This window comes from Eucalyptus grandis, chromosome 9 (genome assembly GCF_016545825.1).
Source record: "Eucalyptus grandis isolate ANBG69807.140 chromosome 9, ASM1654582v1, whole genome shotgun sequence".
NCBI classification, from domain to species: Eukaryota; Viridiplantae; Streptophyta; class Magnoliopsida; order Myrtales; family Myrtaceae; genus Eucalyptus; species Eucalyptus grandis.
Window position 1 is genome coordinate 17,633,993 of NC_052620.1, and position 72,089 is coordinate 17,706,081.

The following is a 72,089-nucleotide window of genomic DNA, read 5'->3' on the forward strand; positions in this document are numbered from 1 at the left end:
ATAGAAAATTTAATTGTAATCAAATTCTTGACCCTTGAATATATGATTACATTGGAAGTGACTTGATTCCTAGATGACCATAATAAGTTAGTGGCGACTCCTGTTTCATGTAGAATTTTCATTAGCTAAATCAAACTTTAAATGAATGCTAATGTCATGTAAGATAAGAGCTTGGGAGAGCAAATGCTTAATTGATGGCCGTTAGCTCGCCTTTCGGATATTACCTCTTAAGTTTTTTTTCCCGACACAAACCGCATTATGAGGGTTACAACACTAGCTACTTAGGTACAGTTGCCAATGACCTAAGGTCTTAGGGCTAGCTTCAAGGAACCTTAGCTTGACTATTGAGGAATTAGGCTTGGCCTTGATGGAATCGGGCCCTGGCGCCAATAACGTAGGTGTGAAATTTAAGCACTTGAGCATGGTTGCCATGGGCATCAGCTCCAGGGTCTTGGGCTCGGCCTCAAGGGATCGAGGCCTAACCTTGATGGATTCAAGTCCTAGCACTAGTGAGTTGGATGAGGGAGTTGAATGCTTGGCCATGGCCGTTGGGGAACTAGGCCTTCGTGCCAGTGACTTGGGCATGGGTGCTAGGTACTTGAGTATGGCTGCTAGGTACCTAAGCTCATCACCGAGATCTTGGGCTTGGCCTTTGTGAACTTAAGCATAGGCATTAGGTACTTAGGCATTATCTCTAGGGTCTTGAGCATGAGCATGAGCATTGTGGTCATGGGCCTAAACTTGATGGACTTTGTGGACCGAAGCCTAATCTCTAAAGAGCTAGTCTTTGCCTTGATGGACTCAAGCCCGGGAGTTGGATACTCAAGCAAGGTCTATGGGGACCTAGGTATAGGCGCCAGGGTCTCAAGCCTAGCTGTTGAGGACCAAAGCACGAGCATTGGGGATCCAATGTCTAATTGTTGATGTCTTTGGTCCAAAGCTTGGTTGTCTAGTCGTATTTTGGATAATAATTTTTTATTTTAAAAGAGGAAATCATTTTTAAATTTAAGTACAGATTTTTCGTTGACCATGAAAATACCTTCGTTGACTCATTTTCTTAAGCAATCTAAACAATGAAGAGTGTAGGCCATGGCAGTTAGGCCGCCATGGCTGCCTCGACAAGCTTAAAGCTTGATTGGCCATGGCCATAAGGTAGAGCTCCTATGTTGGCCACAAGCTCAGTCTTAAGAAGCCATGGGCTCAAGCGAGACGAGAGAGCAGAAAGAGAGAGAGGGCGACCGACGTGATTGACCACATCAGTATTTTTGAAAAGAAAAGTCCCATATCACTAATATTTGATGTGGTTAAGTCCATGTAGGCAAAATCTATCACCAATGAGACAAGGATCACCCATATCGCTTTTCAAAAAGGACAAAGACATTGTAAACCATAAAAGAAAATAGAGAAATGATTTTAAATCACTAGAAAAAGTGTAAAGACAGATGACTATGGGTCTGTTTGATAATTCTTCTGTTTTGGGGAATAATTTCCTTTTAGAAATAGTTTTTTTTTCCTATTTCTATTCCCATGAACAATTTATGAGTAAAATAAGGCATTTGGTAACTACACAAAATTTATATTCTTAAAATAGAAAAAGAATAATAATACGTTTGGTATGATCCACAAATTTTTGTATTTTTTCGTTTTTTCTTCTTACTCACGGATGACCAAATGCCGACTACCACCCATTGCCGCCTAACTGCCGCCCCCTCCCGCAGCCGCTCGTTCGACTCGCGGCTGGCCGGTGAGGTGTGGGTGGTGGTTGGGCGGCGACGATAGGTGGTGGGCGTGGTTGGTGATTAGCGGTCAATGGTCGGTAGCGGCGGCAGGCACGCCGGTTAGGCGGCGGTAAGCAAGCGGTGGAGGTAGCCGGCGGTTGAAGGACGGTGGTGGGCAGTGGCAGTGTTCAGCGACGGAGGCGCCGGTTGGCGATTGGCGGCGACTACGGTGTCAGTAGGCGGTTGGTGGCGGCAGCGGCGTCGGTCGGTGGTGGCCCCAAGTGGTCGGAGATGGCCTGTGGTAGCTGCGGCAAGGGAGAAGAATGAAAGAAAATAAAAAATAAAATAAAATTTGCTTATTTTTAGAAATTGTTCCCGAGAACAATAACTTTTTTTTTGTTTTTGTTCTAAATTTATTCCTTGACTACTTTCCTATTCCGGGGAATAGAAAAATCAGTGGGCGTTACCAAGCGGATTTTTGTTTTTTGTTTTTTGTTTTTGTTTCGGAGAATAGAAGAACAAAAAAACAAAGGAACATAAATGTTTCCAAACAAGCCCTATATTTACCATTTTTTTCGTTGTCAAAATCTTATAGTCACCTCTGTGCAGATGAATATTTTCCACCTTATGTTAATCATGTTTTTGGGCTCCGGTACATGTCAAGAATGAGATGGTAGAAGAAGTTCGACGTGTCTTGCTTAGCAGGGGAGCTCTAGCCATTCTTGATGCCTCATTCGTATAGGTCATGCATTAAATTAACTATATATATATATATGATTTTGGCATTCTTGAGAAGATCAATCTACATCACTGCTTGTCATATAATTGCAGTATTGTATCATACTTGGAAGACGACGGCAACAAATACAAGTTGATCACCGATGCACATTTTGGAAGTGCCTTTCCAAGGTGCGTTTGTCAAAAACACCAGTTGAGGCGCAAAAGTGTGGGTCACTCCAATGCTACAGCACGAGTTAGCCTTGAAACCATCTAATTCTCGAAGATACGTATGATTTCGAGAGTTGGTACTTATACCTACTTCTAAGACCGAATCGGTCGCTTTGACTTAAAAGTGGGAGCTGATACCATCAGATCTTGCACAAGCTTTTACAAAGCAAACATTTGGGCCCATCATGTCATGTGATATTCTTTCCACAATGGACCATAATGGAGGCATGTTCGATCCTCCATATGAACTGAAGCACTAATCCCATCTTATCATTTCTTAAAGGAAGGTCCTCATTGATAAAGTTCAAAGGACTTCTTTTTTGGTGATGGGAAGAGTGTAGGCCAATGGAGTGTGTCGATCGGCTATGCACAAAATTCAAAATTTGTGCATTAGCCATAAAACATTATCACTTGAGGATTGGTTTATATGAAAAAAACTGTTTAAAAAATTTCTAATGTTTGGATGATAGAAAACTAATCAATAAATCGAAATTATTTTCCATAAACCGAAAGAAACAAGTTTACATTAACGGAAAATGATTTCTTTCTTTTCGTAAAAAGGAAATCACTGGAACTAAACTACCAAACAAATGAATTAAATTGGAATCTTTACATAGATCTAGTACTACACCATAGGGGTTAGCATGATTTCAGGGTAGAACTTGGAATTTAATAATTGAATTGGTAAGATCATGTAGGTTTCAAGTTTTAAGGTATACAAAATAGGTTCCGGATTACAAAAGATGAAGAATCCGTTTTGACGGGTAGGTTTCAAATTCTTAGTTGGAGGAACCTAAAATCTAGAATCTAGAACTTGTAACCTAGAACCTAGAATTTGGAAATTGTAATTTAGAACCTAAAACAAGTTTTAATATTTTGCTTAGTCTATGTCTTTGCATGGTCCTACGATATCCATGTCGTTCGATGGTGAATTTATAATGTAAAAGCCCTAGTTTGAGTTTCTATTTTTTGATTAAGACTTTTACTTTATTAATGTTCACATTTTTCTTTTATCTAAATATAAGTTATAGTCAGTAAATTGTAGCAGCAAATAGTGATCGTTAAAGGTTTTAATTGATTGTGATTGTTTAACTAACAATATAGGTAGAGCTTGGGTAGACTCTAAAATTGGCCGTAAGTTTTGGGTTTTATGGTATGCATGATAGGTTCTAGATTATAAAAAATAAAGAACATATTCCAATGGGTAGGTTTTGGGTTCTAAGTGGAACATGTACGAAATCTTGAACCATTCACCCTATATTATTGTGCCCCACTGAGAAGAACTTGACTTAAGCAATCGGAGTAAAAAATTCCTAAAAAGATTGCATTGAGCCTTAATTGCATTGGTAAGAGTTGGTGATTTAAAGATTGATGACAAAATTCTCAAAAGTGACTTAACCAATGGTATTCGGTAATCAAGAACTCGGATTGTGTATATTGCAAAAGCCGGTTGTCAACATGACATTTTTTCCATTGCAATGAAGGTGAAAAGTTCCCTTTTGAATTTGCAAGGCTTGAAGTTATGAAGGGATCGACGAAGTCAAGAAAAAGAAGCACAAGAAACTCATCTGAGCTTAGTTTTAAATCTATGATGAATTTTTTTGATATTTCTGATATTATACTGATCAGAATATGTGGTTTCCTCATTCTATTCAGATTTTTGCTTTCGTCCATCATAAATAGGAAACTATTACTTTATAACTGTTGGCTTTTTTCATGATTGAACATTGACGAATTTTCTCTTATACTCTCTTCTATCTAATGCCAATCTCAGAGGCTAATTTTTTTATTTTTTTTTGGCTTCTTCATCTCTTACTATTTGTATTGTACGTAAGACAGGATGTAATTGTAACCTATTGTGCAATTGAACTAAAGGCTGGCTAAGTAGAAATAAAACAGCAATTTGTGAATCTCATCAACACAGTTAGTGAAACCTATCTCAAGAGTGGATTTGTAGGAATCGGGTTTTTAAAGGTTTCCATTGTTTAGGAACAATGGAAAGGTATTACTGACCCGGAAATTTTCGGATCCATTATTTTCTGGGACTGGCAAATTAGTTGCCAATGATAATGCTCTTGAACATTTCCAAATAACTAAGGGAGACCAATTGACAATGAATAGGTCGACTTCTTAGAAACGATGGGTGGCAGTGGAAAAGCCTATGCTATCCTCGGCTTACGATCTGTGGGGGGTAACAACTCCTAAGGAGGGGCTGGATAGTCCCCGCCCATGCACCATGATAGGTGCGAAGAAATACTCACAATAAAATTCAAACTTTGATATTTAAGGCGAGACAGAAGTAGCACCCTACCCAATCAAAGCTAGGTCATATCATGGAGGAAAAATATACAAAAAGCTCACCTTAATGTCAAAAAATTTTGCAATCACTTTTGTATCCCAATCGATCAAAAATGATTATTTAAGTGTCTTTGATGATTGGTCATACATGTCTTTTTAAATTAATTTTTTGACTCCGACATAGTTTTCTGAAAAGAAATTGAAGCCTAATATGGATTCTTCATTCAATGCGGCAAAGTGACCAGCCACACTTTATTTAAAGTTGGGGAAGACTCTTCCTCACTAGTTGAAAAAGCAAAGCTCTATTTTTTGATGGAGAATGAGAGCACTTTGTCTCAACCTCTAGTTTGCCTTCATGATGCTCCAATTCTAATTCGTTGCTACTTGGGATGACAAAATCCAAAGAATAGCCACATTATTAGGATTTGATGCACAATCACAATGAAATAGAGAATAAACTAGAAAATGAGAATTTAAGACACAATGTTTTTATTCTAGTTCACCTTTAAACTAGAGTTATGTCCATCATAGGGGTTTCACTATAATTAGCGTATCGCATCTCTGTTACATTCCTTAATTATTAGAAAAAGATATTATATATACTTAGTAGTTATTCATGGGGCTAAGCCTAAACTACTAATAAAGTATGGTGGCTTGAGGGTGATACTCTTGCGATTCGTTGAGGTAGTCCTCGGATTCCTATGATATCCCATTGATGGCATTGACAAGACATTCCCTAAGAGATTTTGAAGATTGACAAAACTTATCCGTAGTAAAAAAAAATATTTCTAATGATAAGTATTTCAGGTGGAAAGTCTAATAGGATATGATTAGATGATCTCAATCAGATCAAGAGTTGTGACGATGATTTCCTTCCTTATGCATTTTGACCATGTGAATCGTTAGAAACATGTGAAGTGTATGGCTAACCCAATAATGAAAGTTTTGTAAGGAGACAATATTTTCATGCAACAGCTAGTAATGATTGGTTGGATTTCCTGCCATATTTATAAGGGGTTTCAAAAGGAAAGTCTTCAAACTATCGATCGAAGATTAAATCTTCCTAGAATAATCTTCTTGAGATGTTTTATTCTTTCTAAGTAAAGGCACTTGACTTATGGAAACCCAAACTATTGTATGGGCAGCAAAATCTTTGGGAAGCCTCATTCTTGGTGATCTTAAAACCATTAGACTTTCTTAACGAGATCTAGGCCAACGATAAATTGGATGGATTATCCTTCTGAAGATATGTTCAATGGTTAGCTTGGACTAGAAGGAGTATAAGAGGATGTCTCAAAATTGAAAGGAATAAATCTCTTTTAGAGAATCAAAGCTTTCAATTCCAAAGTCTAAAAAGCATTCTATGATCAAATCTATTTATCTCTGTGAGCATCATTGTGTAATAATTTAGAGGTTAAGAGTGTGTGAGGAGTTATAAGTACGAGCTTGAGTTTAAATAGCTTAGATCTTATAATCTATTATTAGTTCTTTTTAGTGGATTTCAGCCAATAGGCTATAGCATGAGAGAGTGGATGTAGACTTGCAAAAGCCAAATCACTACAATCTTATATATGCAATTCTCTATTCCTAACTCTCTTTAATTTTTTGTGATAGAATTGCACATTGGTATTGATGTTTCATTACAATCTTATAACTCTCTTATCAACTTTTTTCATCGCTAGTGATGTTTCATTGCAATTTTTCTTAAAATATTATTATTTCCACACAATCACCTATTCACTCCCCTCTAAGTGATAGTTTTTAGCCATAATAGATAGAGAGTATGAACCCCACCCTAACACGAAGAAGGGATCGATTCTTGATACTTGGGGCAAGGAAGAGGAGGCCTTGAAGCGAAAATGAGGCAATGAGTAAAGAATAGAAGACAATGCCTTATGGTGAAGATGAAGGCAAGATTGGTGAGACATATCAGTTGAATCTACATTCTTATGGGACCTTGAGTCGAAAAGAGGGAAGTGACAAAGGTGTGGGCCGATTCATGAAGCTGATAACCATAGATTGATGCTTCATACTCGAGATCCTGAGGATAAAGATATAGTTGATGGATGATATACACACCCAAGGACCTATCTTTAGCAACCATGGGAAGCTTTACCTAATGTCTTCTTACTTGCTTTACTTCAAGAATCACCGTGAACTAGAACAATAATTAGTCAATTCTTATACTTTTTGTGCAAAAAAAGAAAAGAAAACAAAATGATAAAGGTTAGCATGAAATGCAATTTCTTGGGTTTTTAATGCCCATAGAGAGTCCTTCAAGATCATCCTCACTTGGAGGAATATTTTTTTATACAAATCACACTTGCCTCTGTCGTCCCTCTTTGTTTCATCTTTCTTGCCCACTCTAAGGTCTTATAGCTCCTCTTCATCAATGACCTTGACTTCACTTCTTATGGGGCTCTCACTCTATCATACAGGTGATCTCCTACAATTTTACTCATAATTTCAATGAATGAGGGCTAGGGTTTGTGACAAACCGACACCACAAGCAGTGGGGATGCAACGTCCCAGGTGTATTGCCAACCTATTTCTTTTCGATCCATCCTATTCTATAGTGTGGCAGTGGCTACAAAATTGGTATTCCCCTTGCCACGTAGTGTATCCTATGGGTTGATCTCCATCTTGTTAAGCACGGACCCACTAGTGAAATCGAGGTGGTCCATTGAAACTTGGGAGTGACCCTACAAGATCGCTGTCTAACCATGCATACCTAGCTTTGAGGGACTTAGTCATCCAAGCCTTCTTTGACCCATACGATGGAATTATATTTACAATAGATGACATCATTCTATACATCAACGACATTAGTGACTAACACATTCAAGGACATTGGTAAGCCATGATGAGGAGGGGGTGAGACATTCGTACTCACAAGTCTGGAAAACAATAAAGTGAGTCGAAGACTTAGTAAGTAAAATTACTAATCTTTAGAGAGGAGGATGTTTCGTTGTTGGACCCAACATGTAACGTCACTTGTACTAATGCATCGATGGCAAATCAATAGCAATACTTTTGTAATAAGTTGACTATATGCATATAAACAATTTCGACTTACCATCAATGCATGAACAAGCTTCAGCTTACCAAAGAAGCTTACCAAACAACATGGGAACATGCATAAAGAATTTCATTCTATAACATAACCATCTCATATGATTATTCCCATACTTTTAGGAGCTTCTAGCCTCAAGCTAGCATCCAGCATCAATTGAGCATTGCACTCCTGACGGCATGCTGAAACATTCTACATGAGATCCTCATATTTCGCTTATGGGGCATCGCCCACTCCTGGTGACATCCTGAAACTCTCCCCTGGGTATCTGTTGACATGGGGTCATCTTGTTCTCACTAACGAGGCATCATTGCAATAATCAAATGGCGATGGCTTTTATCTGTTCTTTATGTGACCACACATTATGTATCACACAAGTTAGTTTATTTTTGTTTTTTTTTTTATCTTAGTTGATGCAAGCAAGGCCCATGGGTGTGCTCTTGAGTGTGTGCGTAGAATGACCTATAATATCATAACTATAGTAATATGCTTGGTGTGGCATATGATTCACGGCTCAAATTGACATGCCTCAATGCAAATCCAAAGCTGAGCAAGATTTGTCCGTGGCTTAGGTTGTGTTTTGACTTATGAATGTAAAGACATGAGCAAATCATACAAAACAATCATCAACATGTACACAATAAGCCCAAATGAGAACACAACCAAGCCTAAACATTATACCTCATCATCCTAGCTGAAGGTTAGGGATTCCACTTACAATTGATGAAATGGCAGCGAGTGGCCAAGTAATAAGGGGTGAACAGGAGAGAGAGAGAGAGAGAGAGAGAGAGAGATGACTTAACATCATTTAATGACCCCAACAAGTGGCTTAATTGGTTTTCTGCAAGTGGTGTAGCTAGATTGAAGTGGTGCCACCATGATTTTTCTACGGAAATGACTGAGGTCATGTGGTATTCTTTTCATTGGTTTACTTGTGCCAACAAGTCATGTAACCATGGCCAAATATTTTTCTTGCCACCTAGGATGATGAATCATTCACTCATTAAATGCTTACATTAATTGCCTAAGATTTGGTTATCATTGGCTTTGGATTATGCCACTTATTTCTTGCCACCTAAGTTGATGATTCACCATCTTCATTTATTGGCTAACATTCAAGGTACATTATGTAAGCATTAGATATAAGTCATTGTAAGCATTGACATCAATGGGAGAGAGTTTCTCACGACCGACTACACAATTTGGATTGAGGTTCGTGGCTAGGCTCACGACTAGGCATGGCTGGGTGTGGCTAGGCACGATCGGCGTGGTTGGGTCCATGACTAAGACTAGCTAAGTGCATCGCTGGGCACCTTGGCTAGGGTGATCGAGTTGAATGGATCAAGCGGTTGGATCATGTGGATTGAGCGGCTAGATTGTTGAATCAATTCGTGATCGATCCATGATTGGTCTATGATTTATCGCAAATTATCCATGGTTGATTCGTGATCGATCTATGGTCGAGCATAATTAATCCGTGATCGACCTTTAATTGACATGCAATCGCGTGGGATCGATCGATTCACAGTTGACGCGTGGTCGTATGCGATCGATCCATGGTTGCTTGCAACTCGTGCATGACCAAGTGAAATCACTCGTAGCCGGTGGATGACCGCGCGAGATCAATCCATGATTGTCCTTTGATCAATCTGTGATACTATGCGATTGTCCCAGGACCAACTTTCTTTGATGTTTATTTTATTAATATAGATCCTCTTTCTTTGGATTAAAAATGAAATGAGACACTTATGGCCGAACGGTTGATCTATGGCCAGTAGCTCTGGTCGACTTGCGTGACGAGTGGATCAATTCACTATTGATCCCTTGATTGATCCATGGCCGTTCCTTCAATTAAACCATGGTTAACCCTCAATTACCCTTTCTAATCAGGCCAATTGGTCCATGGCCATTTCTTATAATCGATACATAGACCGAAACAGTGGATGTCACAAATTTGTGGGGTGAGTAGTCCTAAATTTTGTCCAAGTTCTAAGTGGAAATTTGGAAACTATCTGTTGGAATAGGTTCCCTAATTTTGGGAACATTAAACATATCTTGCATATCCAAGAACCTAGAACCTACCTATTGAAACATGTTATCTACTTTTTGGAATTTAGAACCTACATTGCATACCCAAGAACAACCTATCTTATAATGGGTTCTATGATCTACTCAAGTTCCATATGAACTTTTAATTGAATGATTGTAGTAAATCATCACCTCATATGATTGCCATTTACTACAACCATGATCACAACTCATTTATATGCACATGATGATTGTGAAATATTAACAAGGTTAAAATGTCTTAATCATGAATAGCACCGAAAATGGAAGCTTAGATAAGTAGTTTTAGATTACATACTAATTACTAGACATCATGAAATGCTGTAGGATTGCACCAAGACATAGAATAAAAAAACAGAAAAACTTGTTCTAGGTTCCCGATTCTACTTGAAACCTACCCTATATATCTTACAACTTAGAATCGAATTAATTCTCACTGGTTTAGTTCAATCATGGAATCGTTACCCCTAGTTTCTTGGCTCTATTTTAGCCCCAATTTGTCAATTTGGGGAAGAATAAGGGCCAATGACATCATTTTCCCCATTGAAATTCTTTGGCAAGTCATTTTAGCCGATTTATAATAAATTCAATCATGCCAAATTTATTGGTAAAGGAAATTACTAATGGCACTTAATGTTTTTTTTTTTTTGAACCAAAGTGGTACTCAAGTGATTGATAAAAAAAATTTGACAGTTAAGTAAGTGTCGTATAGTGACACTTCTGATGTCTTTTTCCTTACATTATAGGGTAGTAAATTTCTTTGTGAACATTACAAAACACATTCAGTAATGAAGATTTGAGTCTATTTTATGTCTATTGTATCAATTTCATCGAGCAATCCGTGAATAAGATGAATCCCCCCCCCCCCAAAAAAAAAAAAAAAACAAAACAAATCGTTCGGAAAAGTATAACCTCGAAGGATCATGTACTGCTCACTATGCGACGCAATGAAATTTGTCTGGGTTAAAAAAGGACAACACGTTGGGCAATCACGATGGACCAACACTTTTGAGTTTTATGCGCTTGAAGAAGTCCTTTTATCCTCAAACAATATATCGGGCTTAAGCCCACATTGAACTTTTGAAATGAAGGTAACAGGAATCTGGGCCTGATAATCCACTAGCTGACGTAATTTACATTCTTAATGTCCATTCATGATATATATTTACCTCCTCCTTGATAAACGCTAACCTAGAGAGAGAACGACCCAGAGTCCCCGTAAGTTTACTTGTACTTACGTAATTGAAATGCTTATGTTTGTGGATTTTGTTTACCATACATTTTCTCCATAAAAGAGAGTAATCACTACTAAAGCGATGGCTCAACTGCATAAGAAGAAGGACTCGATCCAAAGTGGTTCTACTTTTATATGGATTAGACGTTACAATCCTGCAAGTGAGGTTGGACTTTGCAAGAGGCTCTGATTCAGCTCTGATTCACAGTGGTCCGGTGGAGATGATGCCACTTGACGAACTTCCAAGCTGGACATTCTATGGCAGGGTATGGAGTATAGTAATGCCTAAACGAAGTAGCCGATAGGTACTTGGAGCACCATAGACAAGGGAGCGAAGCGTAACGCTCCTGGCTGATGGCCCGATGCCTTTACCCCAAATGCAATAGATCAGTGAGGAATTTGATGCCTAGAGTCTCAAAAATAGGTAAACACGGAAAACCGTAACGACAAGAACACCAATAATAATGAGCTAAGCGTCTTGTGGCTTGTCTTAGTACGATTAAACTCGAATTGAGTGCCCACTTAATTTCTTACATGATAAACATTTTTTAATCTATGAGTACCTATTTGGAAATTTTAATTTTTGAAATTTGAGTCCACAAAATTATGAATATGATAATTTTATCCACGACCACTTCCAAGTTCGGGTTATAAAAGTTCAAATAGATACAATAGTACAATGACTAGTTATAAATAATATATGGTAATAGTTCGTTTGGTATAGCTGTGTTAACTTTTTTTTATGTTGTGTTGTGCTGTGAACTGTTACAAATTATTTGTTTGGTGAAACATGGTTTAAAATTACGAAACCTCAAAGTTAGGTGAGATAGCTTTAGAAAAGCTATTATAGCTTTAGAAGGGGTGCAGATGTTGAGGTATTTGCCCAATACCTTGATAAGATTTATCAACTCTTTTTAGAGTATAAATTGTTGTACTTGTATCAATAGCAGCCAAAATGGTGGGACCACTGTAATCTATTTGAATAATATCATATAAAATTGACCTACCTCATGTCATATTATCTACGTATGAAAATGCCTAGCATAAAGGGGTATACAATGAAGAACCAATCAATTTGATACTTTATCACCTTGAGCTTTTTAGAGTTCATTCGAATATGAATTTAGAACTGAGTCCAAGTTTGAAATTACAAATTATCCTCCAACTTAAACGGTAGAGTAGATTTTCCTCTATGTTAGACCATAAAGATTCTTTTCTTTTTTTTTTTGGTTTTTTGTTTTTCTCGGTTCCGAGTTGTGCTATTCGGATACTCTCATGCTAACGCCTCAGATTTCATTTTAGCTTTCGCCGCGCACTCTTATCTTAAGATTTCCATCTCCTGTTCTTTCCAATCTAGACAACCTGCAAGATACTGTTGATGAGTTAGCCTCATTACCTACTCAGTCAGTAATTCACCACCTCAATTTAGGATAAAACAATGCCAATTAATAGTAAATCATGCAAATGCTATCGGATGATGCATACCGCATAAATAATTCCAGCGATATCCATAGATGGTCACACAAGGACTCTAAAGATGGCACCCACATGTTCATCAGGTAGTTCCCATTACTCTTACAAGGTTGGAAAGGTGGCTCAAGGGAGAATTACTTAAAAAGTCATAAATTTATTGTACGTACGTCGATTCAGCCATAAACTTTTTAATTTAGTTAATTTAATTCTAAACCTTTTGGGAATTTAGTCCTTTCGGTAGCTAATTTTGGCTAGAAATCACCAATGTAGAAGTTGGTCGTCCTACGTAGCCATTGCCGAGGTTGTGGACCGGGAAGGAAGAAAAGAAAAAAGAAAAAGGAAAGTAAAGAAAAGGAAAACAGGAAAAGTGATAAATATTCACAAAATTTTTTTTAAGAAAATTGTAAGAGTTATCCACGTCAATATATTTTATATCACATAAAACAGTAGGTATCCACGTTAGCAATTTTTAGCTAAAATTGGCCAAAAGAATTAGATTGGCAAATCATTAAAAGGTTCAGCTTTAAATTAATTAAATTAAAAGATTTATAATTGAATTTACATTTGTACGATAGGGGACATTTTTTTATAATTATCCCAGTGGCTCCAATGGTGTGGCACTGAGTTCCCACTGTGCATAATATCACACTCATGCATGTCAAAATGCTTGTAATGTTATTCGATCTCAGATCTTGTACATTATATCACTTGATCAAGAAGTTTTGACATGTTTGATATGGTTCAATGCGGAACATGTGATAGTAATAACCTCTTTCAAATTCTGATTCCAGATTATTTTCTTGTTTGCCAATACACGTCTTCACGGTGAATGCCAACAAATTAAAAGTGGGATATCATCGAATAGCCAAGTGCCTACCCCCCCTTTTTTTTTTAAAAAAATGGTTAGGAAGTGTCTACCTAGCGAATCAATTTGTGCCATGAATACGGGAAAAGTTATCAAAAAAAGTCTTAAATATATTGCAATTGTGTTAATTCAGTCAAAAACCTCTTCTTTCTATCAAACGAGTACTAAACATTTTGCATTTGTAACAATTCAGTCCAATTTTAACTTAAAATTATTGATATGGACGTCGATTGTTCTAAGTAAGATGACTGGCATTGATGTTGATAATTTTTGATAATATTTTAATGTTTCTCGAATTTATTTATTTATTTATCTTTTCTTTCTCTTTGTATTTTTTTTTCTTCATTTGTTCATTTAGGCAATTGTCGGATCTCAGTTGTCGACCAAAAGCAAGGGTTGGCAAGGTTGACCTTGCAGGCCCTTGGCAAAGATTGCTTGCTCTAGCCATTGGCGAGGGCAAGCCTCACTTGCCATTGGCAAGGCTTGACCTCACTATCACTAGGTGAGGTTGGCCTTGCTAGGGTTGGAAAGGGTGAGCTTGCCAACCCTCACCTTTGACTTGACAACTAGCCGGAGGAAGAAGGAAGAAAGAAAAAAAAAAAACAGAAAGAGGAAGAAAAGGAAAAAATAACAAGTGAATAACAAATTTAAAAGAATATTAAAATATTATTAAAAATTATTCATATCGCCGATCGTGCCACTTAGAATAGCAAATGTTGTTAGCAATTTCTAACAGAAATCAGTTAGATAGACTACTTAATTGAAAAAGATACTAAAGGTTTAGAATTGAATTGATGCAATTATTATAAACTTAGGATTTTTTTGGTAATTCTCTTGATGAGTGCGGTGTATTATTGTAAATGAAAAATTTGCAAAAATCATTTTGAGGATAGCACCTAAATCTCAAAAACTCATCCTTGCTTTTAAAAATCTTTAATTTGTATCTTCTTCAAACTCAAAAGACATATTTAGCCCCAAACCCTCCACCTCTCTCCTTCCCTCCCTCCTTCCCTCCAATACTGTAACTCACTCTCACCTCACAGCACAATCAATCCCTCTCGCATGGAAGCCCCCACCATTACTGAAGTAACAAATCAAAAAGTAAAAAAATAAAATCATTATAGTGCAGAATCTTTTACAAATCAGTTTGAATGAAGATAACATATCAAGCAGAGTATTTATGGGTTGATCATTTGGAGATCTTTTTCTAATTTTTTGCTTTTTGATGCATTATTTCAATAACCATCACCTCACAATGTTTTGGTGCTTCTTGCCACTAAGCCCCTCGCCCTAATGATCCACCTATCCTCTCTTTCTCACAAAGGTCGTGGTTTGTGGCCATGGGAGCTCGAGTGATCCACGGGCTCGAATGGATCAGGATGGGCTCGATCGGGGGACACGAGTGAGCCTGGCAAGCTTCGTGACAAAGCTCAAGATGTCTATGGGAAACCAGGCCCCAATTTGGTCCAGATTGATGTGGTGACTGGTCTCGGCCTCGAGTCCAAGGGTGACGACGGCAAGAGATGTTGGGATACTAGGTTGGGGGTGGCGGCCGGCTGTTGATGGGGGTAGCGAGAGATTGTGGAGAAGGAAGCGCATTTTAGGGTATGTTGGGTATTTTCTTAAAAGCTGGGGAGGGGAAATTTGGAAAGGAAAAAACGGTAATTTCTGTAAATAAGTTGGGTTGTGACGATGCAAATTGATATGAAAGTAGCAAAACTTGTAATGCAAGTTGTAGATGCCAAAAGTGGGGATGATAGTTGATGCGTGCATACAAACTTCAATTGCTCTCTGCATTTTTCCCTATTCCAAAATTGTATAGGCCATCTACACTTTCTTTTTTTCTCTTCCCCGTAAAATAGATGCCATAGGGCCCTTAGATTGACGTTTCATGTAATTTAATTGATGAAATGCTGATAATTCCCATATACCTAATATAAGAGAAAATTACGAAAAAAATCCTAAACTTATTGCAATTGTACTAATTTAGTTATAAACTTTTTTCTTTGCCAATTTAGTTCTAAACTTTTTGTATTTGTGCGAATTAAGTCAATCTAGCCAATTTTAGCCAACCATTCTAACATGGCACCGATGGTGCGTGCTAATGTGACATTTTAAAAATAATATTTTAATATTTTTTTGAAATTTTGAAAATTTTCTTTTCTTCAATTTTTCCCCCTTCCTCTTCCCCTTTCCTTAGAGCCGGCGAGGCCTAGGACACCCTCGTTGGCTAAGGTGTGGGCGGGCGGCCCCTCGCCAAGACTAAGTGAGGCCTGGGACAACCTCACTCGATTAGGGTGAGCAAGGGCCGTGACGCCTCGCCTAGTCTGGTCAAGCAAGGGTAGATTGGGCTAGGGTTGCCCTCTAAGGGAAGGAGAAAGGGACGAGGAAGGGGGAAACATTAAAGAAAAATATAAAAAATTCCATAATTATGATAATATTATTTTAAAAATACCACATCAGTACCGACAGTACCATATCAACGTTGGCTGGCCAAAATTGGCCTAAAGGACTTAACTGACATAAATACAAAAATGTTTATGAATGAAATGGCAAAAAAAAAATTAGGATTGAATTGGCACAAGTATAATAGATTTAATTTTATTTTTTTAGTAATTCTCCCCTAATCTAATGTAGGACATATGATCCTACAAATTAAATCAACTAAATGTTGGCTAAGCGGTCTCATTAAGAGATGATTTTTTTTTCTTTTGCTGCAAAATAAAAAACACCGAAACACATACGCCTGTTCAACAATTCAACTTAATCTCTTTTCTTAACCGGAACAAAGAGCCTAATTAATCTTAAACGATCATTAAAATTCTGCGATGTTGCACAAGCTCTTGGTCACAACTCACAGGCTTCTCCATAGTCTCAAATCAAGATGTGTCTTCCATGTAGAGTTGAGCTCGACCACATCATGCATCTCTTGGAATCCTGGTTAGAAAATCAAGCTCGATCTCCAAAACCGAAGTTTATGGTATTGCTAATGAAGGTTTTAGTTTCAGATCATCAATCGTGTTCATGAACTATATTATGGTGACTGAAATCAACTTGATCCTATCCCTACTTGTCTTTGGTGAGCTCGAAAATAAACCATAGATGCTTTGGACAATTTTAGTGGCTTCTCAACCCTGGACCCCAGAAAATTCGTTTCTGACTGTACAAGATTATCTTTTGCTTGAATGGTCAAATATATAACGATAATCAAGGGGACCGTCGCTTGAACAGTCACGATCTTGCCGGTTTTTTCTAAAACGGATTTCTCGCGGCCCCTGCCCTTTCTCTTTTCTTTTGCAGGCTGAATCATATGAGCTTGATGGCATTATGCACTGAAACAATGGAAGGACAGTGAGGACTATTTTGGAATGCATACAAGACATGATATGACACATGCTGTATTATCAATGATATACAGTGGTTTCAATTTTTGAATGCATGACAAACCCGGAGGGAATCCTAGATATGTGTGTAGTCCTTTGGGTGGAAATTATTGAGTCGAATGGGACCTCCCACATTGCATAAAAGTACAAATGCTAGTTTGCTTAGATAGGCCCTGGAGAGATTATTGTTCTGGTGTCCTGTATGTATGTACCTTTAGACCCCCACCAACATTGCCACGAAGGGAACATCTTTAAACAGGGGATAACACTATTTGGAGCGTGGATCTCTGTCTCTCTCTCTGTCTCTCTCTCTCACACACACACACACACACAACCACACCAACACCTATCTCCCTCATTGGCACGGTAAATAATGTAAGGAGCCCAATCCAAAATTTGCCGTGATGAACCATGAGAATTAGGTCGATACCTTCTCTAACATTTTTTGTGGAAGCTAGTATAGTGGAAGTCTAAAAATAAAAACTAATTCTCCGTGGGCAACATGTGTCTCAATGTATTGACACCCAAACAATTACGAAACCTTATCACTGCTATGACCTAGGCCCTAATACCAAATTTGTCACGTTCCAAACCAAGATTTGTCATAACAAACCCAGAGAATAAGCTGATACCTTCACTGAGGTTCCTGTAGAGGTGAGTAAATAGCCTATTTAAATGCAAAGACTAATGTTCCATAATAAACTTGTACCCCGTAATATCAAGACCTAAATAGCTCATAGAACCTTATCATTCTGGTAATGTAGGCTCTAATACCAAAATTGTAACAACCCAATCCCAAGACTCTTGACGACAAAAAACCTGTACCTCATACTATCAACACCCGTAGAGTTCACGAACCTTAGTGATTTCATTTCTATTGGCTTGCTTACATTATGACTGAATAATCATAATGTTCTGTGATATGCATCCTAATTAATTTTAAATATGAATTGTAAAATATCATTTCCACGTCAGCGCCATGACCAATGTCCATGTCAACAATTTTCATCCTAAATTAGTTGGATAAACTAAATTGGTACTAATGTGAAAATGTTTAGAATTAAATTGGTTCAATTGCACGGTTTAAGATTAAATTAGTACCAATACAATAGCTTTATGACTTCTTTTTTTTGTACTTTTCCTAATATAATTGCTTTATTGAATACATTTTTGCAATAAAAGGACTCTTAGACTTCTCTAGCAAAATATCTCGTCATAATTTTGACTTCATCTTCTTGAATTGACAGACATGTCGTGGAATACGATAGATTTTAGGAATTCAGTCATCTTTGGTAGTCTCTCCCAGTGTTTTAAATTTCTTCTTGTTGGGAAATACTGCAATTTAGCATATCGTTTGGCTGATAAGAAGCAAGAACCTCCTGCAAACTCGAAATATATAGAGTTTTATTTGTGAACCAGTAGTTGATACAGAAGATGACTGAACTTGGGTGCCTTGAAAAGTCCAATGTAATATGGACTCATCATGACTTGACTTGACTGATGCCATGACATTTTCTCAAATAAATTCAGACATGTCAAAATCAACTCGCTAATGTAGGAGTAGGAGAAACTTACAAGAAGCATGTAGAGACTGCTCCAGTTTCATTAACTCATCGTTTCATGCTTGTTTTAAAAATGAGACCAAGATACTCTCGTGATCCTAGCATAAGTAGGACGGCATGTACATCTCAAGCTAGGAGACAGACCATAAAAGAACGAGGCTACAGCCAAAATATGGCACACCATAAGACGAGGTGCGTTGTCTACTCAAGGAGCTTGATTCCCGAAAGAAGCAAAAATGTAGAATCCTAAGAAAAAACATGGGAGCCAAGTTTCAAAGTCAGAGGGCTTTGATTTCTGAACAATTCATGAAGAACGTGCCTATCACTATACAGATGTCTAGCATATGTCCTTCAAAGTGTCCTTCGGATACCAAAGTAATTGGTACTTTTCACGGACTCAAATTCCATATCTTTTATTGCGTGTTAAAATTTGCATATTCATAAGATTGTTTTGTTATCATAAAAAGGAGGAGATCGTTGGGAAAACCCTTATGTTGTTTTGACGATGACAAAGATAATTAAAGGGTACTAATGTGTGTATCAGTTAATTTATACCAAGTTATATATACACAAACTACAATGCATATGGTGTCGTAACCAGAATCAGGTTTGATGCTGAGTACTTTATCATAATCGGGAAAGCTACGTCAATTTGGAAGTATCATTGCCGATATCTAACATGAACAAGATATTGGGCATGGAGACGTCTACAAGTTGGAAGAATCTCTACAAAAGTGAATAAGCTGGGAGAATTTTGATCAAGAGTGAACGAGCTGAAAAGAACTGGGATATTGGTGATGGCATGGAAGAACCAAAATAAGGTGAACAAGTTGATGGACCTTGATGATGGTGAACAAGCCTAGAACTATGATGTTCGTTAAAGTTTGGAAGGACTGCACTTGTAAAGGTGAATAGTTTGGTAAAGTCATAATTATCAATATGCTTGGAATGACCAAAAGATGGAAGAGGACGAATTGGTATCAGGACAATAAATTGTTGGCCAAAGTAGTTCTCTTCCAATGAGGTGGAAGATAGCGACAATGCCGATGATCCAATTAAATCGGTGAAGATGTGGAATCAGCATTGATGCTGGGGTCCTCGAAGGTCTTTAAATGATAACTCAATCATTAAGTAAAAACGATGAATCAACGGGGAAGCTAATGTCCTTAGAAGTCCTTTGAAGCTGATGAAGCTTAGATGATCGTTAGAAGATTGATTGAAAGTCATTCCCCACGAGTTCATTAGTGGACAACATCAACAGACTATTGGAAATATGCACTCTTAATTACATGGGTAAGGAATAGTGCAAATATTGAGCCTTGGAAGGTGCTGCCAATTTGCTCGGTTGATTGGAACGTTGATCAAAATGGAACTAGCCATCACAAAGGCTTGAGTTTGCATAGGGAGCATTGGAGATGTATCACAACAGTTATGGCAACTCTAATAGAAGACAGATATCGATAGGAGTAGTCTGACTAGTTTGGGAAATTGCTTCGACGCTGGTGAGCAACAGGGAGTCATTCTACTTATAGCAATGACAACACCAACCGCTACTTCATGGAGATGAGTTGCAAATGGTCATCTAAGGATGAGATGGTTATATATATGTAATCCAAGAGAAGTTGCAAGGTTGGGGGATGAAACGAACAAATCGAGTCTAGAGCTATTCAGTCTTCTTCTTTACTTTGCTTTTTTAAGCAGTTGTGATGTTGATTATGTCTTTATGAGGTGCAACTAAGTTGTAATCATCTAGAGTCAAGTGTATAAGTGTAAGAGCAGTGCGTGTGTTTTGATAATGTGATTTATCATGTGAAAGAACAACGCTTGCTAGTTGTAATTTACAATGCTATTTACTAGTGGATTCTAACCCAATTGTGGTTGTTAGTCTTCAAAAGTAGACATAGGATTGGATATAAACCCGAACCACTATAAAACTCGGTGTGTCGTCTTCTATCTCTTAATTATTTGTTCATCAAGACCATATTTGATCAAATTTATTTGTTTATAAGGACCACCCTTGATACATATTTATTCATGAATAGCACTCCTAATGATGTAAAACTATTTAAGTTTTGACTTGTTATACTCCGCAAGAGATCTTCATAGTTTTGCATTTAACATATCCACCCCTCTCTAACTCGTATTGTTAGCTATAACAATTATGACACCATCTACATTGTGGCTAGTGTGTCTATCATATGATATTACTAACCAATTCACGTAGTCTTTGATTATCTTTATCATCGTCAAAACAACTTTGACTATTTTCCCACTTTTCAATGTCAATTGTTTTTTTGGGTGTAGATCCAAGTTTCTTGGCATTGGCATTGGATGTACAAACATTGGCTTAATCATTGACCTAAGAAGCACATAGCGAGCATTAATTGAACATATTAATCTAACAAACTTAGCATCAACATGATTAATTAGTTAAAGAAATATCTTTTTCAAAGGATATCCCTTGCGGTTATCATATTGTAGGTAGAACAAGTTATTTGTCTACCTTCTTTAGTCAGTGTGTCATCTCTTACAGGCTCAATTGGTTGCTTTCTTCTATTCCTTTTCAGCTTGCTAGGCATCTTCTTTTTGCCACCAAATACCATTTGGTTGTTGGCATCTCTGAGTAGAAGAATACTAGAAGTACTAAAAGTTGTGTATGACACTCATTTTAATGCTAAAAGTTTTTGCTGATCATTTAAGCATCAAATCGAAGAAAAAACGATTATTTAAGTTCCAACAGCGAGAAATTCTGACAAAAAAAATTAATAAGTGGCTTTTATAATTAAAATTTTTATATGACTTGGCATATTATTTTAAAAATCTAGTTGACGTGGCATTTCCACCTAGCGTGCTAGGCACTAAAGTGATCGTGTTTTAACAACAATTGGCACTAAAGTGATTACTTTAAACAAAATTTGGCATTCAAACGATCACTATTTACAACTTTTAGACGACACCATTTAGAGGTTATTTGCGCATGCTGGCGAGCCATGTAAAATTAAGAAATTAATAAAAGATGTCCACATTAGATTTCCAGCAACCTAGATCAAAGTTGAGACTTAAGTGATCAATTTTTCAAAAAAAGTGGAACTTAAGTAATCTAAAAAAAAAATACTTTTTATACTAAAGTGAGTGTCGTACATAATTTTTGACACTTCCACCGTCCTTCTCCCGCATCCCTCCATATAGTACACAACTCACCTCTTGATCAAGGCCCTCAAGAAACATCCATCTAGTCTAATTATCTTTATGCATTTTGCCAAAATTCCTTTGCAACAGGTATCTAAGCAAATGTAAGTTTTATCAAATAATGGTAGGGATTTAGTAGTGGCCTCTCAACTTTCATTTTAAAATGCTTGTAAAACTGTAGTGTAAAGCTCTACCAAGTAGTCCTACATCTGTGCATACACTCCTTATAATTGCCTTGTAAAGCATTCAACACTTTTAGCTTTATTCTCTTACATTGACTCATATCAGCATTCACCCCTACCTATTCCCTAATTAGTTTCTTCAACTTAGGTGCTTTGATTTTAGGTATTGCAGAATTGAAAGTCATGAAGTGTTTGGCTAAGTAAGCACAATATACTTTTTTTATTCTCGAAAGTGATATTGTATATATACTCACCCACATACTTTTTTTAAATGGAATGACCCAATGTTGCTATCAAGAGCACCATAGATTATCCAATTATAATTGATCCATGGACATCTAGTAGTTTTGTTGTTGTATTTAATTGTTCTCTACTTAGGCATAGAATGCCTCAAAATTGCATCTTTAAACTTAGTTATATCGTCAAATATCGTGCCAATGACAAATACTAGATTTGTACCATTTTCAATTATATGATGGAAACCTACTTCTCCTCCTTGAAAGAATAATATCTTCCTCCTCTTCACCTTAATTGTATATCCCAAATGAAGATTCTCTTCCTCATTTGAATGATGGTACTTTGTTTCGTACCTAGAAGTATCCACAGTCTAAGGATAAGCTGCTAACTTTATTGGAAAATTAATCCTTAATTGGAAGGTACCATTTGCCTCATTCTTAATCCTAGTTATGAGTTTATATATCATTGAATATTCCTTTAACTTTGTCCTTGCTTCAATCATTTTAAGATGATAATTGTCACTTGATTGTTCCATATTCACCAAATTATATGTATCATCATCCTCACCTAGATCCCTATTTTCAACCTCAACCCTATTCCCATCATTATCAGCATTCCCAATTGCATTTTCAAACACATAAATAGCATCATCATTCTCATCTAGATCCCTATCACCAACCTCAACCTAATTCATATCATCATCAGGATTTGTAATCACATTTTCAAACACATTACCGGCCACATTATCAACTCTTTCCACATCTACACCATATAGACCGTCATTTTTTTTATTTTTATTTCAGCACTCATCTCTTCATCATCAACATACTACACCATATAGTTTGATAATTTTATAATGTAGATGATGATATAAAAGATCTATCACATCAAAGTTATCCCCTAAATACCTAAAACCATTTTCAAGAGTACTATTTTTAGGAATATTGCGATAGAACTTCTCTATTTTACACTCACCCAAAACCTTGATAACTTCAATTATATCAGACCGAATGCATAACTCTGGGATGATTATCTAGGGCCATACTAGTAAAATCTGATCCTCTTTTCCTCTTCTTTTCTGCTCATTTTTCCGGTTTCCTTTCTTTAGTCTTTTATGATGATGGGAAGAACATTTACAGAGACATCATGGCTTTATCATGCAAATCGAAAAAAGCCAGCAGCCTACTGAACTTGAATACGGCCAAAGTTCAAGATACTCCCGTGATCTGAACAACAGAACCTCTTCCAAATTATTGATTCATGATGTGTACATCGACCATAATCTTCCACCAAAAGAGGAAAAACAAAAGAGTCGTCTACAAATACATCAATCCAAAACTCAATCTATTATAAGTACACAACACACCTGATCACTTGGTCATTGAGCCATTACTTAAGTCTATTTTGACAATATTGGTCATTCCACCAATGCATTTCAAGGTTGGTACAACTTTAAATTTTCTTCCAAAGAAAATAATAATAGGGACTTTGTTATCGGCCATTGGAGCTACAGGGGAACAAAAATAAATACCACTTTAGATCGTCAAATTATATAGACTATTTCAAGCTCGCATTTCCATCAAATGAAAGCCAACTAAATATGGAAGCCACATTTTATTCAAAAGCTGGAAGACAATGTCTAAGCCTAGATCACTTGGTCCCAAGTGACCATCTACTAGGATAAAATAGTACCTAGGATAATTAGCTGAAGTTTTCTCATAATAATAACTCAATATTGTTACCTGGGACCTTTTTGGTTGCGTTTCTTATAAGGTTTATAATGTATCTTATTTGTAGCACTATAAACCTATATGTTAACTTTGGTGTTTTAATCTTGCGATATAGTACACATCTTATTGGAGTCACGACGAAGCCATGAAAATATCTCATGACGCCAAAGGTAACAACATTGCCACCATTCTCTTGCTTATGCAAAGTTGCGTGTATGTCCAAGGAGAATTACAGAGTATATTATTCTTTTAATTCTTGGCCCACAGTTTTCAAAATCACTAGGTATGTTACTCAGTCTGTAGACTAAAATCTCGTCAACATTGCAATTTCTAGACAAGATTTTGCATAATATATTAAGATGTAACATAATGAACCTATAGTAAAAATCGAACAACTTGAAAACCCCTCCTAAAATAAAAATTCTCAGTTCAATCTTGAAATCGTCATTAAACTGGTATGCTGGTTTTTAGATTAAGGTTCCAAGTTCTCATAGTTTGGGAATTGGTTTTGAGATGAACTTAATTCACTGTGACCATAGTTACTCCTAATCTTAAGCAAGCAGTACCGTAAATTGATTTTAATTAAAAAGGAAAATTGGTAAATGACAACCCATTCTGCATCTCATATTGTAGAATATCAATGAAAAAAATTCATATAATCTTTTTGATACCCATAAAAGGTGTGGAGGTGAAGACCATATCTAAAGGTTTTAGAATCGGATAGTACCGATCTCTATGTTATGATAAATAATCATACTTGAAAATGATAAATCATTGAAATAATTCATAAATCCTGAACCTTTAGCCTTAATATGGGCACAAACTTCGGGTCTATGATTTTGGAATGTATTGCAACAATATATGGCTCTTTAGAAAGCTTTCATCACAAGCTTTTTAAGGGTACGGAGCTTTGAGAAAACTCCTACTGAATTTTAAAGTTAACAAAACTTTCTAGTTCTAATGTCTCTCTTTAGAACGGATTGTCTATAAGTTGTTTATGAGGATCTATTGAAGACTTCTATGTGGCATCCTAAAATTTCATAACGATCTCTAAATGCACTACGACCCATGAATAGGTGATGGAAGCGCCATCAGACTATATTATAGTCATTAGACCAATGGATTACAATTAAACAAGGCTGAGCATTGAATGGACTATTGCTTTGTTGGAAATGTATCATATGCTCTTGAGAGACCAAGATTGTACTATAAGATGGGTTGATAAGAAATTTTTGGCCGTGTGCTCTACGAACCGAACTATCCTTGTGTATTGTTGTAATATTTATGGCCGTGCAAATCTTGGTGATTATGTAATTATAAGTGGAGATTAAAGTGAGATATTAGGAGTAGATGTGGGCTGATTTCTTAAGGCCCAAAAACCGCCCAAACCAGCCCACGTTTCCTCTTGGATCGTTCGACCAAGGCCCGGTCGAATGAGGCCCTATCTAATCATGGAATCGACAAGTGGCAAGGGGACTCCATGAGGTGTCGCCACCCCATGAGAGTAAAAGAAAAAGAAAAAGAGGAGGGGGCGGAGTGAACGAGGGAGTGATCGAGAAAGAGAGAGAGTAATCGAGAGAAAAGGGAGAGAGTGAGACCGAGAGAGTTCGAGCGGGCGAGCAAGTGAGAGAGGAGGGAAGAAGGAGACCAACCCCACCGTGCGTGCACCTGCTGCCGCCGTCGACGCCGCCTAGCTTCACTGTCGATCAAGCCACGCCCGAAGTCCTCAAGTCGTTGTTTGCTTGATGTGGTTGCGTTGGACTTAATGCAAGTGAAAGTCCATTGATCTACACAATGTTTGCTGTGGTTGTGTGTGAAGTGTAATAGATTTTGAATGTGCTAGATGTTGGAATTTTCGAAAGTATAGGAGCAGTTCCTTAGGACTAGTAAAGGTGCGTTTGTTTGTGTTTCTATTCAAAATTGTTCTGGGGAACAAAAATATAAAAACTATTTCTGTTTCGGGAAATAATTTTTTTGACCAAAAAGACGCGTTTGGTAAACTTGTTCCGAAATTAAAAAAAATGAATAAAAATATGTTTGGTAAATTTATATTCTTTTTTTTTTTCTTTTAATTTTTTAATATTTTTATTTTATTTTTCCTTTTTTTCTTTCTTTTTTCTTTTTCTTTTTTTCTTCTTTTGCCGGTAGCCTCGCCCAGCCACGACGAGGCTCGGTGCCTCGTCGTGGTTAGGCGAGGCTCGACCTCGCCGAATCGGGCGAGCCCGAGCTCGCCCGACCAAGGTGAGGCCGAATGTCACTAGCGCGGGCGAGGCTCGGCCTCGCCTTGGCTGGGCGAGCTTGTCCTCGCCTAGATCCAGCGAGGCCGAGCTCGCCCGGCCACCGGTGAGGCTCGGCCTCATCGGGCCACCACCAAGCGACGCCAACTTAGCGGTGGTCCGGCGATGTTGAGCCTCGCCGGTGGCTAGGCGAGGCCGAGCGTCCACCGGGCGGTGAGGCTGCCGGCCCGACGGCCGGGGCCGTCGGCCATGGCCGAGGCCGGTGACCGGCCAAAGAAAAAAAAATAAGAAGAAAAAAAGAGAAGAAAAGAATGAGAGAGAATTTGTTATTCAAAAGTATTTCTAGAACAAAAAAATAACTTTTTTTGTTTCTTATTTCATTCCAATTTTGTTCTGAGAACAAAAATAGATTTTGAAAAAAAAATGCAAACAAATGCGTTTCTGTTCTTTTTTTGTTCCCGGAACAAAAAATAAAATTTTTGTTCATAAACAGGAAAAAATAACACAACCATGCACGCCCTAAACTGTTTCATGGAAAAACAGCTTGACCTTTGGCGACTCTGTGAATTTTCTGTAATTATCTAGCTGAAATTTGACTTCATGTCCTTGATGAAAGTTGTAGATGACATTTTAAGAAATAACATACTAAAATTTGGGAAGAAACAGACAAGTATTGGTCGGTGAAATGATTTTTCTTTGAAAGTGTTAGATCTGGAAACTGTTGCCGAGGGTTAGGGAGAGTTATAGTGATTATAGATCTTGATCTATCATGAATCTGACTTTGAGTTCTTTACAAAACTTTTACCTTTAGGTTTTTTATATAACATATCAAACTCTCAGAATTTTCTGAGTTTATTTAGGGGTTATACCAAATTTGTTATTAAAACCGTGCAATAGTGATGTTTGAAGTTTTATGGCTATGATGCATGGACCATTACGATTTATATGAAATTTTCTTGACTTGGTGTTCTTCATAAAACATTTTTCTCTAGATCTTTTTTATAACATGTCAAATTCTTAGAATTTATTAAGATCATTTACTAATTTTTCAAGAATTTCAATTAGAGGAGTGCATTATGTTTTATCATAAAACTGTTTCATTTCAAGACCAATTGAATTGCTCTATGAGATGTGATGTCTTGGGTTGTTAATCATACAGTGTATGCGGTGACATTTAGCATATCATATGACATCAAAAATGAAATTGATGAGGCTTTGTAAACTCATTGAAACTTATGATTGTATTGCATCAAAATAATATTTTCAAAGTGAGATATATATGTATACATTGTGATGTTGATGATACCGTCGAACAGCTAAGTCGACGATGCCCCAGGAGTGTCGGGATGCCTAGAGGTGTGTGCCGGATGCCCGGAGGTGTGTGCCTGATGTCCTCGGGAGTTTCAAGATGCTCGGAGGTGCGTGCCGAAAGCCTTGTGATACCAGTTGGGGTGCGGGATGCTCAGAGGTGTGTGATGGATGCCCGCACGTGTGTGCCGGAGGTCTTGCGATGCCAGGTTGGGTGCGAGAGCCAGGAGTGATGCAAAGATTGGTCCTTGGAAAAAATGAGATCCTTTTGAATATTAAAATGGGAAATGAATCATGCGCATGTGTGTGCATATGGCATGGTGTATGAATTGTCTATGAATTTGAGTTGGTACTATTTGGTATTGAAAATGTGGTCATTAAGGCATTGAATGGATCTCATGGAGATATATGCATGATTGCATGGATGATATGTGCATTTCACATGAAATCTTGGTTGTCTTGCTTGTTGCATTGTGTAGTTTGATGGATCTTTTACTACTGAGTAGTTGTACTCACCCCTTTTGAGGACTAACATTTCAGACTAGGAGATATGTCTCTGTCGCTAGTCACCCCCGGTACTTTCTATGGCATACCAACCGACGTCAAGATTGAGTGTACGGAGCATCATCACCCTGAGATACGGGGATTAGTTTTTGTTTGTGTGCGGGTTCTAGTTTTGTACGACGTTGGATCACCCGCCGGCCCTATCATTCAAGAGTTCTTGTTCGTGCATGTCCACTGCGACAAGGTTATGCTGGGGATGCTACCGCTGCCGTCGGCTGACAGACCAAGTTGGGTGTGACTGAGCGCAATGGAGGGAGGATGAAGCTTCTTTTTGTAATGCCGACACTAAATGATGGACCGATGTACATGACTGATGTGGAGTTGGGTACTTTTGGTTATAGCCGAGCTTAGTAAAGCCTTGGCCTTTTGATGTACCGACTCATGATGTCCATTAAGTTATGTAAATAAAAGTGTTCAACTCTAACTTATATAAACTATGTAGTTGGTGTGCATTGCATTATCATGTTGAGCATGGGGTAGGGAGATTTTGATTATGCTTCTGCTATATGAACTATGCTGGAACCGATTTAAATGATATAAATCCCCAGGATTTATGGACCCACTATAATTCAATGATATCAGAGTGACATGTTATTAGGACAAGTGAAAGGTAAGCAAATTGTGGCGACCCTAAAGGATCGGGGGCCGTTTCGGGGGTGCCACAGTTTTCTCATGTTTGTAGGTGTTCGAGGAACGCTTACTTAGAGATAAGCTCCCAATGTCCACTCTTTAAATCTTGCGTTGAAATGCATGTTAAGATAATGTAATGTCCATTTTAGATCTTAAATTTAGAATACGTCATTATGTTGTTTGTTTGGAAAGGAAAAAGAGGTCCTTGTAATTTCGGAATCAACCCTCGAGGCCTATATATAACACGCAGTGGTGCATTAAAAGGACCATTTTTATTTGTGAGCCAACCCATAAGTCATATACCAAAGGAAATGAGTTCGGTTGTGGCTATGGCAACGAGACTAGAGGTCAAAAGCCAATATACATAGCAAGTTGAATCCACGAACTGAGGCCGCACGCATGTCGTGATTTTGAATTGGAACACATGATTCTGTTTTGACTTGGCTGAAAGGAAGGTGTGTATTTCTAAATGAACCTTACCTTGTCCAAATAAAGTGGCAAATTGATGAGAGAATGCTTGTTGCGTGGTGTAAATTGCATATCTGATTTTGAATTCGATTTGTCACATCATATTACTTGTGAATATTGTCAAGTCATGTCATTTCATCATCACGTCTTGAAACTTCATTTGTCATGTCATACTAAGGTTTGGTTTGATAACATTCATATTTCTTTCAATTTATGTTTTTTTTGTTCCCTAGAAAAAAAAAACAAAATCTACTTGGTAATGTCAACTAATTATTTTATTCTCCGAAATAGAAAAGCAGCCACGGAATAGATTTGAAATAGAAATAAAAAGTAAACAAAAACAACTTCTTATTATTGGGAACAATTTCTAAAAATGAGTCATTTTTTTTCTTTTCTTTTTTTCTTTTCTTCTTCTTCCTTGCCATTACCGCCCGTCCTTGGCTGCCACCATCACTAGCTAGAGGAAGAGCAAGAAGAAAAAGAAAGGGAAAAAAAGAAAGATCTAAAAAATTTATTAAAAAGTTGAAAGAAATTCTACATTACAAAAAAAAAAATGTGGGTTGTACCAAACACATTTCTATTTTTTTTCTTATTCTGAGAATAAAATTTTGTATAGTTGCCAAATGCATTTTTTTTTTCTAAAAATTGTTCCAAGAATAAAAATAGAAAAAAACTACTTTTGAAAATAAATTGTTTCTTAAAACAAAAATATTACCAAATAGACCTAAATATGATTATTGCCATGTCATGTAATTTCGTATCGTGTTCTAAATCCGATTCACAATATTATATTTCATGTCATTATTGCCATGTGAAGCAATTTGTGTTTGAGATTTAATCTCTACATGTGAATTTTCTTATATCATTTTGTCTTCATTTGTCGAACCTAATTAATCATGATATTTTGCATGTGAAAATTGATAAAGCTAATAAGAACACCTAGAGGGGAGTGAATAGATATTTAAAACAAATTTAAACAATTTCGAAATAAGGTAAGTAAGGTCTAGATAAGGGATAGAAATAATTTTATGAAAGGGAAAATGTCACAAATGGTCCCTAGACTTCTACTTAATGTGCAATCTCGTCCCTGAGCTTTTAATTTACTCAATTTGGTCCATGAACTATTAATAAATGTTCAATTTAGTCCTTCCGTTCAAACTGTTAAGTGATGACTGTTTTTCCTTCTTCTTTTATTTCTTTCTTCTTCTTCTCTCTTCCCTCCCCCAACCATGGCGGAGGGAGGGGCGACCCCGGGCTGGCTAGGGCTGCCCTTGCCCGATGTCGGGGCGGCCCTTGCTTGTGTCGAGCGAGGGCCGCCCTACCGGCTCCCTCCTCCGGATGTCGGCTTCCCTCTACCGATCCTTGCCGAACGCCGGCTTCCCTACGCCAATGCCGGCAGAGGAAAGAGAGAAGAAGAAGAAAAAAAGAAAAAAAGAAAAAGACCAAAATGCCCAATTCTGTTAACTTTAGCTAACGAAATGACGAAATTAGTCAATTTTCAAATAGTCAAGGACTAGATCGACATTTATCGATAATTTAGGGATCAAATTGAGCAAATCAAAAGCTCAGGGATGCGATTGCACGTTAAATAGAAGTCTAGGGACGATTTGTAACATTTTCCCTTTATGAAATGCCAAACTTCGATGGTTTTTTAGATTTGATATTCCATAGACTTGCACAATAACTTGTAGTAATGCAAAAAACTTAAGTAAATAAGTTAAGGAAATAGAAGATTGCACATGAAATTTATAGTGGTTCGGCTTTTAGTTTATGCTTACATCCACTTTCCCATGCTGATAGCCTTTTGGTTGGAATTTACTATAGTATCAACAGAGAAGTACAATTTATGAGTGTACACACTCAGTGAAAATCCCTCTTACTCACTAAGTCACTCTTTTTGTGATTTTCTCTTATGAACACGACTTATAAGGTTCTCCAAAGAAAACAAGTAGTCATGAGAAGTTTCAAATTTTGGAATTCTAATTTTCACGTTCCTTCTTTCAAACCGACTAAATGACTTCCTTAAATATTCCTCAATGCCTCACTAGCTATTAGGAATTTCTGAAGGAATTTCTTCCAATCAAACCGTTGGACGGAATCAATTAAAGTGATCTTGTAACCATTTGAAGATAGAGATAGAAAGTCCTTTGATTATGTTCGCTCATATAATCAAAATATTGGTTTCCATAAGTAGATATTCCCAAAAATGAATTTGTCTTCAAGATTAATTTCATCAATTTATGATCGATTCCATCAATGAATTTATAAAAGTAAGTGAAATCCTTCCAGAGAACTAAATGTTGTAGAATAAATTCCCGATAAGATCTAAATCCATGTCACAAAATTAATTTATCTGAATCTGATTTCTTCTTCATTTTGAACACAATCTCAATCTGAATTTTGTCAAAGTGGGAAGCACTTATAGGAATGAATAGACTTTGGCAAAAGTCTTCGGTATCATCTCAAAAGCAACTTTAAATAGATTTTCTTATTCAAAATAAGAGCAAGAATCAGAAAGTTTTGTCAATTTCAAAACTTGGTAGGAGTTTTCTCAACAAATATTATCATGTCCCAAGATTGCTAAGCTTTGAGTTTGAGTTTTTTTTTTTTTTTTTTTTTTTTGGTGAGTTAAACTTGTATGTGAGTGGCATACATGCTTGTCACTCACCAAATAGGTTCTTGGTTGGAGAGAACTTGTCCGTATGGAAAGACGACCTTTGTTGGTGCAACTTCTTAGGTAATAATGGATACCCTTTCTCATAAAAGGAATGAATTAGTAGGTCCCATTTTTTTAAATTTTGTCAATTGAAGTGTATCTTTATGAAATATATCTTGAAAATACGAATCTATATAGAATCATAGATAATACATTGAAACACCGGGAGGTGTCAAACGTTCCTTCTTGAAAAAAGAAAAGAAAAAGTATCATCAAAGCAGAAAGAGTGGACAACTGAGTTAGGTCATGGATGGATAACTTAGTCACCGGAGGAGACGTCGATTGTAGACACGTCCAAATGATATGAAGTATCAATAAAAGAAATAAGAGGCTAGAAATTGTTCCGGCCCTCAAATGCAGTTGCACTGGGGCAGTCGGTCCTCGTGATGGGGCCTAAAGTTGGACTTATGGCTTGCCTTATTCGATTTTAAGATCTCCAGCGGAAAGATGGATTGAGAGATCATTTCAGAATTATTGATTAGAATTTGGGCAATATGATCTGTCTACATTGGCCAGTTTACATTTTGGGGTTCCTTGATGTGAAGGGACATAATCCTTCGATGTGTACTCAACATTTGCTTTCATTGATATCTTGGAACATTGAATTTATTGCACAGGACATTAAATGACCACCACCTTACCAAAAAAATAAGGAACCAACAACAACGAAAAGAAATAATTCTGCATGAAACGGCCCCCCGGCAAAGAAGGTTACAAAAGGATGGTGGTACGGAAATATCATGATGTTGTTCTGGATAGTAAATTACATGAAATACAAAATTAGGAACCATATCGGGTTAGACCACCCTAAAAATAGGGCAGGTTCTTAGTTCTGAGTGAAGAGCCACTAGGAAATCGGACCAAATTTGAAATTAATTAAATAGAACTTAAAAATCCTAATTTTTCGCTGTTTCTCATACTCTCTTCTTTCCTCTTCGCTCTAATGGCCTAGTTGCCCTCTGTTGCCCCAAGAACCCCTGGCCTTCCACTTCTACCCGCGCCTGCAGCAACTCAGCCTAGAGCAACCAAGCTCCATCTCTCTCGTTGTCGCCTCTCTCTCCCTCCGCCACCGCCGCCCCCTGGGGGGAGCTACCCTAGCTCCGCCTGTGGCTCGCCGACTCCGATTTGTGACCTGTCCTTGCCGTCAACGTGCCTAGCCTGCCGATTCTCCCTTGGAAACAAGGTGAGTCTTGTTCCTCCTTGGCGTGCCAGCTTGTCAGATTTCGAGATGTGGTGTCCGGCGAGCACCAATTGCCCCCGCCATGTGCGGATCAGAACGCCATCCCCCTGCCCCCACAGGTTGCGTCCAAGTCTAAGATTCTTTGATTCACATTTTGTTCCTTTAAGAGTTTCTGTTGACTTAGAAGATGTTTGACAGACACTTGATAATGCCCTCCCCCCCTTGCGATTCAACGTGTGTATTTGGTCTTATTAACACTGTTGGAACACGGTTTTTGAAACAATGTGCCAACTACACTTGTAAATAAGTAAATAAATAAAAACAGGTTTTCAGATAGAATCTGGAATCAGATCAAAAAATATGCCATTTTTTCCGGGTCAATTTCAGGACAAACGTAGCAAGTCTCCATTTTCAAAAAACTAGGAACCGATTCTAATAGGATAGGTTTTAAGTTCTGGGTTTGAAACCTATCCATTCTAAAATCAATCATCCCTAATCAAGTACGAGTTCATAAAGTGGAATGAAAAGCCCATCCGTTTGACAATAAGAGGACATGGGAGGAATGAAAATGGGTGTAGAAAATAGGACGAAGTATAAAGATTTTTTTCCTAGAAATGGAGGAAATTTTTTTGATTTTGTCCAATCTTATAATCCGCTTGGCGATCATCTCTCCCCTCCAAACGCAGCATAATTGCATGCAACGTTGAGTCATCAATATAAAGTCAAGCTCAATATGACGGGTTACGTTTATGTTCAACGCTTTTTTTTCATCATCCAGTGAAGAACAGGAAACAGTAGACCGCGAAAAAATAATTTTAGTTAAATCACAAGAACCCATTGTTCAAACTTTTCTAATGCCAACATTACGTTCGATTTCATTGAAAGTCACATTAGATGTGAAGTGTCCATAATGCCGAATTTAAGGTGTGTTTGTTTAAGTAAAAGAACTTTCCGTTTTGATTTATTGAAAGTGATTAGTCAACAAAAAAATCATTATATAATAAAAGATAATTTGAATGCGTGAAATTGAAAAGATTAATTTTTTAATTTAAATGGGTAAAACGTTTCTGGAAAAATGATTTTTTAGAAAATATCTTTTTTTATTATGTAATTATTCCCAAAACAAAGACAACATTAACTACTTCCAGAATAATCTTCTCCGGTCAAACTAGTCAATAATAAAATACGAAATGATGACTATCATCATATTTTTCCACAGATGATCCGAGAGTACTTAAGTTCCTCGTCTCTTGCTGGAGTCCGATACCAGAACGAAATTTCACCATTAGCAGTAGGGTTACCATGACACGACTCTGTGAGGGATTTAAGATGTGTACTTTTGTGGACATCAATAATTTGCACGTGGAAACTTCTTCCCGTGCCCCCCACTGAACCCGAGAGAGAGAGATAGAGAGAAGAATCTCATCATCATCATCATCATCATCATCATCGTCATCTAAATGTAAAACAAAACTCTCATAGCTCACACCACACACCACACACCACACACCACACACTCTAGCTCCAATCCTGCACTTCTCTCGCGCACTCTCCCTTCCACATTTTAATTATACCCAAAAATGCCTTTCCTCTCCCCCACACATCTTCTGAAAAATTCTAAAATGGGAATTTCACAACATTGATGACTGGTCGCAGGAGTCTTGAGATAAATGGTGGAATTTTTCTGAGCGTTTGGTCCGAGCTTCCCACTTCCATTCCTACGTGTGTCCGTGCGCACGCGCGTGCATGGGCTGACATCACCATGCTCCATCTCATGGAGGGAAGATCATGATAAAGACTCTGCAATCTGTGTGACATGGTGGATCTTGATGACGAGAGAGGTGTTGCCAGCAGGAATTCCAAGAAGAAGGAGCTTCTTTCCACTGTTATGGAAAGAACCAGCGCATGGTTTTTGCACTTTACCTGTTCTTCCAAATGCTTCGGTCAACAACTAGTATTCTTAAATGCCTTGTTGTTATGGTTTAAAAGTGAATACTTTCTTTTTCTTTTTCTTTTTTCTGGAAAAGAGAACTAATAACTGTAGGGGGAAAATTTGGTGAAAGAAGGTGATTGATGAAAGTCAATTTTTCAGGATCTTTTCCCAGGAAATTCCCAGTGATGTCACCGTTCATGCCGCAGGAACTTCCTTTGCACTCCATAAGGTCTCTCTCTCTCCCCCCCCTCTCTGTGTATGTGTATGTGTATGTGTATGTGTGCGTGTGGAAGTCCCTTTCCTCTCAGTTAAGTCTTGATTACCGCACAAACGATTGATGATGGTGGATACCCATAAAGGAAAACAAGAGAATCAACTAGAGCTCTATCAGATGTATGTGAATGTAATTTGATTCTTTATCTGAGACAGCTACCTTTGCCAAGCTCACAATCATGTTGATCTAGGGTAGATTTCGAGTTGATCAACTAATTCATGCTTTTTAGGGAGATTTTACATCCAAATAGTGCTCATATTCAACTCAAATTATAATTGCAGTTCCCGTTAGTCTCAAAATGCGGGTGCATAAGGAAACTTGTATCAGAATCAAGCGAAGCTGATCTTTCTAATATTGAACTAGTTGGCATTCCTGGTGGGGCAGAAGCATTTGAGCTTGCCGCCAAATTCTGTTATGGGATTAATTTTGAGATCAGCACCAAGAACATCGCAATGCTACGATGTGCTGCCGAGTATCTTGAGATGACTGAGGACTATGCAGTAGGCAACCTAGTGGGAAGAACTGAGGCCTACTTGAAGGAAGTGGCATTGAAGAGCATTGCAGGAGCCATCACTGTTTTGCACATGACAGAAAGCCTCCTTCCGATTGCAGAGAAAGTGAAATTGGTCGTCCGATGCATTGATGCAATAGCATTCTTAGCCTGCAAGGAGAGTCAGTTCTCCGTGAATGGTGGGAACGAGGATGGTAATGCTATGATTTCTTCTATGGTGTCGCATCAAAAGAGCCCCTTTGTGGAATGGTGGGCTGAAGACTTGACAGTTCTTAGAATTGATATCTTTCAGAGAGTTCTCGTTGCAATGACAGCCAGAGGTTATAAGCAATATGCACTCGGTCCAATTCTTATGCTTTATGCCCAAAAATCTCTGAGAGGGTTGGTAAGTTCATGGCAAATACACTAAATTCTCAAGATAGGAAGTTTTCTTTAATGCAGGACAGTTTCTGTATTTCAGAAGCTGATCTTTTGTTTCTAAAGCAGGACATATTTGGGAAGGGAAGAAAGAAAATTGAGCCAGAGCAAGAGCATGAGAAGCGGGTCATTTTAGAAACAATAGTAAGTCTTCTTCCAAGGGAAAAGAATACTATGTCGGTAAGCTTCCTCTCGATGCTTCTTCGTGCAGCTATGTATCTCGAGACCACAGTAGCTTGTCGCCTGGACTTGGAGAAGAGGATGGGCTTGCAATTACCACAAGCTGTTCTAGATGATCTGTTGATACCTTCTTATTCTTTTACGGCGGGCACATTGTTCGATGTCGATACCATGCAGCGGATCATGATGAACTACTTGGAGTATGATATGGATGGGAGACGTTTTGGATCTAATGCTGAAGAAGACTTTGTTTCTGCTCCTCCTAGTGATATGGAGAGGGTTGGGAAGCTTATGGAGAACTACCTTGCAGAGATAGCATCAGATCGGAATTTGTCTGTCTCAAGGTTCATTAGCCTTGCTGAGTTAGTTCCAGAACAAGCAAGGGTGACAGAAGATGGAATATATAGAGCCATTGACATCTACCTCAAGGTTTGTTTTGTCATCTGTTTTTCTCTTTCTTCTTCCATCTAGTTATCTGATGGTTTTCCTTGCTATCCTCATGAAATATCTGAATCAAGTTGATGCTTCAATGGATGAATATATATCTCCATACGTATGCATTTGCTCCAAGTGAATAAACAGATGAATCTTGCAGCCATGTGCTGCTGATGTGTGACTTCCTCCATCTATGATGTTTACGTACCTTTCAGGAGATTCCTTGAGATCATGGTTAATATCCTGTTTTCTTCAGAAGTTGTTTTCCTAACGAAGTTGTAACTTTCATATCTTTAAAAGGCACAAAGAAATTTACAGTTTCAATCAGCAACAATTTTACTGAGGAAAAATCAAGAATCTCACTCTATGATCCACAATGAGGAGTACCGTAGTGTCTTTAAGAAACACTAAACTAGCTAAACTGGCAGAAACATCATAATGTGTCCATTGTACTAACTTTTGAGAAGGTTTCCGCTCATATGTGCATTATGAAATATGGGTCCATTTCTGTGTCACTATTTGTGGAGTATTTAATCTTGTTCACTTTGTGCATCATGACAAGTGTTTCCTTTTCTTAATAAGGTCTCTTCTCATTTCATAGGCTCATCCTGCTCTCAGTGAACTGGAAAGGAAGAAAGTTTGCAGCTTGATGGATTGCCAGAAGCTATCAAGAGAAGCCTGTGCTCATGCTGCTCAGAACGACCGGCTTCCTGTTCAGACTGTGGTACAGGTCCTGTATTATGAGCAACAGCGCATGCGAGATGCCATGAATGGAAGCCTAGGGGGTGAATCCCCTGCTGCTCCACGCAAGTTAAATGTGTACTCCACTGACATCCACCCAGTCTCGGACGAACTCTCTAGATTGAAACGAGAGAACGAGGATCTGAAAATAGAGCTAGTCAAAATGAAGATGAGGTTGAGAGAGATCGAAAAATCGACACTGAAATCAGCTGGAGGAAGCCCGGCAGGGAGCACACCGTCATCTGCTGATAAGCCTCCTTTGCCTCGAAAATCATTTATAAACTCAATGTCAAAAAAACTGGGTCGGCTTTATCCATTTGGAGTCGCCCCTCCCAATGCTAAAGGTAAAATGAAGCCAAGCAAGGACCGTCGGCATTCAATATCTTGAGGAGTTGGTATGCCTTGAAGCTGTTTGATACTTCAAGAAGAGTTTAGCTGTCTTCTTGTTTAGCTTTATGAGGATCGCAAGGGTATCTAGAAGCTCCTATCATTCTGTTTCTATCTTTCATTTTATCCTTTTTTCCTCTTCATTGTGTGTTGTAAATATTTTTATCATATGATAGATTGTGACAGTTAAATGACGAATGTAGTATTGCCAGGGCGAATGTAGCATTGCCAGAGCGAATTCATGGGTGTTCCTCTATGAGACCATATTGCCGAGTCATCTCTTTCATGAGAGTTTCTGGGCAAGTAAGGTTTTCTCTTGACAGTTTCCACAGGTGAATTATACACTAAAGAAGAAAACAGCAGTAACAGTTTAAGAAAAGGAAGAAAGTGAGAGAAGCGATTCTTATGCTGACATTGTAATCTAATGTTCAGACCGTAACCGTCCTTCCAAGTTAACAGGAACCAAAATGCTTTCAAAATCCGCTAAACTTCTTAACCTTTTTCATGAAAGAAGATGCACAACATTCTAGGTCAATGCTATTGGCAGTTCATTACCTTCAGTGTGAATGCTGTTTGTTGAAGCCATTTGTCTTGATGCTATCGGAGGAGATTCAGTTATCTATTAAGCACAAACGCACACATACCGGCACACATACCGCTCGCGAAGTTTTTCCAGTTTGATCCTCATCAAGAATCGCGAGTTTTCTGGAATCACAAATTCCCCATCGTGGAAGGAACATAACATCAAATTTGTGTCCATGGATTCGTTTGAATACTTGTACAAGTCCAGTCCAACATGCGACACTCTCTAAAATTATCAAGGATAAAGGCTGCAAGGATTTGATTTCTATTTGTTTATCGGGTTACCTTCTCTGTGTTTTGACAGTTGTTCTCTTCATTTTCAGATTGAAGAGAACGTGAGGTTTTGGAGATCATTTTCGGATGTTTTGTAGTTTAACTTTGTTAGCCTTGCCCATGGACGTAGACCAATTGCCAAACCACTTTTATTGCTATTTGCTCTGTGATATCTATTTTGGGTTTATATATAAAAGCTACGCATATCATTACTGAAACTGAAATATTGGGTGGACTACTCTTTTGTCCGTTGTATTTATTGTTTCCAAGCTATTCCTATATCTAAAACACTGCTCGTCTCTGCACAATCTTCTTGTTCTTCTAGTAAAACTCTTGGCTCGAGCTCCACATGCATTTTCTTGAATAAAAACTAGTTGGAGCATTCTAAGCCCATAGACACAGCAAACAAAGCTATGACACCATGAAAGAATCAAGTCATAGAGGACACAGATAGGATAGTTATATTGCTTCACTCACTGTCTTCCATAGTGGGACCAGAATGCTAGATATTATAGTATGTAGAAATGGACTCTTTTGTCTGTTTAAACTGCATCCTCCTCGTTAGTTTTGGTAAATATTGATTATAAAAAGAAACAAATAGCAAAGTCATATGATCTGTAACTATGCTCTGAAATTGGACAGAAATCTTGGAGAAAGCTAAATTGATGTTAATTATTCTGTGAAGTCTCCATGGGTTTTTTGCAAGCCAGAGAAAGAAGCAAATTTTTTACACGAGTATCCCACCCACTAGACTAGAAACAGAGGTGGGAAAGAAAAGAAATTAAGAGGTGAAAAGATTCGAACTTCAAATTATCAATCAGAGGCCAAATTAGTCTATTGGAAACAGTTTAGCTGGAAAAAGAAAAAAGAAAAAAAAGAAAAACCTAGAATCATCTAACATCTCTTAACTAGAGTTTAAACTCAAGACCTGGAAAAGCCAAGGGGGCTGTTTTAGGACTCTCTCTCTAATCAAGCCCTCCTCGACTCCGTCACCGGTTTCGCCTTTCCCTCCATTTTCAGAAGCTTTCTTCGTGTAAGGCATCTGAACAGGACCTAATTGATGGGTGCCGCACTGTGACCCGTTGTGACTCGACGATCTCGAGGAGGAAGAAGAAAAGGTTGGACTGGAATCTGAAGTCAACGCTGTATCCACTCTCTTACTCCTCCTGCTCTTGTAGCGTGTGGGGCCTAATGTCAGCTCAATCTCGCTCTCGTCTAAAATCTCCGAGTTAACTCCGACTAATCCCTCCGATTCGGCATTGTTGTATACTCGGGCCAGCTGTTCAAGGTCGACACTCCATCTTTGAACTTGGAAGAGGATTAGAATTGTGACTATAAATGTAATTCGATTTCTCCAGGTGTAGCCCTTCTCCATGGATGCTGCTGCTGCTGCTCTTAGAGTTCTTCATCAATGCCTTCTGGATCCGGTATAGACGATGAAGTTCATAAACCTACAATTTCAATCCAAAGTTAGTATAATTCAGAGAGTTGATTAGAGCCAGCAAGGAATTCTGTAACTTGTCCGTAAGATGGGGAGGATGAAGAAGTATACCTGCTCTCTGAATGTCTCTTCATGCTTTAACATTGCCAACTTCATGTGTTCTTTATCATATGGCCTCAGAAGCTTCTCCATTTGAAGCTTTAATGGAGGTTCCAAGCTAGTCAAATTCGCGATAACAATTTGCTGTCAAGTGCTTCTTTCGTAACCAGTTGCACTCGAATTTGGGTCTGGAATTCTTCACTTCTCTATGTTGGAAAAAGAAAGATCGCAATAGATGAGAAAGAAGTAGGTAATTGGACTGGAGAGGGAGAGTGATAAGAGCTGTAAAATGTTTCTTTGAATGGTACCCTAATAAATGGGTGTTAATATAAACTGTTTCAAGGATAATTTGTCTCTTTTCTTGGCTTTTTTTTTTTTTTTTTGCTTTCTAACACAAATATCTAGCAACACACATGACAGGTTGACATTTTCCATCAGACAATAATTGCACACCTGTTTTAGCATTTTCCAAGAATATAGTCCATTTTATTTCCTTAGATCCCAAGTATCTCGGGGCAATTCATGCTTGGTTGCTCATTTTAGAAGGCTGAGGTTGTGAAATTGATGTACAGTATACTAGAAAATCTGACAGCACCAAAGAAAAAGACTAAAAACAGAAAAAAGAAGAATTAGTTCTTACAAATTCTGCTGTCAAATCTCACACAGATCTTCTCTCAGACATCTTGCATGGACTCTTTGAAATCTTTGTGAAACAAGAACAATTATCACCATGAAGACTTCTTTTTCTACGTGATTATGATCGAAACCTGGGGCTCCAATACAAGAATTATTAGTTTTTGTGTACTTGTAAGATCTCTAGCTGATCCCAAATACATGGCAAAGCAAACAAGACAAAGCGGTGAAAAAGAAAAAGAAAATTGCGAAGAAAAGAAAAGATAAGAACATGCCATCTATCATTACAGTCCGATGTTGTAAATAGAGGTGATCACTCTTAGTGAAAGGACTAAAGAGTATAAGGTGGTGTATATTTTGGTAAATTGATAAAGAAGAAGACTCGAGAAGAAGAAGAAGAAGAAGAAGAAGAAGAAGAAGAAGAAGAAGAAGAAGAAGGTGTAAGATATACCATCCAACCTGAAAGAGTTTGGTGAGTTGATGAGGAAGGAACTTTCTGTTTGGCCTGAAACAGAGAATGATGACTGTGTGATCTCTCTTAAAGAGAAAAGGCCAACACTTAAAGGTCTCGCCTCTATCTGTTAGTTTCAACTCTTTCTTCTTCAGCCAAAGCTTACTTTTTTTTCCTTCACAAAGAGAAAAGGAGACTTTGCCCTCCCATCACATTGTCTCTATGAGTACATGATCATGCCAAAGCAGATACAGAAACATATACTTAAATAATGGGGATAATGATAATGCAAGCTATAGAAGAATTTGAGATTGTCTCTCAAAGTTTCACAGAACCCAAAAAGCTTTGATGATTAGATGCATATTCAAGTCACAGGCATGCCGAACAAATCCCAGTGCCCTCAGCCAATCCCATTTAGGGTTAGTGAAAGAGATGCCCCAGACAAATCCAGCAATGCACACATATTTTATGCAGATATCTTGGAATAAAAGAACTGATCCCATGTTATCGTTTATGTGAAATTGTTTAAGATTGTTGGGTTGCATTCTTTATGATTGTTAAGGATCCAAAAGCCTCTTTCCATAGCTCAAGACAATCATAAAGATAAACAAAGGCCTGCCAAAAAGAAAGAAAATGAATCACATGCACCCAGCAGTTTTATGATCAAGTACGAGTTGTCTCATGTATTTTTTAAACTTGTCTGTTATGTTTATGTCATAGATTAATAATATGTGCTCATCTTTATTGGTGAGGCATTCATGGCATCTCCTGGCCAGCCGACCAGTGGATCTTGACCGCCCATTTAAGTTGCACCTCTTGGAATAAACCCAGGAGTAACTCCAAAATAAAGGGTGTTGATTATTTAAATGGATTACATTTTTATTTGATTATGTAGATTTGTGCAAGAAATTGGTGACGTGGATATAGGTGAAAGTTAACTGATGTCAACGTCCGTAGCAGAGGATCTTTGAGATATTCAAGCAATCAACGGGCTTTCATCCATTTATGTAAACTTATAAAACAGACATGAGTATTTTATAATTTTTTTTTCATTCCAATAATAAGATCACGTAAATCAATGTCCTCACAACATTTATCAAACATATTTAATAAAAAAATATCAATATTTTAAATTATTAATTACGCATATCATAATATCTTAGATATCAAAAATAATAAATAAGTTATTCGTAGCATTTATCTAACATAATCCTTTGGAAAAGAGAGGATCACGTAGAACATTGGTTGTATAAAGTTTCAGAGAAAAAAATCTAAAAAAGAAAAATGTTGTGAAGCCTACCGGCCTCAAATGAAGGTACAGCCTAAAACCTAGTAAACTTGGTCCGGGAGAGAGCTAATTTACCAAAATGATACTTGAGAAGTCCTGGGAAAATAAGAAGGTTGTCATTTTCGAAATTACACTTACAAATGAGGATGCTGCTAGCCCTTTAATTGGTTCTCAAACTTTATATTTTTTTTTAGTAAAATTCTTTTTTTTTTTTTTGGTCGGAAATTTTTTTTTAGTACAATTCAAATGATTTGTTTTAAAAGCATCTTTAACCTTAAAAAAGAAAAGAAAAGCAAATAATGCAATCAATACAACTTGTAAAGGAACTCGTTTTTTTTGTCAAAATACTGCTTGTCCCAAAAGAGATACAAATCGGATTATCATGAAAATAAAATAAAATAAAAAAATAAAATAAAGAAAAAAGAAGAGGGAAAGTCTAGAAAACAAGAATCAGATATTATCTGTACAGTTGTAGGGTCATCTGGGTGGGGAGTGGATTCCCCATCACCACTCACGGAAACAGAACCGGCAAAATAATTGCATCCCTTAATTGACCATGTGAAACGAGGCGTTCATAAAAAAAAAAAAAAAAATAAATAAATAGAAGAAAGAAAGAAAGAAAATTCAATTCCAATAGATTTCCAAGAAATTGAGTGGACCCACAAATTAATAATAAAATAAAGAGATGTAAAATGAAGGGATGTACTTTAGTACAACCTCTGTTTGGAAGCATACATTATGTATGGATACAGGAGAGAATTCGACAGCTTAAGGATTGGATCTGCATCCATTTGTTTTTATGGGTGGAGATTTGGGAACTGCCACCTTTTCATGACTTGTTAAGTGCCTGTTGAGACAGGAGGGAGGAGAAAGGCACGAGGCTACTAAAGAATTATAGAAATACACTGACTCAACAACCATTACAAGAATAAGGAAGGACAAACCTACAATTCTAATTTATCAAAATTGAAAGATGATTAATGATTGGCTTATTCCAATACTGTGAAATGTAAGTATGTCACCTTTCTACTTACAACGATAACCACATGATTCATTTGATGACCACAATCCAAATCGTGTACATATATACTTTGATGACCTGAGACTATGTCAATATTAGTGGCCATGATTGGTGGCCCTTGATCATGATATGGTGGTGGCCCGCCTTTGGTGCTCTATTTTTGTGAGGATGTAGGGGCATCCTAGGAATGAAAACTGCTTTTAATAGGGAAAACAGAAATGCTAATTAAGATTATCCCCTCTTTCTTCTAATCTATTCTCCTCGTTTCTTGAATCCTTCTAAGAAGAAAGGCTAAAATAAAGACTCATGTTTTTCTCTGGGAAGTCATCATCTCAACCAAACACATTTTTTCATATGGTATAATACAAAAGGGACTAGTAATGTAGATCCAACCACCAAATTCATGTACCCATATTATTAGCGCTATACTAAGGGATTGTAAACCTAACTCACAAATAAGGATCTTCCACTCAATGCCAATTGCAATATTAAATAATAACGTTATCTCCATTAATCAATGGTTGAAATTTATTTAGATACCAACTGGAGATAATGTAGAATAGGGGATCCTTGTCCTTACTCATCGTGACCGTATGATTTTTCTAGTTTAGAATTTCTACTACACTTCATAGCTTTTTGTTTTTTTTTTTTTTTTTTGTCAAATACTATATAACGCTTACTATGACGATTTCTGCACCAAAAATAAATAAATAAATAAGAAGAAGAAGTATTTGTGGACAGCTTAACTTGCAAGTTAGGTTTTAGAGACAAAAACGTGATCATTAATTTTAAAAAGTCACACGTAAAGTTAAAATCGAAAGAAACTTCATTAAAATGTCAATTTTCTTTCCAAACAAGACTTTTACGACATATGAGATTTACCTATTGGATTAATAAGTTCATATCTCCAATCTAATTAGAGATGGATCATGTCCATGCCCAAATTAGAAGTTCTGCAAGGAGTTACAACCTTAAAACTTAGACACGGCAACTTTGCCTTGGTGACGAACTAAATCTTTCAAAACCATAATCATAACCATTCAACCATTTTATCAATTTACGATGGTTAATATTGCGACTAATTCGGTGGCGTGAACCTAACATCGAGATTTATTTAACTTTTATTCTCACCAACCATTTTTATTTTTTATCACGTAATATAAAATTCAGATTCATGAGATATTTCTTCAATATATATATATATATATCATCATAATTCAAATTTCCAAACAATGATCTTAAATGACACGAGAATTACCGATCATTTGGAATAAATAACTCGATCGATTATTTAAGGAGGAAAAAACACAAAAAGGCAAAAAGAAAATGTCGGAACTTCTCTTTTGACACTCGTACCGGCAAATTTCTCTCCCCCACCCGCAGAAGTCCCACTAGGGTTTCGAGAAATTTCAAAGCATGACCGGATGGGGAATCTCATTGCTGGTTTGTCGGCTTCTCGTGGGGACATATGATATAACGGAGTCCCCCCTGCTTGGAAATGCGAGTTGGGCGTTGAGAATAATTTGCACACCAGCTACATGAAGAGAGGGAAGAAAAACCTATGTGCCTATATATATATATATATATAACTTTCGATATGTGCACGCGCGACTGCAACATGTCCTGGTGTTTCGGTACATGGTACTAGATTGTTTAGGACCGCATCCTTTCGCTGAGTTTGAGAAAGCATTTCCCTAACTTCAAGGGCCATATTATATAACAAAAATGAGCTTCTCTTTTTGTGTTTTTGAGAAATTGAGGAATGAATATTCACTCACTTGATGTATATAGAGTAATTACAAATGAGATGACGTATTTTCTTCTCTTTGACATCCGAAGAATCATATTGAAATCGAACTGATTTCTATGTGAATTGAACAAAAATCAGTTGGGCAATGCCAATTAGATTTGACTTCTAGATTGCATTGACCTGATTGAAATCTTTACTTGAGTAATTGATCCCATTATTTTATTTGGAGTTTGTTGCAAAACATGTTATTGATATTAAATATCTTTCTCATTTTTACTAGGTTTTGGATTTGTACCCTCAAATGACTAGTAGGCTTCTCTAGACTTTTATTTTTTACTTTTTTCCAAAAACTTTGTACAACCAATGTTTTATTCCATGAGGCTGTTTAATATGCTCTTTTTATTCATGTGCTATCTTTTCACTTGTCCGTTTGTCAATGTAATTTGGGATGGAATATATATATTTTGGTTAAAAATGAACTGCTTATCCCAAAGGAGATCCAACTTGGATCATCATAAAAGAAAAAAACAATAAAGAAAAAAGAAAAGCAAAAGTCTAGGAAACAAGAATCAGATATTATCTGTACAGGTGTAGGGTCATATGGGGTGGGGGGCGGATTCCTCATCACCACTCATAGAAACACAACCGGCACAATAATTGCATCCCCTAACTGACCATGAGAAACGAGGTGCGTATAAAAAAGTAGAGAAACTATTAAAAGATTCAGTCCCAATAAAATTCTAAGAAATTAAGTGGACCCACAAATTAACAATGAAAAAAAGAAAAAAGATGTACGACAGAGTGTGTTCTTTAGTATAATCTCTCTTTGGAAGTATATACATTGTGTATGAATGCAGGAGAGAATTCAACAGCATATGGATTAGATCTGCAACAATTTGATTTACGGATGAAGATTTGGGAACTACCAGGCAGATCGGAGGAGAGAGACACGAGGCGATTAAAGAATTATGGAAATTCAGTGATTTAAACAAAGAATAAGGACTCAGACCAAAAAAAAAAAAAAACAAAGAATAAGGACAAACCCACAATTCTAGTTTATCCAAATTAAAAAAAATGATTAATGATTGGCTTATTCTAATAATGCAAAATGCGAGTACGTCACCTTTCTCTGCTTATCCTCGTCAATAAGGGGTAACCAAATGGTTCGTTGCAATCCAGATTATATATCTCGCAATTCGTAACTAAAGATTGTGTCAACATTGGTGGCGGCAGCCGTTAGTGCTCGACCATAATATTGTGGTGGTTGTTGACCATTGGTGCTCTCTTTTCGTGTGGATATAGGGATATTTTAGGAATGCAAACTGCTTTAACAGCGAAAGTACAAATGCGTGTTTACGTTTATTCCTGCTCTTTTCTAATCTTTTCTCCTCCTTGCTTGAATCCTATTAAAAAGAGACTAATATAAAGGTTCACGTTACTCTAGGGAGTCATCATCTCGGGCGAGATCAACTTAGATCTCTACCAAATACATATTTTCAAATTGTAGCGTATAAAAGAAGCTTGTGATGGAGATGCAACCATTAAAGTCATGTACACTTCTCATTATCGCAATGCTAAATTTGCAAACCTAACTCTTTGATAAAGATCCTCTATACCTACATGATGCTCCTCATAAATAATAATCTTATTTTCGTAAATCACTGGTTGAGATTTATTGAGGCATCGGGTAGAGATCCGCCCCCTTACTCATCATGCGTGTATTATATTCCTACTTTAGATTTTCTCTAGTATATTGCTTACAAATATGACAATTTCTGCACCCACAGAAATAAAAATAAGAAGTACCCGTGGACAACCTAATCTGGAATTTAGGTTTCGGTGACAAACGTATGAACATTCGAAGAGCGTGCTATTTGCATACATGAACGCACACCAATTCCAATGAGCCGTTGCTGTCATGTTCCCTCTCTATGTTATTTACCGTTTTATATATATAATTGATTCGGGCTTAAATTCTTTTTTTTTTTTTTTATGACGTTGTGGAAATCATAGAACTTTGAAAAATCGCACGTAAAGTTAAAATCAACAGAGAGAGAGAGAGAGAGAGAGAGAGAGAGAGAGAAAGGGGGGACAGAAAGAAGCACGCGTTGCCGGCGATGGGAGGAGCAGCCGTATGGGGAGGTGGGTCCAACGCGAGAGTTTCCTTTGGCTCGCTGAAAAGGCTTATCGACCAATCCCCACGGCCTCTTCATTTTCTTCTTTTGGGTCCCACCCCCCGATTAAATCATCAACATCCTTTTCAAAAAAGTTTGAAAGACCATGCGTCCTATTTCATCAAATAACTGCTTACCTCTTACTTCAAAACACGAAATACATATTCCATTTTTACTTTTGAAGACCATTTTATACCCTCTTAACAATTTTTTTTTCCGCTATCTACAAAATTGTCATTTTCTTTTTAAAAATGCCCACCTCTACATGCTAAGTTCTTAAATTCATCCAAAACACTAAAATCTAACTAAAAGCCAAACAACCCAACCCCTAAGTAAGATGCTAAAATAAGATTACAAAGATGACAATTTGATTTGATTTTATTTTTTTTATCATGGGGTTTTGTTAGACGTATGTCGATGATATTTGTATAAATAGAGACACAGGTCAAATGAGTTCTTTTTTTTTTTTTTTTGTATTTTTTTCGAATGCTTATACTTTCATCTCGGGCATGGGCTAAGTTCACTACTCTAATGTGATCGTAGATACACCATGTTCATGTTGGGCCTAGAGAATTCACAAGAAGTCATTCGAACAAGACTTTGATGAAATAATTATTAAACAAAATTATAGATCTATTGTATGGATATCAATTTGGTAATTAAGTCATAAATATTTTGATAATTTCTCAATATAAACATTTCGGTCAATTTTTGGTTGGAAATTGTTTACATATATGCTAGCCGTCCTATATGATATCACTATTATAAAAATGGACATTTTTTATTTTTTGAAAATTTTCTAAGTTTTTTTTTATATAAATTTTGTGATTTTCCTTCTTTTCTTTCTTTTCCTAGTTTTTCCTACTAAGTCCAGCAAAGGCTGCAAGCTAGATTTGGATGAGGACCACGACCCTTACCTAAGACTGCAAGGGCTTTGTAGCCATTGCCTGTGACTAGCATGGGTTGGCGACAACCCTTGTCAATCTTAGAAGAAAAAGAAAAGAAATAAATTCAAAAAATACAAAAATTATTCACATCAATGTCAATAGTACTGCATAGGACAACTAATATCCAGGTAAGCAATTATCGGATAAAATTAATCGGAATGACTATATTAGCAAATCGTAAAAAAGATTAAAAACTAAATTGTTTAAATTAAAAATGTTTAAGACTAAATATGCATCTGTACAATAGGTTTATAACTTAACTTTAACATCATAAGATTTCACGTGTTGGATGAATTAAGTTCATATAATCTGGTTAGATTAGAGATAATTACAAGATTTACAAGGAGTGACAACCTTAAAACTTAGACATGGCCACATTGTTTTGGTGTTGGACTAAACATTTCAAGTTGTAGTGATCAACCATTTTATCAATCTATGATGGGTTAATATGTCGATTGATTCAATAATTATTTTAATTCCATGTACGTATTAACGACAATTTCGAGGCATTTGTTCAACAATGTTTATCATAATAATTCAATTTTCCAAACAATGATCGTTCATGATACGGGGAGTGTCGATTCATTTAAATAACTCAATTGATTATTAAAAAAAAAATACCTAAAAGGCAAAAGAAAATGGCAAGTTCCTGTTTGGACCTCAGACCTGCAATTTCTCTTCTCCACCTGCGAAGTCCCCCTAGGGTTTCGAGAAACTTCAAAGCATGACTGGGATGTGGAATCTGACTGCTGCCTTGTCGGCTTCTCGTGCGGATATCTGACGAGAGAGAGGCCGCCACGCTTGGAAAATTGAGTCAAGTGTAGAGAATAATTAGCACACCAGCCGCATAAAGGGGAAAAAAAAACCTATATGACTATTTAATTTTTTTATATTTTCGATATATGCATGCGACTGCAACATGTCTTGGTGTTTCAATACATGGTACTGGATTGCTTGGGGCTGCATCCTTTCGCTGATTTTGAGACATTTCCCGAACTTCAAGGGCCATATATGATAAAACGAATGCGCTTCTCTTTTTGTCTTTTTGATTAATTGAGGAATTAACAATATGAATTGGTCACCACCGGCCTTGGTGGCTCCGCTGGATAAGAAACCTCAACCTTGGGGGAAAGGTCGAGGGGTCAAACCCCAGGGGAAGCATCGGCGACTTAAGCGTGATGTCGGGGTGGTGGGTCCTCCGCTAAGATCACCTGCGGTTTACTTTGGCGGTATGCATCGCCGCAAGGCAACGAACGGCTGACGGGGTTCTCTGGGTATCAAAAAAAAAAAAACAATATGAATTGGTCCACATATTCGGCATATAGAGGAATACTAGAGGAATCGAATCATGTTTCAACCTTAAACATCTTCAATATAGTACAGAAAAGCATACTCAATCCTTATGTGAATCGATCCAAAACCAATATGGTAAGGCCAGTTTGATCCTCTTCCCAAATTAAACTAACCTGTTGTTTGTCTTTAAATTGAAGTCCTTGCTTCACTAATTGATCACATGATTTCTCCAAGTTCATTGCAAAACCTATTACTTTATTAAATTTATATGGTATAGTTTGAGTCTTTAATATAATTGATAAAAAGAGTCCATACATATATATAATAGTACCATTTTCTTGAGCCTAATGGTTGAGAGATGACAAAAGAAAGGCACTGATAAGATTATGATTTGACATTCGCATATGGAAGGATGTCAACCATGGGTTAATTTTCCGTGCCCTTGATGAATTGGTACTAAAGGTATGATATTGTCAAATCTGTCTACCCCACTTATGCTTAGTGACGCCCGAGGGAGAAAATGATGTAAAAGTTTTCTGGGTGGATGATAAAAAAAAAAAAATTGTAAATCTATTATAATTATGTCAATTTAATTATAAACTTTTTAATTATATTTATTGAATACTAAACATTTTCATATATTACTAATTAAGTTTATCTAGTCATTTTTGACAAAGAATCATTAATGTGAATGTCAACCATCTCGCATGGTATAGCCAATGTTGACATTGATTTTAAAAAATATTTTAATATTATTTTGAATTTTTTTTTTTTTATAATTTTTTTTTTCTATTTTCTAGGGTTTATTGAGTAAGGTCCATGACGGCCTCACTTGATGTGAGCAAATGAGGCCATTGCGACCCTCATCCAAACTTGGTGAGGGTCATGATGCCCTCGCTCGAGGCTGACCTTGCATGTGGCTAGAGACCCACACTAACTCCACGTCCAAGGAAAAAAAAAGAATATAATAGAAAAAATATTCAAAAATTATAAAATATTCAAAAAAATTACCAACATATTATTTAAAAATGTCAACGTCAACGCTAGTCACACACCACGTAGACTATCATTGTTTATGCTAGCAATTTTTAGTCAAAATTGGTTATATTATACTTCAATTAGCAAAACATGAAAATGTTTTGGACTCAATTAACACAATTATAAATTTTATCATTGAATTGATATAATTGCATTAGGTCTAAAACATTTTGATAATTTTTCCTTTTTTTTTTCACATGGGCAATTTACACATGCAATACAAGTGTAGGTGTGTTTAAAAGGGTGTTTAGCAAAATATTATAAGCCCTTTGTTAGGTAATTATTAGTATAAACAAGTATTTAGTGTCGAGATTGTTATTGGAGTCATTTGATATAATTAGCAAAATTATATTTGATTGATTTTGACAAGAGTTGCTTTTCATCTAAAAATATGTCAAAAACATGTTAAGTTGTATATATTTCGAGTTATTCTTGTTCTAAGTGATGTCTTTTTGTCACATCAAACACATCGCTACCTCCGATTAAGAGGTTGTCTCATGACTTGACAACTTTGATTTTTTTTTTTTTTTAGTAAAATTGAGTCCAATTAGACAGATTAAGAGGCTTAGGAGTTGGGTCTTAGAATTTGGCTTCTTTTTGAAATCTTCCATGGGAAGGCTTTGAAGTAACTTGTGTGCCATTATGCTTTAGTCGCTAAGACTAGTGACCAGCAATTACTCAGATTTGATGCGGATCAATAGAAACCGATTGCACATTCTAGCTAAGATTTGTTGACGTAAAAGGATACAGGGATTTGCATCATTCGATAGTTGGCTTAATGTGGTAGCTCAAACATGAGGTGAAAACTTGTTTGGTAAAGTGACCAATTTATATATCTATTCAATGGATGAATTGGCAATCGATTTTTTTTTTTTCAGAATTATGTCTAATTGGATATTCTAATTAAGTCAGTTTATATGTCAATTTGATTTTTGATATACATTCCAACATATTGGACACTTTGTGTCAATTCCATAAAAAAATGTTCCATGAACGTAGGAAAAATTTTCTTTCAACCATAGTTGGTTATAAGCTATTTACATCATTCATATTAAATATTGATCAATTAAATGTGGGTGAAATATGGATAACGTCAATATGCTAACCCACAAATCAAAGATAGATCGAAGAGAGTTGTTGGAAAAAGTTGGAGAAGATGAAAATGAGAGTTGTTAGAAATATGTTGGAAAAGATGAAAAATAATATCAATTAATTGAGGCATGCAAACATCGTTCTTAAAATAATTTTGGCCTTGATTGGTTAGCAATTATCCTCCCAAAATACATCTGACTTTTTTGGGGCCAAAATAGACCTTCTTCTTTACTCTACACAAAATAATATAAGGAAAATGAACGATTAAGAAATACCCAAACAAGGTCACATTGCCCAGAAGATGTACACTTATAAAGAGACAGCATGCCAACACTAACATGATCGGATGCAACATCAAACTCAACATAACCACAGAAAAAATAAACGAACGTCGCACCATCTTGGTTTACTAAACTATGTTGACAAAATTGCATGGGACAAAAATCCGTGAAAAGGAGGTTTTTTCCTCTCGAATTCTCTCTCGCTTTTGCTAGAGCTCTCTCTCGCGATATGTTCGAGTTTCTCCTTCTACCTTCTTCTTTCGACTTTCTTCCTCACAACTAGAATATCTTTCCATCCTTCTTCGCCCTCCGAAGCTCTTTGCTGGTTTTTTCAATTGCATGTTCGCCGATCCTCGACATGCATCTGAGTAATCTTCATCTCCACCATCTGTTGCGACTATATCCTCTTCTTGAAGCCTAGAACCTTTCAAATGGCTACTGAAGAGGAAGAAAATTCCACTCGTATTGCCTCACTATGTCATCGACTGGGCCGTCTCTGTTCCGAACAACAATTGGAGGTCTGGGAAGATGTCAACGATATAGATAATATAGCTGCATGTCGACTAACTCTCGTGGGTAATATTTTCACCAATCCTACAGTTAACTTACTCGCGTTTTCAAATTGCTATGAAGAAGGCATGGCGAGTTGATTATGTGGACATCTCTCGCAAACGATAGTGGCCTTTACATCATTAAATGCATATCTGAAACAGAAAACGACGGATATTAGATGGTTGTCCATGGCTATTTTCGGGTCATCTCGTTAATCTACGACCGTGGCAACCAAAAACTCCATTACACCGTTATGATTTCTCTAAATGCCCCTTTTGGGTTCATGTGATTGGATTACCTCGAATGGAACACTCCTCAACCGTTGAGCCGAGCAATCCGAAAGATATGGGTAGAGTCTTGGAGATTAAACCCGATACTTCGGTAGAGTATGCATCGAGCTTGATCTACGTACACCTTTAACATTAGGTAAACTTATCAGTATAGCAGGCAAAGCACTATGGATTGATTTTAGGTATGAAAAACTATCCCACTTCTGTTTTTCATGTGGGAAACTAGGACATTATGATGCGTCTTGCAAAGAGTTTCCTTATGATGACACACAATTTGACGGCCGAGAAACAATGGTATATGGCCCGTGGTTAAGGGCTGAGGTCAAATGAATAGCCCTTATTGGGATGCCTTTACAACCCCAAACCCAATCCGAACCTATGGAAGAAACCATACCCGAAACTCCTCCAACTATGCCGCTTCCACTCCCCGCATTGCCTCCACCTGGAGCCAACTCCAAAGAAATCTACTCCCTCCCGATATTCTAAATGAACCACATCTTCAAATTCCTCTTTCTCGAACGACGGATTTGGTTCCCGCAATTACTAAATTAAAAGGAATCCAAGTGCCTTTAAATGATACTACTTCACGTAAGAAACAAAAGACCCATCGAACTCGGATAGCGGGGTTCAAGTAAGAAACTAAGAGATATTCCCCATATGAGTTTAAACTTAATCCTCTACCCGAGCCGGATGAATCCCATTTGTTAGATACTCCTGTTTTTATGGCTGATGTTACCTCGTCAAAGGGCTTTGGAGGCTGGCCCGCAATGCCTCTCCGTCATCAATGAAACTATCGAGTTGGAATTGTCAGGTTGGGCAATCCGACAATTCAATCCCTTAAGGCTATGATAGCCTTTGAAAGCCCGATTTAGTATTCCTAATGGAAACTAAGAATGTAGAACTGGTATTGAAGAACTTACAACGTCGCTTTCATTTCCTCATTCCTTTTTTAGAGATCTTGTTGCGCGTGGGTCTCGGCAGTTTTTTGGACGGATCTTTATGATGTAACCGTTGTTCGGATGGTCGCACTTTGTTGATCGATAATAATGGATCCCTCTTTGCGCTCCATGCACATCACCTGTCTTCATGCTCCCGCCATATATCGACTCGACAGATTTTGGGATATAATCATAACTATCTATGCTACTAATTACCTACCTTGATCTGTATTGGGACTTCAATGATTTCCTGTTTCCATGGAACAAAACAGAAAGAGGCCAAAGAACGTTTCTAATGCAATCCTTTCGCAAATTGATTAACGATTGTGCTTTAATCGAATTGGAGAGCAAAGGTTGTGAATTCACCTAGTCCAACAACAGAGAGGGTTCGATTTGGTAAAGGAGAAGTTAGATCATGCTTTCGCTCTCGGGATTGGAGTTTATCTTATCCTTCTACCGAAGTTTTTGCCCTTCCCCGATAGGATCGTATCACCGTCCTCTTATGCTGCATACTCACTATCAATCTCGCAAAATCAAAAGACATTCCATTATGAAGCTTTCGAGCAATCATTCTAATGTAATGAAGTTGTCAAATCGGCATGGAACAAGAACTCCACCTCCTTAGTTTCCAAATTAAAGACTGTTTCCCACCAACTTGGAAGATGGAGCAGATCCCGTTTTAGCAATGCCAATCAACATATATGTCGCTAAAGCAACAGCTCCAAATCATCAATAATAGTAATTCATATCGGGGGAGACAAGGAGTTAGCGGCTTCTATAAGGAAAGAAATACAAATGGGTTATGGAATCGAGGAACAGTTTTGGGCAATGCGCTCACGCCTAAACTGGTTAACATGGGGAGATAAAAATTCCAGTTTCTTCCATGCATGTACAATGCAAAGAAGGCAAAGAAATCGTATATGTATGTTAATGGATGAAAACCAGAACTGGATCCGAGAACCACAGCAACTAAAAGATATCACAATGGGGTTTTTCTTCGCTTATACAAGTCAAGGGGCCTAGAGACTTTACTCCATTTCTAATTCAAAGTGTCCTCCTATAGTCACACCACAAATTAATGCTCACTTACTATGCCAGACTGAGGAGGAGGTTTATCAAGCCACATTCCAGCTGGGTGCTTCCAAGGCTCCCGCCCCGATGGTCTTAACGGCCTGTTTTATCGACATCACTGGAACATTATCAAAACAACTATTGTCAAAACAGTGCAAGAATTCTTCCAATCAGGTTCAATGCATCCTCATATAATCTTGTATGTAACTTCGCATACAAGATTATATCTAAAGTCATGGCTAATAGACTCGATCATGCTTACCTAGATTGATCAATTCAACAAGCAGCTTTTGTTAGAGGCGACAAATTCAAGACAATATCATGATTGTCCAGAAGTTCTTCACCGCTTAAGGTTCGATCTAGATCAAAACGATTCAATCTTATTCTAAAACTGATATGCAAAAAGCCTATGACAGGTTGAATGGGACTTTCTTGCGGCTTATTTACAACAATTGGGTTTCGCACATCACCGGGTTTCTATGGTCATGGCCTGTATTACTACAACTACTTTCAAAGATCCGATTCAATGGAGAACAACTCCCATATTTCAAACCAACTCGAGGAATTCGGCAAGGTGATCCATTATCCCCTTACATATTCATTCCGATTGCTAATGCATTATCTACATTATCAATCAAGCGGTAAGCATAGGCCACTTGCAGGGATTCAATTCAACCAATCATGCCCTCAATTATCTCATTTAATGTTTGCCGATGATTCAGCTCTTCTTTTCTTAAAGCAACAGTAATGGAATGCTAGAATCTTATGAATATTCTAAACCAGTATTGCTATGCTACTGGTAAGCTTATCAATAGAAACAAATCGGCATTTTTTTCAGCAAGAATTGCCCTACAACTCTATAGTATAATTTAGCCAGAGAAATGCACATACCTGTGATCAGCAAATATGGCAAATATCTGGGCATTCCTTCGGATTGGGGCTGTTCTAAACGTGAGATGTTCTCCTGGATCCTGGCCAAAATTAATGCCAAGTTATCAGGGTGGAAGGAAAAACTTTTATCTAAAGGGGGAAAAGAAATTTTATTAAAAGTGTTATTCAGCATTACCTCGCACGCCATGTCCATTTTCAAGCTCCCCCTTTCACTGCAGATTGATTGAAAGGAAGATGTCGCATTTTGGTGGAGCAAAAATAATAATGATGCTGGTATTCATTGGACAGCATGGATAGATCTAAAGCACTCTAAAGCAAAGGGTGGTATGGGTTTTCGTGATCCGATATTATTCAATCTAGCAATGCTCGGGAGGCAAGCATGGCGACTATTTCAAAGAACCTACTGCTATTTGGAGCCAGCTTTTCAAAGGTCTATATTTTAAACAATCCTCTTTTCAAAATGCTACATTAGGTTATAGGCCCTCTTGGGGAAGGCAGAGTATTTTAAAAGGCCGCGATGCAATTCTTCCTAAACTCGGTGGTTAGTGGGGATGGTTCACAAATCAATATTCGAGCGTATAATTGGCTATCAACAGGCAAAATAGGAGGACAACCATTTGAGGGTGAACCACTACTTGTTGCGGACATTCTCAACTCGAGACAATTCAACATGGAAACAGGATCTCATTTCAAATTTTTTCAATGCCTGGTTTGTCAATCAATTTTTAGTACACCTATAAATTCCTCTATCGGGTCGATCAAATAGTGTGGACGGAAACTACATCAGGGGATTTCTCGCTAAGAGTTGTTACCACTATTTATCTTCAAACCTTAGTCACCCTCACACCTCGGCTTCATCCTCCTACCAAAACCCCGCTCATCTCTCGGAAAAAGATATGGCATATGACAGCAGCCCCAAAGATTAAAGTGTTTATGTGGTTAGCATGTAAAAATTCTCTCGCGACTGTGAGCTAACTTATTTCTCGGACACATTGCCCCAAACCCAAACCGTAGTCTATGCAATCGAACAACTCAAACCCTAGAACATCTCTTTTTCTATTGTCCTTGGACGAGAGGAATTTGGAATCATCAAAAGATTAAAAATCCCTATCTCACTTACCTCTGTCCGACGCCCGGAGGAATGGGTAGCTTCCGTGAGCGCTCTATCTCGGATCTCCCCAAGTTTTGAAGAGATTGCCTATCCGATGTGGGAAACTTGGCGTCGCCGAAACGATGCCATCTTCCGACGTAAGACCCTTGATCCTACTCGTCGTGGAAAATGCTCTCATCAATGCCGCACTTTCAAGTCCCCGCAACCCCGTCAAACTCGAGGAAAAGATGATAGAGCCGGTGGGGAACGTCAATGGAAACCTCCGACTCGGGCACTATCAAATGTAATGTTGATGGATCTTTCATTCCCGGCGAACAGCACGGCACGATCGCCCGTATTTACAGAAATCATGAAGGAAATCTTACCGATATGTTTACGGCCATCCCCCCTTTCGGCTTTTCAAAGGAAATATTTGCCCTTATTCGAGCTCTCCAACATTTGATCAATCAAGGCTTTCATCGTCGCCGAGTTTAGATTGAATCGGACTACCTCCAACTGGTGGAGATCCTTCGGAATCGTCAGCCGCAACCCTGGAACGAGAGGCACCTCTTCCATGCTCTCCACGATCTTCTTTCGAGTTGCCCTAATTTTTCAATTCGCTTCGCTTGTAGAGATGCCAACCTAGCGGCGACCGGGGCCGCTAAAGCTCACAGATCTATTGGCCCATCTAGACACTGGCTTATATTTCCCTCCCCTTTTTGTCGATATCATTCTCTCGGATGCTATATTAGCAGGATGTAAATCGCTTCCCATCTAATATATATTTCAGTTTCCGACCAAAAAAAAAAAAAACTATGTTGACAACACTCCCTACGATCTGCATATGTATACCTATCTAATATTGGGTTGGCACCTCGTAACTTGCGCAAGACAAAGGGCTCTAACCCCCTTGTTAGGGACATTGCTTTCTAATTACTAGAAAATGCTGAGACGACATTTTTTATCGAAAGACTTCAGAATTCTTGTTATGATCGATGACAGTTCAAGTGAATAATAGGATCACTAGTTTTTCCACACTAAAATTCCAACAAATTGAATCATGTCGTTTAGCGAGTCTATCCAAAACGTTCTGACAAAACTGTGCCCTGTTTTTTGTTTTCTTTTCAATGGACGGGGGTGTCATATTGTTTTTGAAAAAGCAAGGGGTTGTACCTAGAATTTGGCCATGCCAGACGCAATGTCATGGCGAGAAAAGGACAATATCAAAATCATGACTTTCTTACGACCATGGTTTGAATGTCATAACTTTTCAATTGATTAATTGAGTGTTATAACTCTTGTACGACGTTCACTTAAGTGATTGTAAATTTTCAATCCATCATGCAAGCGTTGTGGACTTTAAAAAACGTCCACCACAAGTGATAAATTCCCGACTTGGCATGACACTTGTGGTAAAAAAAAAAATTAAAAGTCACATCACTCAAAGCATTTAATTAAAAGTTGTGACACTTGCAATATCCTAATAATTCTCACTTAACAATTTAGCACAACACATGAAACAGGTACGCTGTGCGATCAACATGAACAGTTGTTGCATTTTCAAGTATTATCCTGTCCTGCTTGAATGAATGAATGGGAACAGATTTGGATTGACATAGCGTACTTCTTTAGCATTAACAACTTGCTTAAAAAACTTTAAATATTCTTCATGTTTCGCTGGTCATAAGATCAGCAAATCAATCTTCTAATGGAAACTCGATTTTCTAGAGAATATGCATGAACCGCGATTTGATTTGTTTATTCCTTTTCTAAACTGATGATGAGAATGAGAGAGAGTCTGGACAATCTGTCGCTGTTTGTTTACTAGTTCCCGTCATTATCAAGAAAACCTCAATTTTAATTTCGTGTGAAGGCTTAAACAACTAATATAACTCTCTAGGTTCAATCTAATGGGAACTCCCGCTTAATGGCACTCATTATTTTCCTCATTAGATATTTTTTAACGAAAAAATTTGGAGCTAGTGCGGTACACGTGGCATAATGTTTTTCCCAATTAAATTCCTTTTTTGGGTAGCATAACTTACGTAACAATCTCATGAACTCTGGGCTGTTTGTGGAGTAATTGGCTGATTTATATGGATGTGTTGGCTGCGGAACCATATCTACCCAGAGAATACGATTCTGATTCCTCGGAATTTTTTATATTGGGGAAAAAAAAACCCTAAACTCGAATTTAAATGGCTCATTTTAATAGAGTTCCTTCAAAAAAGTGAAAGTGAATTACGTCGCCTTATCTTGCATGCGGACTCCACAATTTGCATCATTACATTAAACCATAATATGATATATTAGAAAGGTAGATGTGAAGAAATTTTAGCAAACAGAAATAAATTTGAAAACGGAAAAAAATTAAAAAATAAGCAACCTCTCACTTCTTGTTGACCTTGCCGCCGTCGAAGGTTGCAACTATCACCTAACGACACCACTGTAAAAATGAAGATCCATGGCATCGCAAACACTTCTACTACCACAGAAGGACGACGACCATTGTTGAAGTGAATCAATGGAGGCCATCATCCTCCATGGCTGCGGTTCGGTACCTCTGTCTATAGGGAGGAAGGCATATTGGATCAATTGAGAAAGTAAGAGAGCATGGGGCCAGTGTCGGATGCCGAATGGCAGCAGCAAGGTTAGGCTTTGTGGTGCCATGGTCGGACCGAGTCACTGTGGCAGATGGGCGGCCGATCTATGTGGCCTAGGAAGGAGAAGAAACGAGCGTGGAGGATGAAAATGAAAAAAGATTAAAAAAAAAAGGAAAAAGGAAAAAGAAAAGAAACCAGAAGAAGAAGAAGAAGAACAAAAAAAAGAAATGAAAGGAAAACCAGATATCAGCCATTAAGTTTTCATTGTCCGAGATGTGCTCCTCCCAAAAGCCTAAATCAGGAAAATTCCTATATCAAAAAATTTTCAATTATCCAAAAATTGAAAAAGAAATAGTATTCCATAAAATTTGATTGCTTAGAATATGAATCCATTGTGGATTCCATGTTGATTAAGCCAAACGAGGCCAGTAATAATGATTAAACAACTTGATCACATTCATTTCGTTTTGTTTGAAATTTTAGTTCCCTACCAAGGTGTGTACTTAATAAAAATAATGATAGATCTTTTGGTCAAATTCTATGTGCTTTTTGTTAGATTTGGTGATCAGCTAGAAAGCCAAATTCAACGTACACTATGAAGCTTTCTTTTGTGAATCCATTTCATCTTCTATGTAATAAATAAATACTTCCTATAAAAAAGCACACGTTTGCCGCTCTGTGCTTTGTAATGTTCGACTATATAAAATAAGGGAAGGAATTCTTACTTAGTTTGGTCTTCCAAATTGTTGCCTGCTTTTTGAGACATTTTCGGATTAGGAAGAACCAATACATCCGTAGATATTTATATTCAAGTATTCTAACATGTTTGACAAAAACAAAACAAAAAAACAAAAAAAAAAAGAATTTTAGTAATTGACTGGCAAAAAATAATAGTGTTTTAGTATTCGGTTTCCATTTGTGAATTGAAATACTGATCAATAAGACATGCTTCATAAAATTTAATTTATATATCAAATCAAATCGAGAGAGAATGATCAACACGCTTTTGATTTCATTGAATATCCCTTTTAATAATGTGAAACTATGATAAATTCCTTTACAAGAGTAAGTCAAAAGGCGAAAAAGTGAGTTTTCTCTTTTTTTTTGGTAAAGACGAAAAAAGTGAGTTAATGTTTACGCATTCATAACATGCATTGGCAAAAAAAAAAAAAGCCATTTCAAACTTCGGATTTTAAATCGCATCTGAAAATGCAATGTGCATTGGAGATGACCCTTATGTCCTTCCATTTTCAAAGATCAAATGGCATCTTTTACCTAACATCCGCGAAAGACTCCAAACATGGGGACAATACAAAAGAACCAATGTCCCATGGAAAAAGATGCAGAAAAAAAAAATTCATAGAAACCAGTCATTTTGAGGGCCCCATCGAAAGCTTCCCGAACGATAAAATCGAGCGCATCATGGGCTGATTGCGTCACCTAAAGAAGAATCGTACGACCCTGCCATTGGTCCCTACAAGCTTCCAGGAAAAAGCAGGTGTCGAAGGAAAATTGGCGATCCTTGTCGTTACGTGCTCATGTTCGTCCCTGGCTCCACCTCCATCATATCCACATACAGTCCTTTTTGAACGGAGAACCATCCAGTAATGACGTTGATCATTTGTCCGGACGAATAAACAATGAGGTTGATGATTTTGGAAAAATCAACGATAGGCTTTCGACAAAGAACTAACCGGGACAGGTTTAGAATTAGAGGAAAAGTTGATAATTCTTAAAAACAAATAAAATTTGGGGACATAATTGAGATTGAATTTAAAGTTAGGTTTTATTTCACAGAATTCAGCTTGAAGAAATTATAATTTACATATGTATTGTAACTTTCATTTAATCATTTATATATCCAGGCACAAGTCATCTGTGTATGTGTCAAATTTCTTTGATGGCATCTATATTTTTTGTTTCTTTTATATTTGATCCCTAAACTTAATACTTTTAATCAAATTGGTTACCTGGTTGAAAAAATTAGCTCATCAAGTTATGCTAATGTGGCTTTTTAGAATTCTAACGAAAAACAAAATAAATATAATTGGAAATATAAAAAAAAAAAACTTAAATATAAAGAGAATAAACACAGTTTCTACATTGGTTGTAGGGGGTCGTGACCCTCACAGATTGCAGCCATCGTATGGCATGGGTTTCGTGATGCTTTCTCAAGGTTATGTGACCCCCACAGTTGTTTTGTGGGCTTGCAAACCCAATTGAGATTTTGTTCCACATGGAATCTTGCATCTCCAACTAGATTTAAAATAAGGTTTTGAAACCTTGGCGACTTGTGGACTCGGTCACATGACCTTGGCGATATCTTTTTTCAAGTTTTAAATATTATAATTTAACTTAAACGGAAATAAAATTTCTATCAATGCTGGTTATCCAGTCATTTTTGACGTGGTGCTAATGTGAGAGTCTAGCTTAGCATGTTAATTGGCCAATTTAGTAGAATGACTAACATGAAAAAGAAAAAAAATACGGTTTAGGAACTACTTTAGCATGCAAAAAAAAAAAAGGGTATTGAGACGATATGAACAAATTGCGAAAAGTACAATTAGACGATGGTGCAGTCTCATTCCTTGTATTTTCAAAGATATCTAATCAGCAAAAGAGCTATTTACAAGCAAAACTAGCCTTACTTACCGGACATGAAAATAGAAGTCAAGCCCGTATGGCATATAAGTGCACCACTGGGCATACATAAACAGGCCGACCGACATACATATGGAGATTGTGGGCCGACCACTGGGCCTTAAGGTGAGAGTTTAAAAAGCCCAACTGCTTGCTCTTTACTCCTCACCTCTGGGGATCGAAACACGGGGGATCTTAGGCTTCACGATGTTAATTGAAACATGCTGTTCCAAAGTTCGTGACTTCTGGCTTCTCAATCTGCCCATGTTTCTCGCTTTCGATGTTGCGGTTTTTGTCACGGAGTTGGCCCAACGTTTGAAGGCCTACGTGGTCGGGCCGTTGGGAATTCGACGGCAGTTGGGTTATATAGTGCTTATCATGACAAACCTTTTTAGGATTGGCGGCACTCAAATCTTAGCAAATGAGATTATGGAACAACCATCCGCCGAACCTAACGCTTGTAATATTTATCAACGCTCACATTATGAACGATTCTGTTATAAATATTTTATCGGGAACAATAACTAAGTTAATCATTGTCTCACAACTCACTAACTTAAATTTTTGAATAAAAGTGGTTTCCAATTTGATATGTTGATAAGCTCAAATTTGAGTTCCCTCTTGGCAATCTTCTTAGGCAAAGGTATTGGACTTTTACTTTGCGCTCCCAACAGATGGCATGAGAGTCGAAAATTGATTGGTGGAATGTTCTAACGAACATGCAACCTTCACGATTCAATCCGGCAAAAGAGACTTGAAGTGAAAGTGGGCGTTGGGGCATAATAACGCGATTCCAAGGTCACACGTGAGGGGGAATTATTGAGATGCACGTATTAGTTGTGTTTAGAAGTCCCATGTTCAGCTAATATTTATCCTAGTTGGCTCATAACTCGCTGGCTTAAATTTTTGAGTGATGTGGGTCTAACCGACTATGCTGATGAACTTGGATTTAGGCTCCATCTCAGTAATTTTCTTAGGTGAAGATGTTGGACTTTTTTTAGCACTCCCAACAGTGTCTCTCCAATTGTGGTGTAATAAGTGTTGAAAACAAACATAGCTAGAGCTGTTATACACAAGAATATTGTGTTTGGTACTACTTTTAGTTTTAGCTTTTGAATTTGTGCTTAACCTTGTGTTTGGAATCAAATGTTTGATTATTGTTGAACACCTCAAATCGTAAGAGATATATAAGTATTCCCCAGAAATTTTGATAATTTTTCAACTATGTTATTTTCATATGGAGGTGCCTCGGAAAGACCACTTGATTTGTCATTCTAGCACTTGATTTTATGTGATTAGTCACGTGCTACTACGTGACCCTACTATAAGAGTTTCACTAAGGGTAAACTAAAAACAAAACTCTCTGCAGTAAGTACTAAAATATAAAATAAAATAAAAGAAGCAGATCTAGGTCCAATCTAGACAGAATATAAATTTCGGTGTTGCACTCAAGAGAAACGGTTCTGGACTTATTTAATTTTGCTTAATCTCTATTTATTTAATAATCGTTTGACTAATCTGAGACGATCACGCTTCCCGGGGCCCCACCCATGTGTAGGTGGTTAGTTGCTTCCCATGTTCAAATTTGAGTTCATCTGTCGACCCTACTACTAGGCCTCGTTTAGGTTTTTATCCAGAATCGGAATTCTTGAAGAATAGGAATCCAAATCCTGAAATTCATTGCGTTCTGTATAAAGTTTCGAGCATGGAATGCGATTAGTCTTGAAATCTGATTCCTCAAACAATATAAAAATTGGGATTATGTATTGGAATTCGACTAAGTGGCAATTAACTGTAAAACCATGAAATGGCCATCACCACCAAATGGGATCGCTCACCACCGGCAAGGGTGTCCAAACTCAAATTTGTATCTTCGGGTGCGCAGGCGCACGTGTGTGTATTGTGTTTGAAGCCTAATTGAAGACTAGGAAAGTTAACTCAGAAATAACCGAGCTGAGTTTCAATGTTGCGATTGTGCAGGTCAATAACTGCGTCCTAACACAATATCGTCGCGCGAGCCGAGTGACCTCTATTGAGGCAACCGATGAAAGTCACGATGCCGTGAGGTCTCTCCCTCTCACACTTTAAACCGAGCGATTGTACAGAGTGGAGGCCCAGTATTATAGCGGGATCTTTAGCCCAAGCGACCTCATATGGGGGCTGCATGGGTGAGGCCTTAAACAAGATCACGAAATGGGAATCCACTCATAAACTCCTTCAATTAGCACGTACACGTTATTTCAATTTTGGTAGTGATTCAGCATAGAAATGTATGACTGGAATGCGCACGTAATAACCGAATGGCCAATGAGTAGATTACTTAAATGCTTTTTACCCTACATTTAAGACCATCCATTTCACGTCACCATTGCTACGAATAGTCATTTGGAGCCTAAAATCTGAGTTGGGATTTTGATTACTCAACCATCGATGTTAGCTAGAGCTGTGGCAAGACGAGTTGGCTCATCATATCACCATTATTGGCAAGATTTCCCCGGCACATCCACATGGGTCGCACCTATTTGGGCTCCTTTTTATATTTCAACCACTCCAATTCATTTTCGCATCCATATGGAGAAAAAGATCTCAGTGACCTTATGCAGTGCCGAGAGTGTCACGACCTTTCCATCACGTGGATACTCTCCCAGCAACAAGCACTGGCGCTTGGCAGGCCTACATGCAAACCCTTTTTTAGTGCTTCCCGAAGCGCACTCGAAGCTGTGGTAACGTGGATGCTACGTCCTCTCTCTCTCTCTCTCTCTCTCTCTCCATCTGTCTGTCTGTCTCGCGATTTGGACCACGTTTGGGTTCTAACTCCTTCAAACTCGTCCACTGATTAGCAACACGACGGAACAAATGAGACGAAGGCGGCCACTCGAAGAAGCCCACATCGACGTCTCTTTTAAATTACTTTATCGAAAACCCCCTTACTTTTGACCCTCTTGTTCTTTTTTAAAAAGAGAGATTCCCGTCGTAACCCAGCGGACACTTACGAGCTACGATCGCTTCTGTCTAAACCAGAACCCATGAAATTGCCCTATATATACACCACCTTTGTCTTTCGCTCCCTCGCCGAAACCTGCTTCTTTTCCCCTTCCGACCATGGCTTTGTTCCGACTCTTCGCGCTGTGGTCGCTGGCCATATGCTTCTGCCTCTGTCCTCACACGACGTCAGCTCAGCTGAGGCAGAACTTCTACGCCAACGTCTGCCCGAATGTGGAGGGCATCGTGCGCAATGCCGTTCGACAGAAGTTCCAGCAAACATTCGTCACTGTCCCCGGAACTCTTCGTCTCTTTTTCCATGATTGCTTCGTCCAGGTAATTTCGATTCCCCCCATGATTGACTTTGAAGACCCATTTGGTCATTTTTCGTTCGAGATTGACCAATCAGCAATCTTTTATTGGCCTTTCGTGTTTTGGGACTTGGTTTGGATCGATAGGGTTGTGATGCTTCGGTGATAGTGGCGTCCACCTCAACCAACAAGGCGGAGAAGGATCATCCAGACAACCTGTCGTTGGCCGGAGATGGGTTCGACACTGTGATAAAGGCGAAGGCGGCCATCGACGCAGTTGCGAGCTGCCGGAACAAGGTCTCGTGCGCGGACATCCTAGCCATGGCCACCCGAGATGTCATCGCACTGGTGGGTGTGCTAATTTCTCACGTTGAAATAGTTTTCGAGTCATCACAATGCCGATCGTTGTGACCCGAATGTCGATCTTGGTGCTGTGCATGAAATTGAACAAGCGAATTGGTGAAATTGCAGTCGGGAGGGCCGTCCTATGCAGTGGAATTAGGGAGATTGGACGGGCTGAGTTCAACGGCGGCGAGCGTCAATGGGAGGCTCCCTCATCCGACCGACAACCTTAGCCAGCTCAACGCCTTGTTTGCTGCTAATGGCCTCTCCCAAACTGACATGATCGCACTCTCAGGTAACCGCGCGTGCTCAGCACGGTTCCATCGCATGTGGATGTATAAAGTGAATACAACATGGTCGACTATTCAACAAATTAACTTGGATAGTTTCTAGTAACTACTAAATATGCTCCTTAAATTTATAACCCTTCTCGAGGGGTGCTACTGCTTCATCATGTGATCAAATTTGTTTGATAGACTATTAAGTTAATCGTTATCACCATATTATCTGATATATACTTCAAGAAACGTGAATTTATTGGTTTTTTTAATTGATCAAACAAACTATAAAACACGAGCCGGTGAGATTGCCCCGATCAGAGATGGTACATTGCTGACAAACCATTATAAGTATGTGCAACTGGAACATGGAAAGGGTCAATTATATAATGAGATTTGGTGAGTTTGATGCAGGTCATCTTGCTGTCACTCAATAATATTATACACATTATCGTCATATCTATCTTTACAACATGATTAGGTGTCCCAATCTATTTGTCTTGTTATCCATGGTCATTTTACAGCTGCCCACACGCTCGGATTCTCCCACTGCGACAAATTCTCGAACCGGATATACAACTTCAGCCGCCAGAAGCCGGTGGACCCGACCCTGAACCCGAACTACGCGACCCAGCTACAGGGCATGTGCCCCCGGAACGTCGACCCGAGGATAGCCATAAACATGGACCCGAACACCCCCCGGACCTTCGACAACATGTACTTCAAGAACCTGCAAAACGGGAAGGGCCTTTTCACCTCGGACCAAGTCCTCTTCACTGACCCGCGGTCAAAACCCACCGTGAACGCATGGGCCAGTAACTCCCGGGCCTTCCAGAGCGCCTTCGTCTCCGCCATGACCAAGCTGGGCCGGGTTGGGGTCAAGACCGGGAAGAACGGAAACATCCGCCGCGACTGCGCCGTATTCAATTGATGATCCGATCAATCGAGGAAGACAGCAAAGAGTATGACGAGAAACGTGTTTAATTTTGGTTTCGTTTAGTTAGCGAGGAAAGAAAAGTGAAAAAAAACGATACATCTGATTTATGAATTTGGGTTTCGATGTAAGTGCAGAATGTCGTTGAATAAAGCACTTATGAGTTGGGATGACGAATTCAACTGAGAATAATGTGGTTGCCATGCTTTGTTATGACTTTTCCACCCAATTGGAGTGTTGATAACGCCTCGGCGTGATTCCTTTTGTAAATGTAATTTAAATTTTAACTTTTTTTTTGGCATTTTTGGTTAATGATTAGTGATTGACTACCTTACCTTATTTTTTATTTTAAAATATGATATAATTGATATTGGATCGTACGACGGGCTTATCCACACTTTCAAGTCCTTGTCATTAACAGCTGGATTATCTATTGATGCATACGAAATTTAATTTGTTAGGGGTCATTAGTTTAATTTCCACCGGCAAATACGTGCTGACGTTGCGTGCGTTCGAGAAAATGATGTTTGTGAGATTAGCGAAATCGTTTATCATGAAATCTTTGAATAATTAATACGGAAAGTCATTATTGGAAAAAATTGCACTGTTCAAAGGAATCGTGTATATGGAAAAATAAAGTATCTCAAAATTTGAATTTTTTTGGGAAGATTGTTATAATATAGAACAACTTCAGATTCTTATAGGAAGCATGTAAGAGACAAAATAGAATTGTTAACTTATGTATTTATAATGGATAGGAGTGGGCATGGTCCAGATTGGAACTGTCCCAAACCAAACCTAGGGATTAATCCATACAGCATTGATTCTCAATTTTTGGAATCGTGAACCCACCTTTGTTAAGTTTGAGATTGAAGATCGTATTGACTCTATAGGTCCAGTTCAATTCCAAGATTAACTTGAGACCAACTGTTTTTTTTTTTTCTTCTTGAGACGATAAACATACTCTTTTCAAATTAATAATACATTACCGAGGGAAAAGTACCAAAAAAAGTCTAAAAACACTTGCATTGGTAAATTCAGTCCTAAACTTTTCAACACGACCAATTCAGTCCTAAACCTTTTAATATTGGTACCAATTCAGTCCATCCGGCCAATTTTGTTGGCCGGCGCCGACGTGGTATTTTTATGATTTTTCGAATTTTTTTATTAATTTTTTTATTAATTTTTATTAATTTTTTTTTTTTTTTTATGCTTTCTTCTTCGCCGCCACTGGGCGAGGGGGCCCTCGCCCGCCGCCGGTGGGTCGCGGCCCTCGCCCGCCTCTCCCGAGCCTCCGGCGAGGCGGCTTCGCCCGATCCGGCTAGCTGCCCGCCCACCTGGGCCGGGCGAGGCCATGGCGGCCATCGCCCGGGGCGGAGGCGAGGGCCGCGGCCCTCGCCAGCCGCCGGCGAGGGTCGCGACCCTCGCTCGGCCTCGCCCTGGGCGCGGGCGAGGCCAGCCTCAAGAAGGAGAGGAGGGTGTTGGGGCGGCGGGCTAGGGTTTCGGAGGCGAAGATCGGGGCGGAGGAGCGGCGGCGTGAGTCGCGGGAGGTGGGGACCAGGGCCTCGGATTGGGATCTCGTGGAGGTGAGGGCGGCGATGACGAGGCCGAAAGCTCCGGGTCGGCGACGGAGGAGGCGCGGGGACTCGGCGGCAAGGCCGGGCCGAGGCCGAGCGGCATGGCCGCCATGGCCTCGCCACTGCGGCGGGGCCGGCTCGCCCGAGATCTCCCGCCTCGCCGGCGGCTCTGGGAGGCCGGCGAGGGCTTTGCGGCCCTCGCCCGGTGGCCGAGCGGCGAGCTCACCGGAGGCTCGCGGCAACCTACGAAGAAGAAAGCAAAAAAAAGGAAAAAATAATAAAAATCATAAAAAATTCGAAAAATCATAAAAAAATTGAAAAAATCATAAAAATTGCCACGTCAGCGTCCGGCCACCGGCCGACGTCCACGTCAGCGCCGGCCGGTCAAAATTGGCCGGATGGACTGAATTGGTACCAATATTAAAAAAGTTTAGACCGAATTGGTCCAATTGAAAAGTTTAGGATCGAATTGATACCAATGCAAGAGGTTTAGGACTTTTTGGTACTTTTCCCCATTACCGAGTAATCAAACTTTGAACACCAATACATATCAAATATAAATCTAAGATAGAGTAATAATAAGAATCTTCATTTGTGATTGTTGAGTTGCATTAATGAGGTGGGCCAAGAGAGGCGAGCGATTTCACCAACCAAGATATGCTAAGGTGAGTGAGGAGGAGCCAAAGGCAAGCAAGGCTAACGCAAGAGAAGAGGGTTTCTATCTTTTCTTTGGTTGAATTTGGGCTTTCTACTTTCTAATTTACACAGCAAAATTGCATAAAAAAATAATAGAGTTGGAGGTGTAAGGGTTTAGAGTAGACAAAAAATATATAATATATAATATATACAAGGTTGGATCAACCATAAAATTTCAAGGCCGAGGACCAACTCGAACAATAAGATCCAAGAGTCCTAAGATCAAGGATCGACTCAGTCCTCTCATGAGTTAGAGTAGGACTGGCTAGGTTGAGCCAATCTAATGTCAGTTCGGGGCTGACCCTGAGATTAATGCTCACCACTAGTCATGGGTACAACATTTACAAAATAATTACTTGACCAAAAAAAAAAAGAAAAAGAAAAGAGAGAGACTTGGGATCCCTAAAAAGTGGGATGCCTTTTTATAAAATATTTTATAATGACAAATTTGGTATGCTATATTGCTAATATGTATGCACGACTCCCCTTTATACACGATGGGTTAACAATCCTACCCGACCGCCTTTTGTAAGGAAATAAACTACTTCTCTAATCATTTCGAGTCATCCATTCCCGATCATTGGCCTTCCGGCAAGACCTTCATTTTAAATTTTCTCTCATTGGAGGGATCATTGGCGGAACCATTGTCTAAGGATGATTTTAACCGCCAACATCACGATTGTTGCTATTTGGTAGGGCATGTAACCACTTGTTATGACATTCGGCTATTTATCTGATTATAACTTCACCTTGTCATCCTATACTCGACCTAAAGATCTATATGTAAATAGGGACTTGACAATTCAGGTAAGTTTTTTCCCAAATGTTGGATCATATACCCATGAACCACCGTATCCCCATGTGCCACAATACCCAAGGACGTAAGGCTATCCTTACCGTAACTCTAGCCTACATCCTTATGTTCCTTTCAATTACGAATATTATGTCCTGTCAAAGTATGCCTCCCGATTCCGAGTAGGTAATGTGTCCCTCCTGGCCAATTCCTTACTTTGGAAAGCGAGCTAGACCAGCTTCTTGAGGCACGACAGAGAGGACCACCAGGGACAAATCCCACGAGAACATTTCCTAGGGCTGTCTCGACTAAGGAGCGTTGAGTATAAGGGGCGAGTCTGTTGTTGGATGCTGGAGATGATTAGGATATATTTTAATGATGTTTAGGATGTTTCTTATATTTTTTTAAAATTCTGCATATATTTGGGAGATTCACTATATGTCCAGTTGTGTAAATCCTTGATTGATCGTACTTGATTTAATTATCATATAATAGTATAAATATGTTCATGTATTCTTCATTGAAAAAACATTGAAATACACATAAATTTTTAATTTTTAATTTTTTTACATATTACTTCTTATCTTGGTATTAGAGTTAGTCGTCAAGTGTGCATCTGGAGCTTGTCTTGCATCTCGTGAATTTTCTTTCAATAAGTTCTAATATTCTCCAATTTTTTTTTTTTTTTTTCATTAAGTCCCAATATTCTTTGGTGAAAGTCAATTTCAACATTATTCATCTCATTCAATAGCCAATGTTAGCCTATTATGTTGTTGCATAGTTTGCAAGCCATGTTATATGAGGAAGTTCCTTCGAGTCTATTTCGTAACAATGTCATTCACATAGATTGCATTTCTTCACAATGGTCATCATGACACCACTTGCATAGGCTGCGTTGCTTCCGTTTGTGATTTTTGAAGAAATCAACAAATTTTTTGGTTGAAGAGTAAATTAGAGAACATTTGGGAATATAGTGAAGGTTTGTGATTTTTGTAGATAAAAAAATTAGGGATAAAATTGGGGCTTGACTTTAAGGCTTTGTTCGTTTCGCGGGAAAATGTAGCATGTCTGAAAATTATTTTCTAGTAAGCCATTTTCCAAGAAAATATAATTATTTTAAAGATTCGATAAAAACCTGAAAATGAAGTGGAAGATATTTTTCGTTGTTCAGTAAAGGAAAATATTTTCCTCCATATACTCCTTTTCATTTATTTTATTTTTTAAAATTGATTTTTCATTTTTAAAATCAATTTTTTAATTATTTTTATTTTAAATTGATTATTAAATTATTTTTTATTTTATTTTATTTTATTTTCTTTGTTTTCCATTTTCTTCTTTCTTGACCGATCATTGGCAGCCATGGCTAATGACTTGCAAGCACGAGGCTCGCCCACCTCGACAAGCTTAGGCTCACCGCTCGCCAAATCGACAAGCACGAGCATTGCGTGAGCAACAAGCTCGAGGCTCGTCGATCTAGCGAGGCCTAAGCTAGCAAGCTTGGAGCTCACCGATTTGAGAAGGCTTGAGTTCGGCGAGCTCAAGGCTCGCCAAATCGGTGAGCGTGAGCTTATGGCTAGTGAGCTCGGGCTCGTTGATCTTGCGAGCCTTGAGGTGGGCGAGCCTCGAGCTCGCCACCCTCGAACCTCACTAGATTAGTGAGCTGCAAGTCTGAGCTCACCAGATGGGAAACAAAGAAAAGAAAAAGAAACTTTAAAAATAATTCGAATTAAAAAAAAAAAAAGACAATTAAAAATAATTCGAATTAAAAAAAAAGAAGAAAATTAAAAAATAATTCAAA

The 72,089-nt window shown here is 38.0% G+C and overlaps 2 protein-coding genes and 1 non-coding gene across 5 annotated transcripts; 2 read left to right on the forward strand and 1 right to left on the reverse strand.

Moving 5' to 3' along the window:
* The first annotated feature begins 34,549 nt into the window (after positions 1–34,549).
* Positions 34,550–38,196, forward strand: LOC104418451 (BTB/POZ domain-containing protein SR1IP1). 3 transcript variants are annotated; one of them, XM_010029806.3, is made up of 5 exons: positions 34,550–35,005; positions 35,155–35,224; positions 35,551–36,165; positions 36,264–36,806; positions 37,414–38,196. In XM_010029806.3, the coding sequence occupies exons 1-5, from the start codon at positions 34,968–34,970 to the stop codon at positions 37,939–37,941; spliced, it is 1,794 nt and encodes a 597-aa protein (XP_010028108.2). In that variant the 5' UTR covers positions 34,550–34,967; the 3' UTR covers positions 37,942–38,196. The 3 variants fall into 3 exon arrangements, with proteins under 3 accessions (XP_010028108.2, XP_010028106.2, XP_010028107.2); XM_010029804.3 differs by having other exon boundaries at positions 34,550–34,970; XM_010029805.3 differs by having other exon boundaries at positions 34,550–34,970; positions 36,267–36,806.
* A 2,251-nt stretch (positions 38,197–40,447) lies between these two features.
* Positions 40,448–41,845, reverse strand: LOC104418452. Its single transcript, XR_005546400.1, has 3 exons — positions 41,428–41,845; positions 40,976–41,102; positions 40,448–40,541 (listed from the first exon to the last, which is right to left on the reverse strand). It is a non-coding gene; the product is annotated as an uncharacterized LOC104418452 (transcript).
* Positions 41,846–65,213: 23,368 nt separating this feature from the next.
* Positions 65,214–67,411, forward strand: LOC104418455 (peroxidase 73). The gene is made up of 4 exons (XM_010029811.3): positions 65,214–65,696; positions 65,819–66,019; positions 66,143–66,308; positions 66,816–67,411. Exons 1-4 carry the CDS (start codon positions 65,481–65,483, stop codon positions 67,220–67,222), a joined length of 990 nt encoding a protein of 329 aa, XP_010028113.2. The 5' UTR covers positions 65,214–65,480; the 3' UTR covers positions 67,223–67,411.
* The last annotated feature ends 4,678 nt before the right edge of the window (positions 67,412–72,089 follow it).

Excerpts from the sequence above, each read along its gene's own strand:
- LOC104418451 (XM_010029804.3), top strand. The coding sequence starts at position 34,879 with ATGGTGGATCTTGATGACGAGAGAGGTGTTGCCAGCAGGAATTCCAAG. Across the intron at positions 34,971-35,154 it reads ATGGAAAGAACCAGCGCATG|GATCTTTTCCCAGGAAATTC; the intron begins GTTTTTGCACTT and ends TCAATTTTTCAG. Across the intron at positions 36,166-36,263 it reads AAAAATCTCTGAGAGGGTTG|CAGGACATATTTGGGAAGGG; the intron begins GTAAGTTCATGG and ends TTGTTTCTAAAG.
- LOC104418455 (XM_010029811.3), top strand. The coding sequence starts at position 65,481 with ATGGCTTTGTTCCGACTCTTCGCGCTGTGGTCGCTGGCCATATGCTTC. Across the intron at positions 65,697-65,818 it reads TCCATGATTGCTTCGTCCAG|GGTTGTGATGCTTCGGTGAT; the intron begins GTAATTTCGATT and ends TTGGATCGATAG. Across the intron at positions 66,309-66,815 it reads TGACATGATCGCACTCTCAG|CTGCCCACACGCTCGGATTC; the intron begins GTAACCGCGCGT and ends GTCATTTTACAG.